We start from the raw sequence: 72,089 nt of genomic DNA, 5'->3' as shown, positions 1-72,089 counted from the left end.
ATATATACCCCTGCTGTCCCGCCCGCTCCTCAGTTCCTTCTTGCCGGCTACTCCGACAGTGGGGAAGGAGGGCGGGTGTGGAATGGATATGAGCAACACATCTCGAAGAACAACAGTTACAAAGGTGAGTAACCGTCTTTTCTTCTTCGAGTGCTTGCTCATATCCATTCCAATTAGGTGATTACCAAGCCTTACCTAGGCGGTGGGGTCGGAGTAAGATGTTGCGGACTGTAAAACCGCTGCGCCAAAAGCGGCATCGTCTCTAGCTTGCTGTACCAGCGCATAGTGTGATGCGAAGGTGTGCACAGAAGACCATGTGGCCACACGGCAGATTTCCTGTATGGGGACATGAGCCAAAAACGCGGCCGAGGAAGCCTGAGCCCTGGTAGAATGGGCGGTAAGGGGTCCTGTTGGCACACTGGCCAAGTCGTAACATGTCCTGATGCAGGACGTGACCCAGGGTGCGATACGCTGGGAGGAGATTGCCATGCCTCTCATGCGTTCTGCTACTGCCACAAACAATTGTGGTGATCGCCGGAAGGGTTTAGTTCTCTCAATGTAGAACGCAAGAGCTCTTCGGACATCCAAGGAGTGGAGCTGTTGCTCTCTTTGGGATGAATGCGGCTTTGGGTAAAAGACTGGCAGGAAGACGTCTTGGTTAATATGGAAGGCGGAGACGACCTTAGGGAGGAACGCCGGGTGCGGTCGCAGCTGTACCTTGTCCTTATGGAACACCGTATATGGAGGGTCCACAGTCAGAGCCCGAAGCTCCGAGACTCGCCGGGCCGACGTAATAGCGACTAGGAAGGCCACCTTCCAGGATAGGTACAGCAGCGAGCATGTGGCTAAGGGCTCGAAGGGGGGCGCCATGAGCCTGGTTAGAACCAGGTTCAGGTCCCAAGTAGGGGTAGGCCGTTTGACCTGAGGGTAGAGTCGCTCCAGGCCCTTGATAAATCTTGACACCATTGGGTGAGAAAATACGGACTTGCCAGCCTCGCCTGGGTGGAAGGTGGATATAGCCGCGAGGTGGACACGTAGAGAGGAGATCGCCAAGCCCTGCTGCTTGAGAGACCACACGTAGTCCAAGATGGTGGGGACTAGCACGGCGAGTGGGTCGTGGCCGTGCTGACTGCACCAGCAGCAGAAGCGTTTCCATTTCGCTAGGTAGGTTGAACGCGTGGAAGGCTTCCTGCTGCCCAACAACACTTGTTGTACTGCATCGGAACAGCGCAACTCGGACTGGCTTAACCAGCCAGGAGCCATGCAGACAGATAGAGGGACTGTAGATCCGGATGGCGCATCCTGCCGAAGTCCTGCGTGATCAGGTCCGGCCAAAGAGGTAGGGCAATCGGATTCGCCAGGGACAGATCGAGCAGCATGGTGTACCAAGGCTGCCGCGGCCATGCCGGAGCAATCAGGATGAGGCGGGCCTTGTCTCTCCGGACCTTGATCAGGACTCGATGGACGAGAGGGAAGGGTGGAAAGGCGTAGCAAAGATGACCCATCCACGGTATGAGGAATGCGTCCGACAGGGAGCCCGGGGAGCGACCCTGTAGAGAGCAGAACACCTGGCATTTCCTGTTCGATCTGGAGGCGAACAGGTCTATCTGGGGAAACCCCCACCTCTGGAAAATGACATAGAGGACGTCCGGACGGATGGACCATTCGTGCGACAGAAAGGATCTGCTCAGGTGATCCGCCAGGGTGTTCCGCACTCCCGGGAGAAAGGAGGCCACTAGATGAATAGAGTGGGCTATGCAAAAGTCCCACAGACGTATTGCTTCCTGACACAGCAGGGAGGACCGGGTCCCGCCCTGCTTGTTGATGTAATACATGGCCGTTGTGCATGAATACCGCAACACAACGAAAGTGCAAATGGCGTTGGAATGTCTGGCATGCTAGGCGAACGGCCCGTAGCTCCCGCACATTGATGTGAAGAGTCAACTCTCTCTGTGACCACAGACCCTGTGTACGCAGGGTCCCCAGGTGCGCACCCCAGCCCAGCGATGATGCGTCCGTTGTCAGGGACACTGAGGGCTGTGGGGCGTGAAACGGTAGGCCCGCACACACTTGGGAGGGCGTTGTCCACCAGCCTAGGGAGCCTAGAACATTCGATGGAATCCTTACGATTGTGTCTATGGCATCCTTGCCTGGTCGATAGACTGATGCGAGCCAGGTCTGCAACGGGCACATGCGGAGTCTTGCATGTCTGGTGACGAAGATGCATGCGGCCATGTGCCCCAGGAGAGCGAGGCACGTTCGAGCAGATGTGGTCGGGAAGGCCTGCAGGCTTGTGACCATGGACACTATGGCTTGGAATCGGTGCCGGGGGAGGCTGGCCGTCGCGAGGTTGGAGTCCAGCACTGCCCCTATGAATTCTATGCTCCGCGTAGGCACCAGAGTGGACTTGTCCGGATTGATGGTCAGGCCTAGGCTCGCAAACAGCTCCATGATGATGGTGATGTGCCCGGTCACCTGCGCTTCCGACGTGCCTCGAATGAGCCAGTCGTCGAGGTAAGGGAAGACATGGATACGACGACGTCGCAGGGCAGCAGCGATGACCGCCATACACTTGGTAAATACCCGGGGGGCCGAGGAGAGCCCAAAGGGGAAGACCGTGAACTGGTAGTGGTCCTGATTCATCACAAAGCGGAGATACCGTCTGTGCGGGGGGAAGATCGCAATGTGGAAGTACGCCTCCTTCATGTCGAGAGCGGCGTACCAATCTCCGGGATCCAGGGAAGGGATGATGGTTCCTAAGGTTACCATGCGGAACTTGAACTTTTTGATGAATTTGTTCAGGCCTCGCAGGTCCAGGATGGGTCGTAGGCCCCCTTTTGACTTGGGGATTAAGAAGTACTGGGAATAAAACCCCTTGCCCCTTAGCTCCCTTGGCACCTCCTCTATAGCCCCAATGGACAGGAGCTTGCAAACCTCCTGGACGATAAGTTGCTCGTGAGAGGGGTCCCTGAAGAGGGACGAGGAGGGAGGATGGGAGGGGGGTGGAGAAACAAACTGAAGATGGTAACCAAACTGCACCGTGCTCAGGACCCAACGATCCGAAGTCAGCTGGGACCATGACGGTAGGAAGTGGCGGAGGTGGTTGAGGAAATGAAGTGGATCCAGAGAGGGGATTGGTAAGCTGCTCTCGGGCACACCTTCAAAAGTTCGCCTTGGGTCCCTGCGGTGGCTTTTCGGACCCGGAAGTGTTACCCCTTTGAGGACCTGATTGCCTTCTACGATTTGGCTGGCCTCGTCTCCGGTTGAAATCTTGTCTGGGGCGAGGCGGGGGGTAAGTGCGCTGATGGTAGGGGCGGAATGGCCTTCTCTGAGTCTGGGGCGTGTGCATTCCCAGTGAACGCATGATGACCTGGTTATCCTTCAGGCTCTGTAGCCTAAGATCCGTCTTTTCAGAGAAGAGGCCCTGCCCGTCGAATGGCAGGTCCTGGATCGTGTATTGTAGCTCCGGCGGTAGTCCGGAAGACTGCAGCCACGATATACGGCGCATGGCTACGCCCGACGCCAGAGTCCTCGCTGCTGAATCTGCGGCATCTAAGGACGCCTGTAGCGAGGTTCTGCCAACCCTCCTGCCCTCTTCCAGGAGAGATGAAAATTCCTGGCGTGAGTCCTGGGGGAGCAGCTCTGTAAATTTGCCGACAGCTTCCCAGGTGTTGTGGCTGTAACGGCTCAGGAGGGCCTGCTGGTTCGCCACACGGAGCTGAAGGCCTCCAGCAGAATAAATTTTACGGCCCAGCAAGTCCATGCACTTGGCTTCCCTGGATTTTGGTGCAGGAGCCTGTTGGCCGTGGCGTTCCCGCTCGTTGACTGACTGTACCACCAAGGAGCAGGGAGCGGGGTGTACGTAGAGGTACTCATACCCCTTGGATGGTACCATATACTTCCTTTCCACGCCGCGGGCAGTGGGTGGAATGGAGGTCGGAGACTGCCAGATGGTGTCCGCCTTCACCTGGATCGACTTAATGAAGGGGAGGGCTACCCTGGTCGGTGCCTCCGCCGAGAGGATGCTTACTACCGGGTCCTCTACTTCCGGGACTTCCTCTACAGGAAGGTTTATGTTCTGGGCCACTCGCCTCAGCAGGTCCTGATGTGCCCGGAGATCGATTGGCGGGGGCCCTGATGAAGATGTGCCAGCTACCGCCTCATCCGGGGACGAGGATGAAGACACCCCAGGGAGGAGTGGTTCTTGCACGGAAGCCTCGTCCAGAGGGGCCTCCGTTTCCCGGGCATCCTGCTGCCCCAGGGTATCCGTGGGGTCTTCCTCCATACCTGAGGGGGGGGCCCGACTGATTGTGGCCTCTGGTGCACAACGCTCCGATGGGTTGGAGCGAGCTTGTCCCGAAGGTTCGCCCTGGGCTTGGTGGTATGCCCAGGGCGTCCAAAAGGACCATTGAGGTGGACCCTGGTCCGTGCGGGCGTGCACATCCGAACCCCGTAAGAGGCGCTGTCCATATGGGAAGAAGTGGACGAGTGCCTCGAAGGCCATGGAGGAGCTGCCGATGACTGTGGCAGGCCTCTGCGCATCCCGACGTTGCGGCGCGGTGCCGGTGAACGGTACCGGGAGTCATGGCGGTACCGTGATCTAGACCGGGACCTGCTACCGGCTCGGTGCCGGGAGGTCGACCGGTGCCGTCCACTGCCGTGCCGGGATCGGCTGCAGTATGAACGTCGGTGCTGCGATCTAGACCGGTGCCGAGAGTAGTACGACGGCAACCGGGATCTTGAACGGTGCTGCGAGTACGACCGGTGCCGCAGGTAGCGGTCCCGGGACTGCGAGCGGCGTCTAGATCTCGAGCGGCGACACTGGGAGTGGTCCCTCGATTTGGAACGGGACCGATGCCCAGTAGTACCCGGCGAATGCGGCCGTACCATGGCGGGCTTGCCCAGCGATTGGATAACCCACACCAGCAGTGCCGGGGGTTGGGGCAGCTTGGGCTCTGTCAATGCGATGATGTCGCGTGCTGCTGAGAAGGTCTCCGGCGTGGAGGGCGCAACAAGCTCGACCCCTGTCCTCACTGGGGAGCTGAAGGGCACCGGACTCAACGGTCTCTGAGGGGCCGGAGTCGACGGTGCGATGACGCTCGGTGCTGCGGCGGATGACGGTGCCAGGCAGTCAGGTTTTGAGGCACGCTCTGACTGTGGTGCAGTTGCAGGCACCACAGGAGCCCTGTGCTTTTTGCTCCTCGGGGAGAGGGAGCGGTGCCGGCTAGGGTGCCGGGCCGGTGCCGAGCGGGAAGTTGGAGCCTTCGCTGGCGCCGGGCGGTCCGGAGCGGAGGCGACACTTGGTCCCGGTGCCGGAGTCGGTGCCGACGGTGGGGGAATCAGCGCTGCCTCCATCAGAATCTGCTTCAGGCGACTGTCCCGCTCCTTCGTTCGGGGCTTGAACGCCTTGCAGATCCGACACTTGTCCACGAGGTGGGACTCGCCTAGGCACCTCAGGCAGGAGTCGTGCGGATCTCCTGTTGGCATCGGCCGATAACAGGCCGCACAAGGCTTAAAGCCGGGTGAACCGGGCATGGGCCCCAGCACCGCGGGGAGGAAAAAGGGGCGAACCCCCGATCCTCAGTATAACTATTTACAACTATACTTACTTAACTTTATAACTACAACTATCACTATAATAACTGAACTATATACACTAGACTGCAGAAGAGTGAAATGCTAGGGAGGTGGAGAACGGCTAGCCGTGCTCCACAGTTCCAACGACCGACACGGGCGGTAAGAAGGAACTGAGGAGCGGGCGGGCCAGCAGGGGTATATATCAGGTGCCATACTGGCGCCACTCCAGGGGGCGACCTGCTGGCCCACCGAGTGTTGCTAGGGTAAAAAGTCTCTGACGAACATGCACGCAGCGCGCGCACACCTAATTGGAATGGATATGAGCAAGCACTCGAAGAAGAAACTGCCATTAGCACTTTTACATTACAATGAAAATGAAGGAGTATCCAAATTTTTTTAAAAAATCTCTGCAAACCAGCTATGCCAGATTTAAGTTTTCCCAGACTCAATTATCATTGCACCTGAAGAAGCATCAGGAAGGCAAATGCTGCATTTGGAAGACTCAGAAACATGTGGCAACTCAAAAACATCTCCCTCAAAACAAAACTGAACATGTGCAAAGCAATTGTTATTGCCATCACAACATATAGAAGTGAGACATGGCAACTTAACAAGAAAGATATGCAAAAACTGGATGCATTTCATCACAAATGTCTGAGAAGAATATTGGGAATAACATATAGAGATAGGAAGATGAATGAAGACGTCAGAAAAATGACTAGACAAGGCACTCTCTCACAAATAGTCAACAATAGAAGACATCAGTGGCTGGGACATGGGCTGAGAATGGAAAAAGAACACTTACCAAATACCGCCCTTGAATGGAAGCCAGAAAATGCAAGAAGAAAAAGAGGAAGACCGCAAATAACATGGAAACAAACAGTTCTGAATGACATTAAGCAGCTTAATATGAAATGGGAAGATTTGGAGAGAATGGCAGTTGACAGGCAAGTATGCCAAATGTGGGTTGCCCAATGTGCAGCAAAGCACAGGATGGACTAAGGTTTGTAGCTATTCTGAAGATTAGCCATAGACCAAACACTGTGCTACATCAGAAAGTTCAGCTTTTGTTCTTTGAATAAACATTAACACATTGTTTTACACATTTCAGGTATGGGAAGTCATTGCTATTAATGATGTGTTAAATGCCATAATGTAGACAGTGTTTTACAAACAGAGCTTCCCCTTCAGAGAGCTTACTGCTTGAGGGTTAATGAGGACAGTCATCCTTTGGTGGTATTTCCCTTGAGGATGAGACCTTGCTCAAAGCAGTTTATTTATCTTCTTGAAACACTGTATGCTTAGTATAACCTCTCTTTAAACATGCTTCCAGTGTTTTCTCTAGGTCACCATGACAAATCTATAGGATCATATGAATACCGTATATACATCACAAAGAAATGATAACGTTAAATACATGCCCTGCTTTTACATGAAGACCATTAATATTATTGACTGGGGTATTTTCCAAATGTTTATCATGATTGGTCTTCTAGCCAGGGCACCAGGTACCAGAGAAGGAAGCAGGTGCTTGGGGTGGCCAATGGAAAGAGGTGGCACGTCCGGGTCTTCGGCCAAAGAGGAAGAGAGGGAGCGAAGGATCCACCACTGAATTGCCACAGAAGAATGAAGTGGCTCGATTAAGCTGCTGCCGAAGCGCCGCCGATCGGCTTTATCTTTTGTTTTTCCCTGCTTTGCTGCTCCGGGCAAAAAAGATGGAGCCAGCTCTGCTTCTAGCATTTCTCTCTTACATGCACTCAGCTGTATACCTAAACTAAAGGAGAATAAAATTTTGACACTAGTGTCCTAACAGAGACATTGTGCTACTTATACATTTAAACATTTATTCATTTAAAACAAAAAGTGTAACCGATTTGTTGAATAAGATCTGGCGAATAAAAAACTTTACAGGACTAGTTCTATAACAAGGCAAATTATTGTATTGCATTAGTGTAACAGAATGTAGCATTTCTCAGTTTATTCCTTTAAGGGTTATTTGCCTTGACATACTTTATTCCATTTTGGCATAGTTTCATCATACTGAAACATAGTGTTCTGGTTTCTTGCAGAGGTAATTTAATCTTTCAACAGATTTAGTTCTTTATCAAGTATCAAAGAATATTCTGTTTTTACTTAACACTAATCATATTCTTTCCTCCAGATGAAAAGAGGTATGACTATTTTATCTGATCCTCAGTTCAAAGCTACCCTATAATTACTCAGATTTAAGACCAAGATCCGCTATGATATACTTATCACAGAGCACAACAATTTCTTCACATAATTCCCATGAAAATATGCCTGTTCAGCACAAATCAATTCCATTTCTTTATGACAGGAACTTTTCACCTCTTTTAATACCCCAGACATTCTTGCTGTCATAACTGGGCTCAACAAATAATTACCAAGCACAGAGCTTTATCTCTGGTGTAGTTAATATTCCTTACCCAACCATGACCCTGACTAATAAAATACTATTTCCTACAGAATCATTCCTTGGAGAAAGATCATGGAATTGAACAGAAAAACAAGATACTAATTAGTCTTGTTTTGTTTACAAAGGCTCTGGAGTACTTGTTGAAATGGCAGAAGCAATTAGCCAAGTATGACTTAAATGGACAGTTTAACAAAAGCTGTTTTAGGAGATAAAACAAGTAGATGTAAAATTAGATGTGAATGATTGTTAAACTTAGCTGTAAAATGCCCTTCAAGAATCCCAGCTGATTGGTTAGAGTCTTCATTTTGCAGCCCGCACAGAAATAATCCCCTTGGGAGTCAATGGGACACCTCATGCGAGTAAGAGAGCTGCAGGCCTGGGCCTAGCATTTCACCTTTCAGTCCCTGATGAAATCCTGGCATAATCTTATACTGTAGTTGCCACAGCAGTGAGCAAATGCCCAGTAGTTCATCAAGTTACTGCCCTGGGCCCAGTCTCATTTATTTCACATGCTAAATTTCCTCATTTTTTTACTCATGCTGAGGCTCAAAAGCCACAAGTCGCTCTTTTATGTGTCTTCTGTGGCTCTTTGCAGCACATGATATTAAAACTAGGACTGTTGATTAATCACAGTTAACTCACGTGATTAACTCAAAAAAATTAATCGTGATTAATTGCACTGTTAAACAATAGAATACCAATTGAAATTTATTAAATAATTTTGGATGTTTTTCTACATTTTCAAATATATCAATTTCAATATAACACAGAATAGACTCTAGGACTGGACTGGAAGGGACCTCGAGAGGTCATCGAGTCCAGTCCCCTGCCCTCATGGCAGGACCAAATACCGTCTAGACCATCCCTGATAGACATTTATCTAACCTACTCTTAAATATCTCTAGAGATGGAGATTCCACAACTTCCCTAGGCAATCTATTCCAGTGTTTAACTACCCTGACAGTTAGGAACTTTTTCCTAATGTCCAACCTAAATCTCCCTTGCTGCAGTTTAAGCCCATTGCTTCTTGTTCTATCATTGGAGGCTAAGGTGAACAAGTTCTCTCCCTCCTCCTGATGACACCCTTTTAGATACCTGAAAACTGCTATCATGTCCCCTCTGTCTTCTCTTTTCCAAACTAAACAAACCCAATTCCTTCAGCCTTCCTTCATAGGTCATGTTCTCAAGACCTTTAATCATTCTTGTTGCTCTTCTCTGGACCCTCTCCAATTTCTCCACATCTTTCTTGAAATGCGGTGCCCAGAACTGGACACAATACTCCAGTTGAGGCCTAACCAGCGCAGAGTAAAGCGGAAGAATGACTTCTCGTGTCTTGTTTACAACACACCTGTTAATGCATCCCAGAATCACGTTTGCTTTTTTTGCAACAGTATCACACTGTTGACTCATATTAAGCTTGTGGTCCACTATGACCCCTAGATCTCTTTCTGCCATACTCCTTCCTAGACAGTCTCTTCCCATTCTGTATGTGTGAAACTGATTGTTCCTTCCTAAGTGGAGCACTTTGCATTTATCTTTATTGAACTTAATCCTGTTTACCTCAGACCATTTCTCCAACTTGTCCAGATCATTTTGAATTTTGACCCTGTCCTCCAAAGCAGTTGCAATCCCTCCCAGTTTGGTATCGTCCGCAAACTTAATAAGCGTACTTTCTATGCCAACATCTAAATCGTTGATGAAGATATGGAACAGAACCGGTCCCAAAACAGAACCTTGCGGAACCCCACTTGTTATACCTTTCCAGCAGGATTGGGAGCCATTAACAACTACTCTCTGAGTACGGTTATCCAGCCAGTTATGCACCCACCTTATAGTAGCCCCATCTAAATTGTACTTTCCTAGCTTATCTATAAGAATATCATGCGAGACTGTATCAAATGCCTTACTGAAGTCTAGATATATCACATCCACCGCTTCTCCCTTATCCACAAGGCTCGTTATCCTATCAAAGAATGTTATCAGATTAGTTTGACACGATTTGTTCTTTACAAATCCATGCTGGCTATTCCCTATCACCTTACCACCTTCCAAGTGTTTGCAGATGATTTCTTTGATTACCTGCTCCATTATCTTCCCTGGCACAGAAGTTAAACTAACTGGTCTGTAGTTTCCTGGGTTGTTTTTATTTCCCTTTTTATAGATGGGCACTATATTTGCCCCCTTCCAGTCTTCTGGAATCTCCCCCGTCTCCCATGATTTCCCAAAGATAATAGCTAGAGGCTCAGATACCTCTTCTATTAACTCCTTGAGTATTCTAGGATGCATTTCATCAGGCCCTGGTGACTTGCAGGCATCTAACTTTTCTAAGTGATTTTTTACTTGCTCTTTCCTTATTTTCTCTTCTAAATCTACCCTCTTCCCGTAAGCATTCACTATACTAGACATTCCTTCAGACTTCTCAGTGAAGACCGAAACAAAGAAGTCATTAAGCATCTCTGCCATTTCCAAGTCTCCCGTTACTGTTACCCCCTCCTCATTGAGCAGTGGGCCTACCCTGTCCTTAGTCTTCCTCTTGCTTCTAATGTATTGATAAAAAGTCTTCTTGTTTCCCTTTATTCCCATAGCTAGTTTGAGTTCATTTTGTGCCTTTGCTTTTCTAATCTTGCCTCTGCATTCCTGTGTTATTTGCCTATATTCATCCTTCGTGATCTGACCTAGTTTCCATTTTTTATATGACGCCTTTTTATTTTGTAGGTCACGCAAGATCTCAAGGGTAAGCCAAGGTGGTCTTTTGCCACATTTTCTATCTTTCCTAACCATCGGAATAACTTGCTTTTGGGCCCTTAATAGCGTCCCTTTGAAAAACTGCCAACTTTCCTCAGTTGTTTTTCCCCTCAGTCTTAATTCCCATGGGACCTTGCCTATCAGCTCTCTGAGCTTACCAAAATCCGCCTTCCTGAAATCCATTGTCTCTATTCTGCTGTACTCCCTTCTACCCTTCCTTAGAATTGCAAATTCTATGATTTCATGATCACTTTCACCCAAGCTTCCTTCTACTTTCAAATTCTCAACAAGTTCCTCCCTATTTGTTAAAATCAAGTCTAGAACAGCTTCCCCCCTAGTAGCTTTTTCAACTTTCTGAAATAAAAAGTTGTCTGCAATGCAGTCCAGGAACTTATTGGATAGTCTGTGCCCCGCGGTGTTATTGTCCCAACATATATCTGGATAGTTGAAGTCCCCCAGCACCACCAAATCTTGGGCTTTGGATGATTTTGTTAGTTGTTTGAAAAAAGCCTCATCCACCTCTTCTGCCTGATTAGGTGGCCTGTAGTAGACTCCCAGCACGACATCACCTGTGTTTTTTACCCCTTTTAGCCTAACCCAGAGACTCTCCACCCTTCCGTCTCCTATGTCCATCTCCACCTCAGTCCAAGTGTGTACATTTTTAATATATAAGGCAACAACTCCTCCCTTTTTCCCCTGTCTATCCTTCCTGAGCAAACTATACCCATCCACACCAACATTCCAGTCGTGTGTATTATCCCACCAAGTTTCAGTAATGCCAATAATGTCATAGTTGTATTTATTTATTAGCACTTCCAGTTCTTCCTGCTTATTACCCATACTTCTCGCATTTGTATAAAGGCATCTAAGATACTGGTTTGATTTTGCTTCCCAGCTTTGCCCTGACCCTCCTTCCTCTCTGCCATTATAGCCCGTGCTCCCTCCTGTTTCCAACCCATCTCCCAGGTCTTGTTCCCCACTCACCTGTGGGCTTTGCTCACCTGTCCCCGTCTAACCTAGTTTAAAGTCCTCCTTACCAGGTTAGCCAGTTTGTGCGCAAATAAGGCCTTTCCCCTCTTCGAAAGGTGAACGCCATCTGTTCCTAGCAGTCCTTCCTCAAGTAGCATCCCGTGGTCGAGGAAGCCAAAGCCCTCCTGGCGACACCATCTTCGCAGCCAGGCATTCACTTCCACGATGCATCTGTCTCTGCCCGGACCCCTACCTTCAACAGGAAGAATCGAAGAGAATACCACCTGTGCTCCAAACTCCTTAACCCGTACTCCCAGAGCCCTGTAGTCACTCTTGATCTGCTCAGCGTCACACCTCGCAGTATCATTTGTGCCCACATGGATGAGTAGCATGGGATAGTAGTCAGAAGGCCGGATAATCCTCGACAAAGCCTCTGTAACATCTCGGATACGGGCCCCTGGCAGGCAGCATACCTCCCGGGATGAACGGTCAGGGCGACAGATGGGTGTCTCCGTCCCCCTCAGCAGAGAGTCTCCAACCACCACTACCCTACGTTTCTTATCAGTGGTGGCAGCAGACCTCCCAGCCTTAGAAGTACGAGGCTTCACCCCCTTAACTGTTGGGGGTGATTTCTTCTCTCCTGTATCTTTTACCACAACAGGAGGGTTCGCAGCAGCGGTGGAGCACTGCCCGCTGCTAGAAGTAACCAGCTGGCTGTGTCCACCCTGAGCCTCCTCCTCCACTGGTGTGTCAGGTACACCCTGAGGCATCTCCTCTTCCACTGGAGTGTCAGTAGTCCTGTTAACTGGGACAGCACCATCAGCTGTCTCCACATGGATACTGTCCAAAATGTACAGTAATCACTTTATATTTTTATTACAAATAAACAAAAGATATTTGCACAAATTAACAAAAGAAATAGTATTTTTCAATTCACCTCATACAAGTACCATAGTGCAATCTCTTGGAAGTGCAACTTACAAATGTAGTTTTTTTGTTACATAACTGCACTCCAAAAAACAATGTAAAATGTTAAGAGCCTACAAGTCCACTCAGTCCTACTTCTTCTTCAGCCAATCACTAAGAAAAACATGTTTGTTTACATTTGCAGAAAATAATGCTGCCCACTTCTTAATTACAATGTCACTTGAAAGTAAGTGTGTTCGCATGGCACTGTTATAGCTGGCATCACAAGATAGTTACATGCCAGATGTGCTAAAGATTCATATGACTCTTCATGATTCGTCCATTGTTACAGAGGACATGCTTCCATGCTGATGACGCTTGTTACAAAAATTATGCATTAACTAAATTTGTGACTGAACTCCTTGGGGGAAAATTGTATGTCTCCTGTTCTGTTTTACCCGCATTCTGCCATATATTTCATGTTATAACAGTCTCGGATGATGACCCAGCACATGTTCATTTTAAGAACACTTTCACAGCAGATGGGGTGACCAGAACTACATACAGTATTCAAGGTGTGGGTGTACCATGGATTTATATAGTGGAATTATATTTTCTGTCTTATTATCTATCCCTTTCCTAATGGTTCCTGACATTGTTAGCTTTGACGACTGTCACTGCACATTGAGCAGATATTTTCAGAGAACTATCCACAATGAGTGGTAACAGCTAATTCAGACCCCCTCATTTTGTATATATAGCTGGGATTATGTCTTCCACTATGCATTTCTTTGCATATACCAATACTGAATTTTATCTGCCAGTCTGGTGCTCAGTCACCCAATTTTGTGAGATCCCTTTGTTATTCTTCAAGGTCAGCTTTGGACTTCACTATCTTGAGTAATTTTGTATTGTCTGCAAACTTTGCCCCTCATTGTTCACCCCTTTTTCCAGATCATTTGTGAATATATTGAAGGATTCTACTATTTCCATTATGAAAACTGACCATTTATTCCTACCTTTTATTTCCTATCTTTTAACCAGTTACAAGAGTACCTTCCCTCTTCTCCCATAACTGCTTAGTTTGCTTAAAAGCCTTTGGTGAGGGAGCTTGTCTAAGGCTTTCTGAAAGTCCAAGTATAGTATATCAACTGTATCCCCCTTGTCCACGGGCTTGTTAACCCCTTCAAAACATTCTAATAGACTAGTGAGGCATGATTTCCCTTTACAAAAGCTGTGCTGACTTTTCCCCAACAAATAATATTCATCTAGGTATCTGATAATTTTGGTCTTTATTGTAATTTCAATCTATTTGCCTGGTACTGAAGTTAGACTTATGAGCCTGTAATTGCTAGGATTGTCTCTGGAACTTTTTTTTTTTTAAATCAGTGTTACAATAGGTATCCTCCAGTCAGCTGGTACAGAGGCTGATTTAAGCAATAGGTAACATACCACAGTTAGTAGTTCTGCAATTTCATATCTGAGTTCCTTCAGAATTCTTGGGAGAACACTATCTGGTCCTAATGGCTTATTACTGTTTAATTTATCCCCACACCTCCTCCATCGACACCTCAGTCTATGACAGTTCCAGTCTATGACAGTTCTTTTTTTTGTCACCTAAGAAGAATGGCTTGGGTGTTGAGGCCTGAACTAAAGTAGTGGCCAAAACTTTGCAGATATGAAGCAAATTCAGGTTGTGAGCAAGAGGCGGGCCCTGCTCACAGAATTTGGCAAGCAGAGGGTTGATATTGCAAAAAACACATATTCTTAAGGGGTGCTGGGCACAGAGCACAGGGGGTGTTGCGGTATGGCTACCCTCACTTCTGTGCTGCTGCTGGCAGCGGTGCTGTCTTCAGAGCTGGGCAGCTAAAGAGTGGCAGCTGATGGCCGGGAGCCCAGCTGTGAAGGCATAGTCACTGCCAGCAGCAGCGCAAAAGTAAGGATGGCGTGGTATGGTATTACCACCCTTACTTTTGTGCTGCTGCCTGCATAGTTCGGCCTTCAGTCAGCAGCCACCACTCTCTGGCCACCCAACTCTGAAGGCAGAAGCAAGGGTGGCAATATCACAACCCCCTAAAATAACCTTGTGATCCCCTCTGCAACTCCCTTTTGGGCAGAACCTCCAATTTGAGAAATGCTGGTGCTCCCCCTGAAATCTGTATAGCATAAGGTAAAAAGCATACAAAAGACCAGATTTCACAGGGGGAGACCAGCTTTCACAGTCTGTGACGTGTTTTTCATGGCCGTGAATTTCATAGGGCCTTATCTATTGCCCTGCATCCCCATAGCATGAAAAATGGTCAACATTTAGAAGCAGTTAGCTAAAGGGTTTCTTGAATTAATTTCCCTAAAGGCTAACACACTCATATCAGCACACCAAACCAGCCATCTTCACGACTCATAACAAAAGTTTAATTACCCTTTGAATATAACAGTGTGGTGCTATGCAATCTAACCAAACAGCAATATTTTTGAAACAGTGATTGAAAAGTGGCAAAGGTGTTGATGGCACAGCAGGTGTTAATTCCAGTCTCTTACCCCAGCTATTCTATTATGTTTAACAATATCTAGTACTAATATTCAAAAATTTAATTAGAAATCAGTCCATTCATTATGTAAAATTGGAGGGGAAGAAATTTCTTCCCATGTACAGGTAAAGCCACCAAAACCATTAGCTTTTTTAACATCTATAACCCTCCCTGGATTAATCACTTCCTCTCCCACCACGTCATTATTTAAATATAATATTGTGCCTTTTACACAGATATATGTATTACAGTATGATTGATAATGAAGCTATAGTTAAAGTTGAGATCCTAAATTTTTTTCTCTAGCTGCTTCTCAGTGTCCCACATATTTATTTTGGGCTACATATCTATTTGCAGGTCACTACAGAGGCTTATGTTATCTTGCCCAAGCTTTCTAGCAAAAGGAAATGGAGTTATTCTGTTTTTATTTTACCATAGGACACAAAATGATGAAATTTCAAGCTTCCTACTACTCTACAAATCAGGAAAACTCTGATGACAAAACCCTGTGCAGAGGGTATAGGACATACAGAAACATAAAACTCTTTTCCCTCTTTTTATGAAGTATTGAAATATCCAATATTTAGCAGCATACAGTATGTAACAGAACATTCACTATAACATTAATGTAGTCTAACGTGACTTTATTAGCATTTAAAACAAAAGAAAACAGCTCCACACTGGCAGGGATCTAAACAGAAAGCTAAGGTTTCTATGTAAATATTAGTATGTGACTGGATTAAAATGCCTACTTAAGAAATGGAAACAAGAGGAATAAATGGACTTTTTAAAAAGTATTGTTTGGGTATTTAAGGTGTTTCATCATTTTAGTGAAGTCATTCAGTGCTTAAAAGGCACCAATTGGAACTCATTCTTTGTTAATTGCCCTGGGTCAAGCGGAGAAGCAGGAAGGAGACTCTGGAGAGCTTAGGGCACAGTGCATAGGATGTCTATTTAAAAAGACTTTGGGTAATGATTGTCACAGACCTTCTAAACCTGGACTGGTTGAGGTCTGCCACTGAGATTACTTCCACATCATCTAAGCAATTGTGACAGCAGGCAGATGCCATGGCAATGGGCACTGCGTAAAAATAAACATTGGGTAACTCAACATTTCAATTACAGGCTTCCAAGTGTTTCTATCCATTATGTACACATCAGGTGCAGTAAGTTGTTGATAAATGCTGTGCTGCAGGCATTCTCATCCACCTTGTACCTTTTAGGAAACATGTACTGCACTGAAGTAGTTGGGTTTCATTGTTTCCGTGGAAGTAGGAAAGCAAATACAATTATTTTTTTCCCTATTTGGAAAATTTCTATAAAGAAATGGTGTTTTTCTAGCCTCCTGCCTTCCCTTTAATTTGGCCCCACTTGTCTACCCAGGCCACAGCGTGAAACTGATGAATTATTGGAACATCACATCTCCCATAACAACAGGCAACACCTGTAAGCACGGCCTGCTCTCCGATTTTTGAATTCCCCTTTTCCACTCTTGCAACTAGCTGAATCCACCTCTTTTGGCCTATGCAATCTCATCTTGTGACAAAGCAAGGAGAGGACAGCTAAGTGACCAGGAAGCAACTCCACTTGAAAGCAGTAACCACCACTAAAACATGCAATTCATCTCCTAAATTGATATCAACTTTGATCTGCATAAAGTGGGAGTTTTAACATGTAGCCCAAGTAGACCCTGTATAAACTTACACAATTTTATGCTTATGACTGCATGTGGAAAATTACTTTGATAAAAGTGCTTTTTAAAAGTAGCTTATTTCCCTTTGATGTTACATGTAACTTTAGCAGGTTCCAATTTAAAAGATATATTCAGTGGATATATATCTTTTTTATATATATTCAGCCTCATTCCAGAAGAAATCATAAAAGCTGACTTTGGTTAACTGGGCAAACACACAATATGGGTTTTAATATGGGTAAATGTAAATGTATGTATCTAGGAACAAAAGAATATAGGCAATACTCACAGGTGGAGGACTCTATCCTGGGAAGCAGTGACACTGAAAAGGATTTCAGGGTTATGGATAGTCATCTGAACGTAAGCTCCCAGTGTGATGCTGTGGCCAAAAGAACTAATGTGACCCTGAGATGCATAAATAGGGGAATCTTGAGTAGCAGCAGAGTGGTTATTTTACATCTCTCTCTATATATGGCACTAGCGTGACCACTGCTGGAATACTGTGTCTAGTTCTAGTGTACGCAGTGCAAGAAGCACGTTGGTACCTTGGAGAGGGTGCAGAGAAGAGCCATGAGAAGGCTTAAAAGATTAGAAAACCTGCCCTTAAAGTGAAAAAACTGAAAGACCTTAATTGATGTAGCATAACAAAGGATAAGGGGTGACTTGATTACAGTCTGTAAGTGCCTACATAGGGAACAGATATTTAATAATGGGTTTTTAATCTTACAGAGAAAGGCATAACACAATTCAAAGGCTAGAAGCTGAACCAAGACAAATTCAGACTGGAAATAAGGTAAATTTTTAACAGAGTAATTAACCATTGGAACAATTTACCAAGGGTTGTGGTGGATTCTCCATCACTGACCATTTTTAAATCAAAATTTGATGGTTTTCTACAAGAGCTGCTGTAGGAATTATTTTGGGGAAATTCCAGGACCTGTGTTATACAGGAGATCAGACGGGATGATGACAATGGTCCCTTCTGGCCTTGGAATCTATGACAATGGCACCTTGCGTATACAATAATTCTCAAAGGCTCCTATGGGGTGTGGGTGTATATAATCCCTACTCCCTCCCCCAGCCTTCAGCATTGTAGAGTCCCATGACTCAGTAACAGTCACCTTTAATCATCTAGGTATCCTTACTGTGGCTGTTCTCCCATGCTGAATAATTTTGTTTGCTCTTATTTTTGTAGCAAATAAAACAAGAGCCCTGCTCTGTGGTGTTTAGTCTGAATAAAATCAAGCTGAAACCAAAGTGATAACTTTGGGGAGGGGAAGAGAAGAGGAAGATGAGGCAGAGAGAAAAGAATAAAAAATATGAACAATGGGTAGGGAAATACAATTCTTGGGTAGTTTTTCCTACACCGTGTATATTACAAGTTCACATTTCTGGTTAGTTTATTACTGTTAACTATAGAATATTGATTATAAATTGTAATTTTGATCTTCAATACACCCTTCCTAATTTGTTTGATTTTATATGAGATGGTAATTTGCACTGTTCCTAGACTTGTCTCAAGTTGTTGGAATTGAGAGGTGTTTAAACACCCTGTATACTTTCAAAAGGATACAAGTCATCATAATTTACTATTACCCATGTTCCCATGTAACATTCTATCGCAGTTCTCTATTTTATAGTTGTATGAACACTTTCAGAAAAAGTCGCATAGCATAGACGCCTCAGCGCAGTTTCTTTAAATCTGAACTGCAGATTGAACAAAAAATTTTGTTGGAAGCCAAGGACAAGCCAAGAGGGGAAAATATGTTTAACTTCTATTTTAAAAAATGTAGAAAGGTGCATCTGTGGGGGCAAATGCTGGATACCAGCCACCCGAATAGGCGTTTTAACTCTCCCTATTAGACTACAGGATAAAACGCAACTGAAATCATCGGGGAGAGAAGAATGAAAGAGAGCAATAGGGTTTGCAGCCCTCTTTTCCTTCATGCCAATAACCAACAACCTCCCTCCAGCTGCATGTGCCACAGAAATGTTATATCAGCTCTGAGAAGTGGGTGGTATACAACTTCCTTCAAGAGCCTACTGCCACTCTAAAATCAGCCATCTAGGGCTAGACCCTGAAGTCCTTACAAGTAAGAACTTTTACTGGCTTCACTATAGTTTCTGTCTGACTAATGCAGGAGTTCCCAAACTGTGGTACTCGTGGGGGTATGCGAGACATTTGGGGGGGAGGGGTGGTATGTGGGAGAAGTTGTGTATCGGTGACTTTTATTTATTACTTACTTTCTGTATTGCATTTTCATAATAGTCTACTCAGATGAGCTTTATAGCTGTGTGGGAACTTGTTCTCCAAAATACGGTAGTTAATTTTACTTCAAGACATAGCAATGAGAACACTGATATACAGAGCACTGACTATACAGAGCCCTCACCTCCAATCATTGTACAGTGCAGGTTCAGTTGCCCAGCAACTGTCAAGCCTAATTGAACTCAGAACTCTGTCAGGGATCCCCCCCAACCCAGTTGTATAGGTCACACTATAACTATATCTGTACATAACAGTGAAATATGGACAGATGGCTAAAGATAGGTAGTGTTAAGCAGAACACACAATATCAGTGATGAAAAGGGTAGGGATATGCGGGCAGCTCATAGATCTGGAGGAGGTATGCAATAAGAAACGTTTGGGAACCTCTGCCCTAAACGATGCTGAAGGCAGACATAAAAAAAGAGAATCAAGTCCAGAATCTTATCCACTAAGCCACTGGACCACACTGGATAGTTATCCATTACATACAAATCAATATAGTTGGGAAATGAACACATTCAGCTCAGTTTCACAAATATTCAGTTACAATAAGTCATTTAATATAACTTCACTTGGACAATAAATACCATAATTTCCAGGAGATCAAAATTCAGTTGTTTAATTTAACTATTTAGAAAGTTAAACAATGGAAGATTTCACAACACAATTTTTATTTACATGATTTACTGTGAATATTTTAAATACCAGCTTGTGAAGCTACACAAGGATGTACCTCTAAACTGACATACCAGAATACTGTCAAAACGTTTTTGTCCTGGAAGTAGTGCATTTTTAACAATTCCAACCATTTCAAGTTAAGGTTGGATGGTACAACTGTAATTAATGAAGCTACTCACAAAGACTCCAGATTTTACTAACTAGACACTACTGAGTAAAACGTTTTGAAGTACAGCTCACCTGGTACAAAGAGAGCCTTTTAAATTAATGCCTCTGCTGAAAGCATTAGGAAGCCACTCAATACCAACAGATCCATTTGTAGTAGTAAGTCATTTATAGATCTGAGAGTCCAGGCTACTGCATACTGTTCTACCCTCTGAATATAAATGGCAAAAAAATAAGTTTCTATCAGATACGATCATTTTCAAATGCTGTAAATCCTGATAACAAAAAGTACAGACATTGCACCTCAAACCATCATTAATGAAGAAAGTGGCACTCCTCTTTTTTGGGCAAGTGAACATGTTTTCTTCATCTTCATTCTCAAGATATTCCATATAATACTACTTCTTAAAAACATTTAAGATTCATGAAATTAACTTCAAGAGAAAGAATGTTTATGTTAAACAGAGCACCAACTTATTCCATATATTTATTCATTAGTGAAAGTTTATGAAAAACTAAATGTTTAAACATTAGTTCTGCTGATAGCTGTCATAACTGTAATTCAAAAATAAAAGTTTAATTCGTAAAGTTTGATCAAAGCTATGGTTCAAAGAGCAAAATTTTATACATTCTGTGCAACATCCCATTTTCATCTAGTGCATAAGTCCATGTCTGCAGTTATGCAGCTGCAATAGAAGTATCATCAGCTTGTCGACCTTGTGGCTTTAAAGAAAAAGAAGAGTCAGTATAAAGATTATATATAGTTATGAAATTCATCTAACAACATCATCATAAATCAACAGGATGTTACAATGTCTAATCAGGGCTGTATCTTTCCTAGCTTCAAGGTATTTCTAATGGCAGCACAAAATATTGTGATGTTATCTACATTCAAGTCTTCTAACTCTCCCAACCGCCTCCATAAGCTCTTCAGGGCAGGAGCCATCTCTTTATAGATGTTTGTATAGCACCTAGCATAGGGCCTGACCCTGATTAGACTCTCTGGGTACTACTGCAATACAAACGTTCCATTGATAATGATGCTGATGATAAATACATGCATGAAGCAGGAACAGCCCCAGAAGGTTCTAGGATAAGTTTGAAGTGGGGTCCCTTGGGAAAAGGAATATTTTAAGAGGAAAAGCATGGATGTGCAAAGGAGCATACAAGAAAGAATACTGGGATTCTGATGACCCCAAAGAAGAGAAGAAAGGAATTAAAAACCTAGAGAGGTTCTCTTGTAAATGCTCAGATCTCCTTTCCCTGGGGGGGAGCAGAACTGTGTGTTGATCTAACAGCAAGTTTTGATGACTGATCTAGGAGAGACATTGATTGACAGTGTGTATAAATAATAAGTTCCACTCAGCCCTCTTAGCTGCAGTAAAAGTGGAGGAATGCAAAGACTGTTTGCAGGGAACAGAGAGAGGATTATAGATGTTGGAACAAGCCTCTCTCAAAAAGACACAAAAGAACACTTCAGGCCTCTCACTCACTGCTTATGCTCCAATAGGAAAGGATTCTGTAAAGGACAGACAGACACAAGGCTAGCTAGCTAGCACTGTTTTGGGTAAAAGGCTTTAAAATAAGTGGGAAAGGACCAGAAAGATTGCATGACACCTGTTTGGTATGATGGGATGAAATGCAATTTTCAATCATAAGGTTTTCATAACATCTGAGTAGCTGCAACATTGTTGAAAAAGTCTAGTATAATAAATTTCATGTGCGCTTAGAACTTCTCTCTCTAATAGTAACAGATTCAGAAATATTCTGGAACCCCACAAAACCCATCACATGATGAACACCAGCACTTCACTTTCTGCAATCAATTCTCACCTGAGTAATATAAATATAAGATGGGGTGGCAGATAATAAATGAAAACTTGGAAATATTGTAACCAAATGCAGATCCACCAATACTCAAATGCAGACAGAATTTTAACTGACGCTTTAAATTGAATGACTATTATCCTTCTAGTCACAAGATATTATCCAAATGGTCAGAAAAATGGATAATATCCTGTGACCAGGAGGATAACAGTAAAGTAATTCTGGATGGTTTTAAGAGCAAAGTGACTATTGCTCATATAGAGCCCAGTCCAGCATTGTGTAGTGCCTGAGCAGACTGCTGCACCCACACAGAGCCCCAGTGAAGTCCATGGTCTCCATGTACACACAGCATGGTGCCTGTGCGTCTTAAAGCAGACAAGCCTGCTCTCTAGTTAACGGTCCATTCAGTTAATCTGCTAAGAGTAAAGATGCGGTTGCAGTTCTCAAAAGAAAAATAAATCCCAAGTAAATTCTCAAAGAATTCATTCGTTATAAAGAGGCCAAAAGCCTCCATTGGAACCTTACCTTTACAAAAATGTGCGTTGGTATGAATCGTCTGAGCAACTGATTAGTGAAGTTTGGAATCCGCAGCAAGATGATATTAAGAGATGGTAACTGCTGATATCCAGCCATGAGAGGGTAGAAGTTATATAACATGTCCTGCTGTGTGCCAGGAAGGATTCGCAATCGCATCTAAAATCATAAATAATTCCAGGAAAGAAAGCTGTTTACATATATTAAACATTTGCACACTCCAAAGTTAAAAATAATTCTCTTAAATATTCTCTTTAATCAGTTTGACTAAAAAACGTTATTCAAAATATTACAACTCTCTTTTCTACCCAACTGCACACACTGTATCATATGATCAACATGAATTTCCTTAGCCTATCCAGAAAGACATAACTAGACACTCCTAGAACTGAAAATAAGTCATCTTAATATTAAAAAAAAAAAAGAGCAGCTTTGGACGTACATTTTCCTCCAGATATATTGCTCATTCTTCAGTTCACCATGTCTTAAGGATGAGTATTTACTAAATAACTCTAGGGTAATTTGATCGGACTATAGCAGAGTTGATGCCTATGAGCTTACTATCACAAGGTAACATTTGAGAGTCTACCATTCACTTAGGGTAGCCCATATTTGTTACAGTGTACTGTGTTTCTCTCTACATCACTTGATTCAAAGTGAGAAAAAAAGATGTAAATTTCCCAAGCCTTGTTTTGGTAGACAGAAATTTAACTGAGCTGGGAGACAGATTTGTTCTGAATATAGTTACAAATTTATTTGTTTTTAATATTTCTTTTCCTGTTTTACATAAAGTTACATTAAAAACATTTAGTTTTTAAATACAATTTATATAATCTAAAGCAGTGGTTTTCAACCTGTGGTCCATGGACTGTGGGGGATCTGCAGACTATATCTAAGGGGTCTGCAAAAGATTGTTGTTACCACAGAAAAGTGGTTTCCAAAACTTGGATCCGAAGACTATGTCTAAGATTTCCAAAGGGATCCACATCTCCATTAGAAATTTTTTTTTTTTTTAGGGGTCCACAAACGAAAAAAAGGTTGAAAACCACTAATCTAGAGAGTATGTTGAAGTCTATTAGAATAGTTTAACAGTGGTGTGAAACGTATCATTACGCAGTAGTGACAAAGAGGACAATCTGTACCTGTTTAAGACCAGAAAACATGAAGGCATCGCTTGGTTCCACAGATATTTCCACATCCTGGACTAAATTGGTCTTGTTTTGCAGGTGATATCTGACAGGTAAGGATTCTCTTACTCGACCAAATGATGGCAGATCTTTGGCGACAAAGGGAATGAATATAAAGGTTACATAACCTGATATGTAAATAAATGTCTTGGTTTCACATACAAAAACAAAATCTGACTCAATAAAAGTAGAAAGGTTTGCAAAAGCTGGCACAAAACTCAATATCTATAGTACAGCTGTTCAGATGTTTCAGGAACAAAAATTATGAAAATATGTTATAAGTTTTCAAATATAATTATCAGCTCTAATTAGAAAGCATTGAAAGATATCAGAAATTACTGTTACAAGACTAGTTCTATGTATCACAATATCACTAATCTGCACTAATTGCGGGGGCAAAGAAGCAGTACAAGCATGGGTTAGAATGACTAGAGAACACGCAGATACTGCATGGGCGGGGCTTTTCCTTCCAGCCCTGTTCTTACAGGAGAAATATGGTAATCTCAAGTCTGTGGCTGTAAGGATAAATGTGTGCCTATGGACCAAATTCTGCTCTAAGATGTACTTCTGGGGTTTCACAGCCTTGAGTGAACATTCCATGCATGCAGCCCAGGGCTAAAAATATTACATGCATGTTAATATTACCTGCATTAACATGGAGTGGGATGCTTTCTACAATCACATGTGGTAGAGTGATCACAGTACAAACAACGGGTACACTTTCAACAGCTGAACTCCTATCAAAGAGAACAACACAACACATGTAGACTGCCATTATATTCCTGACTAAGCCAAAAGAATATTGGGATCAAGCAGCAAACTAACAAGCAATATTTACAGCAATCCCAACAGTTAAAAAAGGAGAAAAAAGTCTTATCTTAATGTTTTTATTACAATAATATTGTAAAAACATCTAAAATCTTAAAATCTAGAGAAGACAGATGTATCTTATTATGACGAATCTAAAAACAAACCCACATACAGAAACCTGTGATTGAGGTGGAAAAAATATTAGGTTCATTGATTTTTTTTAAAACAGTACTTTTTATACAGCTGAAGTGTTCTTTAACTTGTCTTTCTTCCTCCCCTCTCCACATGTGAAGTACTCCTTGGCTTTAGAAAAATTAAGAATTAGTGTAGGAAATCACACAGTTGAAAACTTAATAATAAATATCACCATTTAGATGCAATTTCAGCAGTACGCACATTTTAAAAAAAATGATTCCTACTGCTTTCACCCAAGATGATTCCACTGTGAGGATTAGTAAGGGAAGAAGAAAAAGCAAAATATATCCTCCCGACCACCCGCACCCTAAAAAAAAAAAAAAAAAAAAAAGTCATGAACTGCTTTAAAAAACCAGACAAGGAATCCCTACCTCTTCCAGGAGATTACATAACGTCCGGTAGCCACTCCGCCTTGAACATTTGTAACTGATGGACACTGTAGGCAAAAGCATTCACTGGCACTCTCGCCTGTCTGCAAAACAACTATCAGCAATGTTCTGTTTAATTTTAAAGTAAAAGACACACTGAATATTAGCACAGAAATGATCCAGAGCTGAAAAACTAAAGTTAGTAATACATACAGATTATATATAAATTTTAGGAATAAAGGTGTTGTATATATGCAATATATACACAGTCTGAGGGATCCCCAATTAATTCACAAACTGTACACGAAAACATTACAGATAATGAGGTGCTCAGTCAGCTCAGTAATGGGGCCTGTCATGTGGTTCTTGGTCCCTGTGAGTAGAGCTGGGCCCAGTTCCCCTGCACAGAGCAAGTAAGCCCAATCCACCAATTAAAAGGGACTGGGCTACACCTGGACCTATAAAGGGCAGGAAATGAGAGGGGTAGGAAAGAATGACGGAGACCGGCTGTGCCTGGACAAGGGAAGACACAGTGGAGTGGAGGTAACTCTGGTGGTGGGTCCCTGGTGCAAGAGGCCAGGTGCTCCGGTAAGCTCCAGGAAGGGAGCAGAGCTAACTAAAGCCTAGTCTATTCTACAAAGTTAGGGTGAGGTAAGCTGCCTTGCATCAACCTAGTTGTGAACGTGTCTACACTTAAATTTGTCTCCCACCGAGGTAAGTGGCCTCTTATGCCGACACAGTAACACAACCTCCCAGAGCAGCACTGCACCAAGGTTAATGTACGGAAGTCAACACAGCACACTGCATTACCTATGTCAACCCTAACAGTCCTCCAGCAGCTTTCCCACCATGCCCCACGCTGACTGTATTGTCACCATTGTGAACTCTACTGCCCAAGAATCACATAGACTTCCAACTCGTTGAAAGGTTTCCCCCTTGGCCTCACAAATATTATGCAGGACACAGCAGGCAGCTATTACCATTGGGATATTTTTCTCACTGAGGTCCAATCTTGTGCATAAACGATGCCAGCGTCCCATCAGTCGTCCAAAAAAACATTCAACTGTCATTCTTCATCTGCTGAGCTGGTAGTTGAATTGTTCCTTGGTGCTGTCAAGGTGGCTGGTGGCGAGCAACAGGTAGGCTTCAGATTACTGCTGGGAATGTTGAAATGCCAATAGTGATCCTGGCATTTCAACATTCTCAACAGCCATCTGTCAGTTGAGAAAATGTTCCTCCTTGCAGCTTTCTGAACAGTCCTGTGTTCTTAAAGATGTGAGCCTCATGTACCTTCCCAGCCCAGCCCACACAGACGTTGGTGAAGTGTCTCTGGAGATCCACCAATGCTTGCATTACCATAGAAAAGTAGACCTTTATATTGATATATTCTGTGGCAAGTTAATTGTGTGTCAAAACAGGGATATGCATGCCATCTATTGCTCCACTGCAGCTCGTGAACCCAACTGCTGCAAATCTATCCACTATGTCCTTTCCATTGCTGAGGATCACAGTCCCATGTAGGAAGCGATTACTGGCCCTGCACACTTGCATGACAGTGGCACCCACAGTGGATTTCCCAACTCCAAATTGCTACTGGTCAGTCTAGAATCAGTCTGGTGTTTCAAGTTTCCACAGTGCAAAATCACCACTTGCTTCTCCACTGTCAACACAGCTCTTGTTTTCGGTCCCTGCACTGGAGGACTAGGACAAGCTCAGCCCATAGACCCAGGAATGTTGCCATAAGCATCTGAAAGTTCTGCAGCCATTGCTTGTCATCCCAAACCTGCATAACGATGCAATCTCACTAGTCAGTGCTTGTTTCTGAGGCTCAGAAGTGGTGTTTCATCATCTACAGCTACTCTGTGAATGCCACCAACAACCTTGAGTTGGTTCTTGCTAAATTCTACAGCAATCTGTTCTACAAGAAATCATTATGTTCCCCAATGATTTGGTTCTTCTTGCAGCTCTGCAAATACTACAGGATCATGTGCCCTGTGTTTCAATGCTCATGACAACAGTGCTGAGCTGTGCAAGCTCCATGCTTCTGTTGGCGACAGCAAAGAGTGAGGAGGGCCCCACAAGTTTGTCTGATTTTGAAAAAAAAAGCATGAAAATTATGGGATACAGATGACAATAGGGATATGGAGACAGTTGCAAACTGGGAATTTGACCCCATGCTCCCAGTCACCCCAGCGCAACTCCTTTCAGCCCCACCATGCATTGAGAAGACTTCCCAAAAGACTGCGTGCTAGATGGTTGCAGGTTGCATACTGGGATACCTATCCATGATGCACCACACTGTGCATTGATACAAGAACACCTGGTGAGTACGCACACCACTGACACAACACGCCAAGCATACATACACACAAGCAACACACTAATTGCAGCAGCTTTATACCAACGTAACTTGTGTCAACATAAGTTTGTAGTACAGACATGGCCTAAGACTGGAAAGCTGCCAGGAGTACCAGAAGTCCCTGGGATGAGTGACCCTGAAGTTTGAAGCAAAGGAGTAAAAAGACTGTTTGTTTTAAGAAAATAAACCATCTTAAAGGAGACTGGGCATGGCAATATGTGCTTGTAAGCTAGGGAGAAGCCCTGCCCTGTGACAGGACCATAGAAATATGATGATTTGACAGATGATAGAGAACCTTCTGAACAGAACCATGGAATATCTAATATCCACACAGAGCAGACAGAATCTCCAAGGTCACATTCAAAAGAGTAAACTGCACAGTACAGCTGATTCAGACTCAGGAGTTCTCTTCTGTTGTAAATTCCCAAAATTTAAAATGTTTTTGTTCGGTTTTAGAACCTAAAGTAAAAATTTTGACATTTGCTGCAGAAAGTAAATTGTTTTGGGAAAAAAAATAATCAAATCTGTTTGTTTTGGAAGTTTCTAACCAAAATTAAAAAAGAATTGGCTATTTTATTTTTAAACCGTTTTAAAAAATTTAGTTCAGTTTTATTTTTTAAATTATTAACAGCTACTGCTATTTAGAGCGCATATTGTATCTTCTTGTTCAAAGACCGACATCATTCAGGGTACTAAAAACTGCAGCTACTTAGAGTATATAATTTTAAAATAAAATAAAAAGCCACAGGAGCCAGGGCTGCCAAGCTTCCAGGGAAGCTGGCTCCCTGAACTACCTTGGGAGCCAGAGAGCCCAGGAAAGGGAGCCAGACAGGGAGTCCTGGCTGAGCTGTGAATATGGAAGCCACTGCTCTCCAGCAGCTAGCCAAGTGGGCTGCGCAGGGAACCTGGGAAACTAGTTGGCAGGTGGGCTGGCATGCCAGCCTGGTTTCTGGTGAAAGTTTCAGCAGAACTGGCATGTTCTTGTGGAACACAATCGATTCCACGAAATCAATGTTTTCCCAACAAAAACTGCAGTCAAAGATTTTGACTACTGTACAATCCTCAGTTTATCTATCTGTCTCAGAAGGATGGAGAACATTATTGTTTAACTACAAGATATTCTAACTAATAAGGCAGTATTCAGTACAGGATGGAGAAACTTCTTGCATGTTCTTCCGAGGCTAGTCAGAATAGATTCACACACTATTTCATGCCTGTGTGTGTAATCCTATGTATGGACTTGTTTAAATTTCATTCTATAGAGGCACGGTATGCACATTTCAAAAGCCGTATGTAGTACATGAAAGCCAAAAATTGTCAAATGCTTTTTCTCATGAATGGCTGATTAAGAGGCTGTGCTCTCTGGTGCTTCACTTGAGATCTGATTTTTAAGATTTTGGCTACTGACCTTTTATTTCCATTTTACTAACATTTAGAGAGGAGAAAGAAGTTTATATGGATTTTTTTGGTAGATATTTTTAGCTCATTTTAAAAACAAGTCTATTTAGTTCATGCCCTATTTGGTGCTGAGATATTCAGCAGAACCAGAGACAGTTTTCTCTCTCTTTGTAAATAGCTCCTGAACACAAAAAGAGCGTTGGTCACAGTCAATTCATTTGGCTCATGTAACAAGAATGACAGCTGTACAAAACTTGAGGGTGGTTCCATATAGCAATACTCATCCTTGAAGAAACTGCTTTATATTTCCCATATTAATGTTACCTTTCAACAAATAAGATTTTTAGAAGATTAAGAAATTTCCAGCAATTTTAGAAACTCATAAAATTTTAGAATTTATATAGTAGTGAGAACTCAGTCACCACAACCACTTTCAGAAAGCTGTGCTAAGCAAAATGCTACCTAACTCACACTCTGTATTGGTCTTTATTCCAGTTCAGATCTGCCACTGTCTAAATTAGACCTTTCCATGCTTCTCCATGTCAAATAACTAGGAACAGCTGAACAGGGTACAAACTAAGTTTCACCTTTAATTTTTTTCCCCCTTTGTGAGTTCAGCTCAAAGTGCTAACATTACTTCAAATAATTTAGAGAAACTCCAAATGAATTTGTCAATAAGGTATTAAAATGTATTTCTTCCCAATTCCCACTCCATTCTCCTCAAAATATCTTATTTAAGAAGCAATAATAATCTAAATTCTCACCATTCTCCACATAAGATTCCAGTTGGTCTACTGGTATCATGGAAGCTGAAAGTTGTAGCTGGCTATTTATAATAGTCAGAGCCCAAGGTGAAGCACTCAGAATGTCTGTCATCAGTAAAAAGGGTATGTCTGCAAAGACTCTGTCTAAGTGTTCGAACTACCAAGAGAAGAGAAAGAATGCATCAATATTTTACTGGTCACATTTGTTTACTCAGATTTTCATGATTCTAAGATATGTCAATCAATTTTCAAAACACATACCTTTGAAGAAACAAATTTAACAGCAACATCAAAGGGAAATACAGTTTCTATAGTTACAGTTTCATCCTGCACGGAGGGGGAAAAGATTGTATTAAATTTCAAATCTAGATATTGACATCAGATTACAGGCAACTGAATTCATCATCACCGGCCCCAGCCCTCTCCAGAGCATCATCTGCTTTGGCCCTCGCCTGCAGGATGGGCAGACTGTGGGCACCATTGAAATTAGGCTCGTTCTTAAAATCACACACGAGTAATCCAAATCCCTTAATCATTCCATATATGAACTAACATGAAATGAAGAGTCATTCCAAACTGCTGAACTCAACAGATCATACCCTGTGACACTTGCAGATTATCTCTTTGTCCTCAACAGTAGTACTGATTAAATAGGAAACATAAACCAGAAACATCCTGGTACCAACTGTTCCACAACGAATGTATACTGCTTTTTCCAGCTGTAAAATATAAAGATAAAATTAGTTAAATAGTACTCAAAATGCAACCAGCAAGTCCAGAGCTGCCCTTTCACTCATTTAGTGTACCTCAGTTAACACAGACTAGGGGAACCATAATGGACAACAATTGCTTGTCTTCAGCACTGGCTACTGGCAGCATAAAGTGTGACACCAATACAAGAATAGCACAACTCCAGCCATTCCACTAGATATTCTCCTGCTATTTACACTAGTAGGCTGGAGCCATTACTAGGTGTCATTTGCCATAACAATGTTTAGCACATCTGGCATATAAATATCTTGCAGCGCTGGCTACAAAAGTGCCATGCAAATACCTGTTCTCACTTTCTAGAGACATTGTAAACAATAAGCAGGCAGCATTATCTCCTGCAAATGTCAACAAACTTGTTTGTCTGTGTGATTGGCTGAACAAGAAGTAGGACGTAGTGAACTTGTAGGCTCTGAAGTTTTACATTGTTTTGTTTTTGAGTAGAGTTATGTAACAAAAAAAATTCTACATTTGTAAGTTGCACTTTCACAACAAAGAGATTGCACTACAGTATTGTATGAGGTGAACTGGCTGAACAAAAAGTAGGACTGAGTGGACTTGCAGGCTCTTAAAATTTTCATTGTTTTATTTTTTTAATGCTGTTTTTTGGTACATAATTCTATATTTGTAAGTTCAACTTTCATGATAAAGAGACTGCACTACAGTACTTGTATTAGGTGAATTGAAAAATACTATTTCTTTTTTTTTTTAACAGTGCAAATACTTCTAATCAAAAATAAATAAAAAGTGGGCACTGTACACTTTGTATTCTGTGTTGTAATTGAAATCAATATATTTGAAAATGTCAAAAACATCCAAAAATATTTAAATAAATGACATGCTATTATTTGTTTAATCGCTCAATTAAATGCAATTAATTTTTTTTAACTGCTTGACAGTCCTAGTTTGAACCACATGAGTTTTACAGTATTGCTCTGTAGAGAAATGTAGGAAGACAATTACTCTTTGTAGCAGACATTAACTGCTGTCCATTTCATGAACCCAATCCTTCTCCCTTCCTACCATCACTTCCATAAAAAAAAATTAAAAGCCAGTATGTGTTACTCAACTCTGCATCCTTATAAGATTTAGCACTCAGGCTGTTAAATTATTAGTACAGCCTACAAAACTTCCAGTGTGCACTTACAGAAGATAGTGTGATTCTTTAATATTTGCCATCTCCTAAATGATATGTAGCACATCAAAGTCAACCCACAACCAGAAGAACTAGTGCATCCTGAATTCATTCTCTTCTTTCAAAGCAGTGAATGAAAATTGAGCATTTCTTTTATCCCTTTCCTTCTCTTTAGCTTTATATCACAATATGAAATCCCTCTAATGTCCACTCTGTGCCAACCACCTTGACAATTCTGAGAGACTCTTCAGCACGCTCAGGTACTTAAACTTAACACTAAGGCAGTAATAAAAAAATCTTCTGTCTGTCAAATACACAGTTGAGATAACTTTGTGTTAAAGGATTCACAGTCCAGATCAGCCTCCTTGAACTATATTTATGAGATCTCTTCACTCTTAGTATCACACATAGCCCTCAACCCCATTCCATCGAACTAGCCCATAGAACTAAAATGTAAGGAAGTCAAAGACTCATCCCTTGAATAAAACAACTACTACATTAGATAGAAGCCCAGATACTAGGCATCATCACATCTGAAACTAAATTCTGGTCCTTCTGATATCTGTATGAAAGTATTTTTACTAGCCAATGTTCATTTTCAGTTTAGCTATTAAACATTTTCCTAATTGGAGTGGGGGCAGTAATTAAAATTCACCTTTTCTCCTGGTTGTAAATCTCCTACAGGGATATCAGGAAGTAATGCAGGATAAGAATCATCACAGATTTCTGTTCCATTAAGGGTCACATGAGTTTTCTGAGTCAGATTGGCATCTTGCCCTAGAATACAAATATACTGTTTTTATACCCACATAATTATCCTGTTAATTTATCACCGTGGCAAGCGGGCACTATTTATGCATATTAAAGTACGCATCACAAAAAAACAATCAATCACCACTGCTACCAGACATATGCCTCAACCAAATGAGCAATAGCAAGACACAAAACTACAACATGAATGCATCACAGAATAATTTTTTTTTTGTGTGTACACAGATTGATGGCCTTTCAGCAACCTATGCCAATTGGTGAAGGGGCTTGGTGGGAAATGTACAATTCATAGTCATACGGGTCAAATTGTGAACAAGATATCCTTTATTTTGCAATACCATATTTTAAATGAACAAGGTCTTCCATACTTTAACACACTGAACATATGTAAGACCCAATTAGTAAAAATTCATGGGAATCTTGCTCAGTTATGGGTTGACTGGGTTTACAAAGACCATGACTTGTTATGAAAACATCTCAGAGGTCACAGCCTATCACATGTCATGGATGCCTTGTCACATGGAAAACAGTCTTTCCTATAACAGAAGTGTTAAATTTTGATAGTTCTTCTTAAATAATCAGCAAGCCCATAATGACCTTGTGTATAAAATGTTCGGACTCTGAGTAAGGGGGAACACATAGATATGGTGTCAGACACTCAATTATGAATCTGATCGAAAAACGTCAATGAAGTTGATCAGTGGGAAGGCTCTCATTTCTATGGCCTTTGGATTAGACTCTGCATGATCTTGTATTATAATATACAGACAAATGCATTTTAGCAGTTATCCATACAAAGCAAAGTGTATTTCTCAACGACTACTGTCATCAATAGGTATAACATCAAGAATTCAAAATCCAAACTAACAGCACGTAACTATGTGAAGCTACCTAGAATGTAACTTTTACCCTGTCCCATAATTTCAGATGGGACAAGATTGGTCCCATGTTGTCCAACAGAAAAATACAAGTGTATTTGAAACATTACTTTTAAATCTAATTCTGTAACTGAAACTTGCTAGCAGCTCAGCTAAAAAAAAAAACAAACCTACCATCTGTTTGTTGTCAAAAGTAACTTTACAGTATTGTTAGATCACGAGAAAATTCTCTTTTAAATCCCTCCTTAAAACCTGACTTTTTTGTTGATTCCCACAAAACACTACTGTCTAGTATTGGTTAAGCTGGCAATACCTGCGAATGAGACCTTTGTTACCACTCATTTGTTCATACACCTCTGTCTCCACTATTCTCCTATCCACCTCTTAACTCCCATCCTGTTTAGCTGTTGTTAATTGACCTATCATGATTTGTGTAAATCCTAGATTTAGACTGTGTGCTCTCTGTGTTAACTCTTTGTACCATCACTAGGACAAAAGGACCCCTTAAGATGCTACCATGACAGAAATAAATACCTGGTTTTAAACCTGCCGTGAGCTTCACATCTTTGGCAACTGTCTTCTCATGTGACTGGACTGTCACAATCAAACAATACATTTCATTAGTCAGGGCAGGAGGTTCATGCTGGAGTTGAACAGAAATATTTGGTACTCTAGAAATGATCCTTTAATGAAAAAAGGAAAAAACTGGTTAGTTACTCCACATTTCTTGGATGGCTCAATTTTTAGTCCATTTTAGTTAGGCTTAAAGTTGCCTATTGCTCAAATGAGAACGCCAGGGGAGATATATCCTGTTTCACTAGTCTCTGAAATGCCTGAAAATCAGTGGCACAGAACACTGGCACAGAGCCTATTAAAGAGTTGGGAGCTCACATTTCTGAAACCAGAGATACAGAATCCCACATTAAACAGCAAATGTTGTGAAAGTGAGGATTTAATTCTTCTGAAAATGTCCAGTTAGTAAATAGATTAAAAATTATTTCCTTGTATAGCATTTTCAGGCCTCCGCGTATTTATATACTGCTGTAAATAACTCTTCCTTGTTTGTTTTACCTGGAAAAAACAATTGGACAGGATGAATAAAAGGGGGCTAAAGCCTGTTTGGTCTATCTTTGGGCCATGACAAATGAGATACTGAGATCAACCTCTTCCGTAAGCTCTAGCTCTGTTCTTAAAAAAAGACGATTACTCACTAGGGGGTGGGCAGTAGGTAGTCGGAAAATAAATCCTTAAGAGCTACTTATTTTTGTTCAAAAATGTACGTTTTAGTTTTTATTTATTTTACAAAGCTCCAATACATATGGGAGATATTTTTGATATTCACCATTATGCATTTTAAACTTTTACTTACATAGTGTTTGCCTGAATAGTCAGGCTGTCCCAATGAACCTCATTATCTGGAAGTTTAGGTTGCCGTTTGAAGGAGCGAGCTGCCTGCAACGCTTCTTGAGATGAAGCAGCATCTCCTCCTCCTCCACGCCAATTCAGAATCACGCATCTGCCAGTTTCGGTGCCCAGGATTAAATCCACAGAGGTGATCTGAAACATGTTTATTCAAATACAACTTTTTTCCCCCCTCCTCCAGTCATTTTGCAGTACACACACACACACACACACACTTTACATACAACATACATACATACCCCTAAAACTGCTTGCAGCACAGGAGATTAAAATCTCAACACACTGGCTCTACAGTCCAGGCAGTTTCACTTAAGCAACTGTGGCAGTATGGGAATGCATGTGTGCAGACATATTTCTGTGTACACACACACACACACACACACACACACACACACACACACACACACACACACACACACACACACACACACTCCTTTAATATGAAGCTCTTGGTATTTTTCATTCCCTCCTGTCCTTTTTTCTACTCAGTTTTTTGAGGTGGGTGCCAATCTTGTAATGCTATTTACAAAACAAATTATATTTAAATACACACAATATGGTGACATTACTAACTAGTAAAGAACTGCAGTCAACCTTGCAATTTTGAGCTTGATGAGCCAAACCTGTGAATCTAGATAACTAACCTCAATCTTCTTTCCCACATCTTCACTTTTTGCAACAAATTTGAAAGTGAACTTTCTTGTTTTACCCGGGACTAGGCACACTGGTCCCTGGGATGAATATTCCAGAACGTCACTTTTCTGATATGCTTCTTCTACTACACAGTACTGATTATATTCCTATAGCAAGTAAGAAAAAGTAAGTTATCCTATTGCTGAGAATATATTATCTATATAATGAATGTTGACAATCTGTGTTACTGGACTAAAGTTGAAATCCTGTTAGAGCTCTCTGCTTGTCATACCAGTGAACAATTAATGTATTTAGGCAACTGATAGATACAAGTTTATATAGGATAAAAAGTTTCCTCTAACAAGTAGTCTCAATAGTACTGACTAATTGCACTTTGCAGTAATTAAAGTGCAATTATCCTAGTTAATGTAACATATAGAAAGTCTTATTTGTAATTCTAGATGATTTTAAATAGGTTTAATTTCAAAAGTGTTGTTTTATTAGTACCACAAGGAGACAAAAAGCTGTATTGTTGTCTCTACTAAATCAGTGATGTTTTTATTAAATCAGTATAGTCCTCAGTAGAAGACTGACAGAGAAGAAAACACTAACAGAAAAATAAAGGAAAAGTGTCCCTTTTTCAATAAACTGGAAAAGTATAATGAAGCTGCAAGGTTATAATAAGACCCATTATGAGAAATTAACCTTCCCCAACAGATGATCACACATATATAACATAGTTACCTGGTTATTGAAGCCGACACATAGTTTAGAAAACCTGATTGGATGAGGACAATCAGCTTTCAAGTAAATATCGAACTCAACAGGAACATCAACGTGAAAACTTGGAGCAAGAAACTTTGCTTTGCATTGCACTAAAATTTAAAACAAAAAAGGTCTTCGTTAAGTTGATAAGACTGTGAAGCTGGAAAACTGAACTCCACCATGAACTCCCACTTCCTGGGTATACCTTGTACATGACACATCTACAGAGATATCAGAGGGGTAGCCATGTTAGTCTGGATCTGTAAAAGCAGCAAAGAATCCTGTGGCACCTTATAGACTAACAGACGTTTTGGAGCATGAGCTTTCATGGGTGAATACCCACTTCGTCAGATGCATCTACACAGAACAATCTTTTAGTTCCATCTATTCATAAATATACCAAGGTTAAAATACTGCCTTCCTACATGAAGCTAGGTAATACTGGGGACCTACACAGGGCTTTGGGAGACACAAGGGGACAGAAGTTCAGCAGAACACTTTCACTGCAATTATGCAGCTGCTAATGCCTTCCCCATATTCCCTTGTATTTGTGGGGTTTAAGCTAGTACATATCCTTGTTTCCGTCCCTGGGGAGTTCTGTTTCAGAGGTACAGCATCCTCTCTCAGCAGAACTTTCTCTTTCTTCCATTGTATGTTAGGCCTTCACTGGGCCAGTTGCAGCTCAGAGGATTCTTCCTAAGACAGGGCTCTCAAACTGTTTTTGTACCAACTACATCCACATCGCATTTGGGAGAAGGAGAAAGGGAAAAAATGTAATTTCGATTTTCTCACCATCCTCCCACCCCAGTGATGTAGATAAAGAAGAAATGGATTTGTTGCCACAAGCTCTAAACGCTGGCAGTTAGAACATGTTTTGCATATTTATTCCTCCTCAGTGGCATTTACAGCAAATGAGTGCAATTTACAAACACCAAAGTATAATTTATCGGGACATAACTATGTTTTAAAATCTTTGCGACTTACCAAATGGTACAAAATCTTGAACTTCTATTGTAAAAATATTGCTGCCTGCTAGGGAAATGCGGTCAGTCCACAGCTTCTGTGAAGCTTTCACAGCAGAAGCATCACAATCAGGTTCTGGATCTGGGCTCTCATTCTATACCCAGATAGAAGGTTATAAAATAAAGATTTAATCTGATATTGAAAAATCTTTTGAACACATTTCAAGCAAGCTAAATTCTACTTACTTACCATAAGAACTTTAATCAGGTTCTTTTCTATCCGAGACTTCTGGTCCTCTTTTAAAGTGGATGCTAATGAACAGAATTAAGGAAAGCAAACTACAAAACCAGGAGAATCCCAATCTTTCATCATTAAGAGAAAGTTAGTCCCTGAACTAAGACACCGAAAGCATTCATCTTCAAAAATCTACCACTTCCATGCAACACTTTCCTGAGAACTTTGGTATTTCCAAATACAAATTCCATTACTTAATATTTTCTATCCATTTTGTCTTTCCTCTTATTCTCACCTCAGCCAATAGGAAGACACTGAATTGTGGCAAAATAAACTTCTGTTTCCAAACTCTGGTACATGAAGTATTTTATAGCTTACAAGGAGGAAAAACTCCAAAGAGAATAACGTAATAATCTATGAAGGGAGCAATTTCCTCTCCAAGTATTGCCAATGGTCTCATGTAGTTTCTGCTTATAAGTACAAGCAGAATGCTTTGTAGTAGTGGAAGCAACAGGCTCTGATAAGACTGAAAATGGCAGCTGAGAAGAGATATAAAACAAGTGTATTGACAGCAGAAGGACATTGTCCCTTGAAGCACAGGAAAAGATAGGGTAACAGTTAATGAGATCAAGTTAATATGAATCCAAGAGACTAAAACTACACATCAAGTTTGGATTATTCCAGTGTAGCTACCATGCACTAGTTGGCTAGGAGTTAAAAAGTAACATTTATATATTTGGTCATCGATACCTTTTATTTAAATATTAAAGCTCTCACTTACCCCTCCTGGAGGAGGTTGTGCTGGCTTGCTTTTGTGTGGTCGGAGTGAGCCAAGTAAGTAGTCTTAGCTAGGCTATCACAAAGGGAGTAAGCCTCTGTCTATGGTTATGTTTTACTAAGTTTATTTTCAACTGGTTAACATCTTTGTAATATTGCATTCGATGCACTATTCTAGTTATGCAGTTTTTGGCCTCATTTTAAGAATATCATATGCATTTCATCTTCTCTAACCCCAATTCACTCTTAAACTTTACAGTGTGCTCCAGTTCACTCCTAAACTTGACAGTGCCTTAAACTGAAGAGCAAGATGTTCAAGTTCTATGTTAGAAATATGGGACCAAAATCAGCTGTGGCATAAGATGGTTCAACTCCAAAGTCAATGGAATTGCACCCCTTACACTGGCATGCATTTGATCTAATGTAAGGTATGTGATTGGCACAATGATTTGTGCCAAGGTTGAAGACTCAAAATTACCATAACAACTAGTAGGCATGAGATACGCTTCTTTAAAGGATACCTCTACCCAACAGCTCTAGAGAGTAAGTAATGTAATCTTTTAAGTGTGCCATGAGGTAAGAACATTTGAGAGCTGTGGTCAATATGGAAGTAAGGAGAGTCCACCATCCTTCACTACGGTATTCACACATGACATAATCCAACAGCCTGGAAGAGGAAAAAAAGTGGAACAAGTGTATAATTAAGTAAAGTTATGGGTTATGTACTTGATATCCTTATATTGTGAACAATACTGAAGCCAACTCAAACCCACCTTCGTCTCCAAAACTCCACCCCCCTGAAAAAGCTTAATCAATTACAGATTTACCAATAGAGACTCAGACAAAGCTTTCCCCCCACCTCCTTTTTTTTATTATTATTATTTATAGCTGATCAAGAACCTTCTGTAAAATAGATGCATCATCTCCATTGGACAGTGAGCACTATTTTAAAAAAAAGGATGTTCATTTCACTGTATTTAACTTTGTATAGACACAAAATGGTAAATATTCTGTTAAATGTAATACCTGCAGTTAGTATTGTTTTGGTTTTTTAAATGGCACTTCCTGCACAAACTTAAACCAACAGAGAAATATGTATGTGTCTTGCTAGAATGAAGCACACACTTCAAACAAGAGATTCTCCAATCTCAGTTATCAGGAAGGAAACCAACCAACAGTAAAAGTTCTCAGATTGCCTTCCTTAACATTCAGTACAGAATTAAAAACAGCAGCTGGAAAGAAATTAATTGTACCAATATAACTTGTAAAAACTTTCTTGTGTAGACAAGGCCTTCCAGAAAATTGTTTCCAGCCAAGCAGCAGCAGCAGCAGCAAAGATAGGACAAACTCACTCCCACCCAACCCACTCTCTCTTGGAAGATCACATTCTGTTGTATTGACAACTTTAACTGGGAGTATTAAAATGTTTAACATTAAGTAGCACAGGCATTAATCCCTTGCACTTAGAAACAAAATTAAGAAGCTGAATGCACAACACTGATTTCATACAAGATTAAAAGTTAAATTTATAACTTTAGTACACCCAGAACTTCTAAACTTCCAACAGCTTTTGTGTTTCCTGGATTTTAAATTGTTACCTGTGTAACCTTAAACATTGCACTAACAGGTTTTATTTTTAATGAATAAAAAACTGCGTATTTTACTTTAATATTAAATAGTAGGGCTGTCGATTAATTGCAGTTAACTCACATGATTAACCTCAAAAAAATTAATCACGAATTAATCGCACTGTTAAACATTATACTAATTGAAATTAAATATTTTAGATGTTTTTCTACATTTTCAAATATATTGATTTCTATTACAACACAGAATACAAAGTGTACAGTACTCACTTTATTTTTATTACAAATATTTGCACTGTAAAAAACAAAAGAAACAGTATTTTTCAATTCACCTCATACAAGTACTGTTGTGCACTTACAAATGTAGATTTTTTGTTACATAACTGCACTCAAAAACAAAACAACGTAAAACTTCAGAGCCTACTTCTTGTTCAGCCAATAACTAAGAAAAACAAGTTTGTTTACATTTACATGAGACCATGCTGCTCGCTTATTATTTACAATGTCACTAGAAAGTGAGAACAGGCATTTGTATGGCACTTTTGTAGCCGGCACTGCAAGGTATTTACATGCCGGATATGCTAAACATTTGTATGCTCCTTCATGCTTCCACTACCATTCCAGAGTACGTGCTTCCATGCTGATGACACTCATCTTAAAAGAGCAACACTCAGATGCTAAAACTACAGAATCGGAACCGCCAAAAAAGAAAAATCAACTTTCTGCTGGTGGGATTTGACTCAGATGATGGAAATGAACATGCATTAGTCTGCTCTGCTTTGGATCATTATCAAGCAGAACCCACGATCAGGATGGATGCATGTCCTCTGGAATGGTGTTGAAGCATGAGGGTATATACGAATCTTCAGCGCATACGGCCCTGAAATATCAGTGCCATGCAAACACTTGTTTTCACATTCAGTTGACACTGTAAAGAAAAAAGCAGGCAGCATTATCTTCTGCAAATTGTAACCAAACTTGTTTGAGTAATTGGCTGAAGTAGGAGTGACTGGACTTCTAGGCTCTAAAGTTTTAAATTTTATTTTTGAACGCAGGTTTTTTTGTACATAACTCTACATTTATAAGTTGATAAAGAGGAGATTGCACATTAATACTTGTATTAGGTGAACTGAAGGATACTATTTATTTTGTTTTTTACAGTGCAAATATTTGTAATCAAAAATAATAAAGTGAGCACTGTATACTTTGTATTCTGTGTTGTAACAGAAATCAATATATTTGAAAATGTAGAAAACATCCAAAAATATTTAAATAAATGGTCTATTATTGTTTAAATAGCGTGATTAATTGCGATTAATGTTTTTAATCGCTTGACAGCCCTATTAAATAGCTATAACTACCTTCCCTAATTATTTAATTAAGTATAGACAAAACATTTTGAAAATTTTCTTTTAAGCTTTAGATTTAACTTTTTTTTTTTCTTATGTCTTGAATGCTAAAGAATCTGAAAGGAGTATGAGTAATTAAATTCGCTTTGCAACTATCACACAGTATATTCCAAGTTTTAGGCTGCTCTATTTGTCCCACTGGGTAATCTTTTATTTGTGGACCATTGGCTGAGAATTACTCTCTCTTTCAGGGGTAACTTCTGAAGTGGACCATACAATGGGTAAGTAAGCGGGAATTAGTAATCTCAAATTCACTCCCAGAACTCCATGGGCATCACATCAAGGTAACTGAAGTCTCTTAAATGAATTTCCAACACCATCTCACAATTGATAAGGTCTATGTTCCAGATGAGAAAAATAATGCACTAAAGGAATCATTCATAAATAACACTTACTTCAGAGCTTTGGTGTAATCTTTAGCATAATAATATTCTTCGCCCATCTGAACCACTGAAAAGAACAAAAAGACATGTCTACAATGCAATACTTAAAATATTGTTGCAAAGATTTTCAAAGATTTGTTTGGTAATTGATACTTACTTAAGTGACTCTTCATCCTTGGACATTTGTATTTCTTGAACTGTGCTACAGCATTACTCAGCAATGTGATTATTAGCTCCTAACAGACAAATTAGCAGTAGTGATATAGCAATATTTATACTTCAAAAAAGTGTTAGAAAGATACAGATATTACTTCTGAGATAAACTTACAGAGTGAGGAACATTTTTCTCTTTTAGTTGCAGGGCTAGAATTCCCACCTTCTCTTTTTCTGGATCAGAAAGATCAAAGCCTGCAAATGATAATGAAAAGTCCATTGAATTGTCCAGTCCCAAAAGGAATTACCGTTTTTTCACAACAACAAGATAAGTGTACATAAAGCGAGTTCTAACTCAGGCATATTTAGATTCTTCACATTGCCATCTCTTAGGAGAAAGAATGTTTAAGTTTATAGAACAGAGAATGCAGCAGAGTTCTCCAAAGATAATTTTGGAACAAATGTTCTTTCAAACCAGCACTTTATTAATAATTTAAAAGTGAACTTAGATGTTTTAAAAAACAGACTTTTCAAAGATGCCTAGATCATTGGCTAGAATACTAACATTTTACAAATATATAAGACAAATTATTTGCTGGCTTCTAAGTAATGACCTCACAGTTGTGTTTCTCTACCAATAGTTGACAACATCTACACTTAAAGCAATGTAAGGAATGCTGCTCCCTGTTTATTTTATGCATTTATGAGGCTGTCAACTGTTGCGGGAAGACAGAACCCTGAATGCACATTTTAGTAAGAAACAAAGTTTTATTCACTTTAAACTCCACTGATATTTATAATTTTGATTCAAGACTCAATATTTTAAAATCACACAGTTAACCACCCAATTATATTCTCAAAATGATATCACTGTATTATTACTGATAACACCAGAAGGAGTCTGTTTTAAGGACATAAAAAGTTGCTATGCCTAAAGGTGCATCCAGGTGATCAATAACAGAAAAATGTTGAATTCGACAGTGTGAGCAGTTCAAAAGTGCATAAACTCAATGTTCCACGGATGGTGAAAATATACTATATAGGCTTCCCAACTTTACAGCTAGTGATTCAGCTTTTCCCTTTAAATCTATTTTGATACCTGAAAAGGTGTTGCTGGAAGTGGCAGTTCTTGTCTGCCACAATGAGGTGCTATTTACAATAGGATGGGTTTTTGCAGGCCTGATTTGTTTACCTTAAGGCCTCCTCATGACACTCTGGCCCCTCTGTCTTTCTTGTGCCTCTCTCTCTGCCCCCAGTTTTTGGTTCTTACTCTCTTGTCTATCTTCTTATTGATTCTTACTTTTAGTCCAAGAGCATTTCTGTGGATATTATATGGGGACTTCACTCTCTCACATCTAGCTAGGACCATTATACTTGCCACGGTTTTAGAAAAGACATTAACAACAAAACAAAAAAAACAAAACAAACAACATCAACACACATGCATAACCACAACCAGGAGAATAAAATGATCCGTAGAACTATCACTATTTTGTGTACCACTTATTTTATATTACACCAGTAACTAGTTTAAATACCTCTCTAGTTAGGTAAAAGATATATTCATCTACATAAAAGGAGAAAACTTACAGAAATAAGATTCTAGATGTACACTTTCCTGAATTACAGTTCAGATTTACACTGCCAAGTAAAAGGACAAATTAAGGACTTAGTCCTGTAATTGGTTCTGCAGGGCAGACCACTGCATCTATTCAGTCTCAGGGCTGGTCCACACTACGGGGGGGGGAAAATCGATCTTAGATACGCAACTTCAGCTACATGAATAACGTAGCTGAAGTCGAATATCTAAGATCGGATTACTCACCCGTCCACACTGCGCGGGGATCGATGTTCACGGCTCTCCCTGTCGATTCCGGAACTCCGTTGGGGTAGATGGAGTTCCGGAATCGATATAAGCGCGCTTGGGGAATCGATATATCGCATCTAGATTAGACGCGATATATCGATCCCCGAGCAATCGATTTTAACCCGCCGATACGGCGGGTAGTCTGGACGTGGCCTCACTGAAGTCAGGTGGCTGTAAAGAGGTGCAGGGAATCTGTCAATCCAGAGCTAATTACAGGATCAGGACCTCAATCCCTTTGCCTGACCTCTGTAGGAATTAAAAACAGAAAAATTATTTACTTAGTATTCCCTGACGCCATGATCTCTGTCCATAAAAGTCAAGCACTCCAGTTTGAGTTTCCAGTGGATCCGGATTGGGATAGCTGACAGAAGACTGTAAATTCAGCAAATATAGCCTTTTAAAAGGGTTCATATTTCAAAGATCAGTGTTGAAGTAAATAAGCAAAAACATACACATTTAAAGAGCAAAAAAAGAGGAATATCAAGTTCTTAATGTATTTAACTTTTTCAACCATTTGTGTAAATTACTACTTACTAGGAAACCAGATAAGCAATTGAAAAAAGTGTAATACTGGCATATACAATTGAAATGGTCATAGGAATTTTTAAAGTAAGGGTAGGGGAAAGCTGACAGGTACGGAGTAGCACATAGTTTGAACAGAGACATCCCTCTGGGAGGATTTATTAAAGGGGTTTCTCTATATCCTAGCAAACAGAAGATGATAGAAGTTGATCAAGTATAAGTAGAAACTAAAGAGAAATAGTCAAATGAAAAAAAGGTTTCAGAGGGGTAGCTGTATTAGTCTGTAGCAGCAAAAACAACAAAAGCTTATGCCCAAATAAATTTGTTGGTCTCTAAGATGCCACAAGGACTCCTTGTTGTTTTTTCAAATGAAAAAGTCCCATTCAATTACATCACATGAAGGCAGACATTTATTTAAGTGGTTGTATTCAAATGCTAGAAGGCTAAATACTATGATGTGTGAACTTGAGAGGCTGGTATTAAATGAGGATACTGATATAGTAGGCATCACAGAAACTTGGTACAACAATGATAATCAATAGACTATAGTAATACCACGGTGCAAAATACATAGAAATGACAGAGTAGATCGTGCTGGTAGGGGAGCGGCACTATATATGAAAGTAAGTATAGAGAGTCAAATATAGCAAAAATCTTAAATGACAAGCTATCATAGAATCTCTCTGGATAGAAATTCCATGCTTGAATAATGAGTGTAGCAGTAGGAATATATTACTGACCGCAGTAAAGTGGCTCAGAGACAGGCTACAAAAACAGAGAAAACCCAATAATAATGGAGGATTTCAACTACCCCCGTAATAACTGGCTACATGTCACCTCAGGATGGGATGCAGAGATAAAATTTCTAGACATGATTAATGACTGCTTCTTGGAGCAGCTAGTTCTGGAGCCCACAAGGAGAGAGGCAATTCTTGATTTAGTCCTAAATCGCGCACAGGATCTGGACGAAGAGGTGAATATAGCTGAAGCATTAAGTAATAGGAACCATAATGTAATTAAATTTAATATCCTTGTAGAGAGAAAAATACTAGAGAAAGTCCTTTTTCAATGCTACTGTGGAGGGAATGACACAAAAACGAGAAAGCTAGTTAAACAGAAATTAAAAGGAACAGTCACAAGAGTGAAATGAAATGCCTGCAGCATGTAAACTATTTAAAACATCATAATAGAGGCTCAAACTAAATGTATATTCCAAATTAAAAAAAAGCAGTAATGATCAAAACCAAGAAAATGCCATTTTGGCTAATCAGAGTGAAAGATGGTTAGAGGCAAAAAGGCATCTTTATAAATAGGAAGTCAAATCCCACTGAGGAAAACAGAAGCATAAACTCTCGCAAGTCAACCATAAAAGTATAATTAGGCGGGCCACAACAAGAATTTGAAGAGCAACACGTAAAAGACAAAAACTAACAGCAATTTTTTTTCAGTACATCAAAAGCAGGAAAGCTGCCAAACAAGCAGTGGACAAATCAAATGCTAAAAGGAGCACTCAAGGAAGACAAGGCAGTTGCAGAAAAGCTAAATTAATTATTTGCATTGATCTTCACTGCAAAGAATGTGAAGGAAATTCCTGCAGCAGTGCCATTCTTTTTAGGTGATAAATCTAAGGAACTGCCTCAGATTGAGGTATAAATAGAGAAGGTTTTGGAACAAATTCATAATTTAAACAGTAATAAGTCACCCGAAGCAGATGGTAGTCACCCAGGAGTTCTGAAGGAACTCAGATATGAACTTGCAGAACTATTAACTGTGGTATGAAACCTATTGCTTAAATCAGCTTCTGAGCCAGATGATAGGAGAATAGCTAATGTCATGCCAATTTTTTAAAAAGGCTCCAGAGGCAATCTTGACAATTACAGGCCAGTAAGCCTAACTTCAGTAACGCGCAAACTGGTTGAAACCATAGTGAAGGGCAGAATTACCAAACACACAGGTGGACACAATACACTGGAGAAGAGTCAACACTGCTTTTGTAAAGGGAAACTATGCCTCACCAATCTATTAGAATTCTCTGAGGGTGTCATCAAGCATGTGGCCAAAGGTGATCTAGCTGATATAGCGTACTGGACTTTCAGAAAGTCTTTGACAAGGTTCCTCATGAAAGGATCTTAAGCAAACTAAGCAGTCATGGGATAAAAGGGAACGTCCTCTTATGGATCAGTAACGGTTAAAAAGGTAGGAAACAAGGGGTAGGAATAAATGGTCAGTTTTCGCAATGAAGAGAGGTAAATAACAGGGTGTTGCAAGGATCTGTACTGGAATCAGTCCTGTTCAATATATTCGTAAATGATCTGGAAAAAGGGGTGAGCAATGAGGGGCAAAGATGGCAGATAAACAAAATTACTCAAGACAGTTAAGTCCAAAGCTGACTGTGAAGAGTTACAAAAGGATCTCACAAAACTGGGCGGCTGGGCAACAAAATGGTAGATACAATTCAATGTTGGTATATGCAAAGAAATGCATATTGAAAAACATTGTCCCAGCTATACATATAAATGAATGGGGTCTAAATTAGCTATTACCACTCAAGAGAGATCTTGGAGTCATTGTGGATAGTACTCCGAAAACATCTGCTCAATGTGCAGTGGCCGTCAAAATAGCTAACAGATTGGTAGTAACCACTAGAAAAGGGATAGATAATAAGACAGAAAATATAATAATGCCACTATATAAATCCATGGTACACCCACACTTTGAATGCTGCATGCAGTTCTCGTCACTCCATCTCAAAAAAGATATATTAGAATTGGAAAAAGGTACAGAGAATGGCAACCAAAAATGATAACTGGTATGGAACACCTTTTAGATGAGGAGAGATTAAGATGTCTGGAACAGTTTAATTTAGAAAAGAGATGATTAAGGGAGAGATATGACAGCATAAAACCATGAATGGTGTGGAGAAAGTGAATAAGGAAGTGTAATTTACCCCTTCTCATAATACAAGAACAAGGGGTCACTCAATGACATTAATAGGCAGCAGGTTTAAAACAAACAAAGAAGTACTTCTTCACACAATACACTGTCAACCTGTGGGGGATGTTGCTGGGGATGTTGTGAAGGTGAAAAGTATAAATGGGTTCAAAAAAGAATTAGATAAATTCATGGAGAATAGGTCTATCAATGGCTATTAGCCAATATGGTCAGGGATGCAATCACATGCTCTGGGAGTACCTAAGCCTCTGACTGCCAGAAGCTGGGATTAGAGAAGATAGGCTAGAATTGTCCTGTTGTGTTCATTCCCTCTGAAGCATTTGCCACTAGCCACTGTCAGAAGACAGGATACTGGGCTAGATGCACCATTGGCTGTACTAGGTCAGACCATTCTTACATTCTCAATTCAGTCTAACACCACAGCCTATTTACTTTCATTTGTTTTTAGCATAACTTGTAATTGGTGTAAACTAATTACTTTTCCTTTTAAAGTCTGCACAATTATAGGCAGCTTTGTTTATTTTTTTTTTTAAACGGTTCCTAACAGGGTTATGCAGCAGTAACAGGTTAAGTAGCATCAGTAGGAATTCAGCATATTTTAAATGATTGACACGTCAGTGTGAAAGTATAGTTTGCTATAATTATACATAAATGTTCATAGCGGAATACAAATTGGCTCCTTTTTCAGACTTTTTCTGCCAGATAAGTGCTGAATAATTTAGAAACATTTAGAAAAATATTTTACATAAAATCTGCTGCATAACTAAAAATTGGTTGGTTGGTTGTTTTTTTGTTTTGTTTTGTTTTGTTTTTTTTTTTTTTACAGTTGAGGTCGTTTGGGATAAAGTGATGATTAATTTATTCACTAATAGTCAATCCTTCCAAATACTGTACTAGGTATTGCTGCTCCTAGGTTGCTAATAAAGGCATATTACTGGATTTAGCTTCATCTATACTAGACTGAAGCTTTAATAAATATTTAGAACAAAAAGTTAGCTGATTGGCAAAACAGTTTGCAACTTACGTCATGGTTACAGAGTACGATGGCTAGTTGCTTCCGTTCCTGCGCATAGTATGCTGCCTGCTGGTAATAAAAACCTGGATTCTGAGTCTGAATTGCTGTCAAGCCTAGTTTAATAGCCTCATCAAACAAGTCTCCAAAGGCCTGAAATCTTTAAAAACAACAACAACAACTTTTTTTTACCTGAATATTTACTATAAAATGAAAGATTAAGCTTTAACTGTATGATATATGTGGCTATGGTTAAGTACAATACACAGTGGATTTGAACTAAAGTGTCATTGTAAATTAAATTAAAGTTCATCCAAGACTTTCATAGGTTTTTGAACCTCAATGACCCATTCCCCACAATTGCATTCATATGGGTGCAGAAATGCCAGGGTCAGGGCCCAGCTATTTTGAAATAATTGTACTGTTTTGTAAAATCAGTAGGGTTTTAATTTCTATATGCATTCAGTGCTCATGACTGATGCTGACTGACATCCCTGGAGACTGAAGCCCTCCCTTTACATGCAGAACAATAAGACTAGGCAATGACAATGAAAGCTTCCTAACTCCTCCCCACTAACTTGAGGCAATCCCAATAAGTAGAACTCTCCTGCCCGCTCCCTCAGAGGACAGCAATCTTTACAGCTATGGCCTGCTGTCTTCTGTATGTTTAAAACACAGTATAATGTTATGATAATGTCTTTGTGAGGTTGGCATACATTATGAAGTTTTAAATTCCTACTGAAGCCAGTTAGACAAAGCTTCTAAAAACCGTAAAATCAGATTCTATATCTCACAGTACGTAATACATGCTGAGTCCCACCACTTATGAATTACTGTCAATTATTAATGCAAAGCACACTGACACAGGACAATTAAACTAATAAATGCCTAAGTATATTATATCTTTTAATATCTATTGCAACTCTTTCACGAAGAAAAACTCAGAATTTCACTGCTTCTCTAGACATAAAACAATTAACTTTGTGAAATGCTTATACATGAGCTACAATGGAAGTATTACTTAGCAAAAACATACTGTTTAGACATCCAGGCAGCATGCTCAAAAGCCAGCTCTGCACTGCCTATTTTTTTCTTGCACAAGTCAATATGCTTCCTGAACTGAGCAATTGCATCCAATGGGGTGTTATGCTGAAAACAGAGGCGACAAATCTATAGAAATCAAAATAAAAGACTTTAAAATCTTTATCAACAGTCTAATCAAAGTTCAAATTTCTAAAAGTAAATCTAACATTAGAAATGTAGTAGGTAAATAAGATCCCAAACAATTTAAAAAATGAAGGTCGGATACAACACCTGATAGCATTTTATCTGAAGCAAGCACGGTTCCGTGCCACACATCCACATGGCCCTCCATATAAATTATGGCAAGAACCGAATGATTAGTCCTCCCCAGAAAATAAACAAACAAGCACAGATCAAACTCACCTCAGAAGAGAGTGACCACCACACACTCCCAGATCCAGCATGGAATTGCTGAGCTACTTGGGAGAGGAGGGATGGACAGCGCCAGATATCCTTTGGAGGCAGTGATCTTCCCCACAAAGACTATGAAGTCTGCAGTAATCCAAACCTTGTGGATATTTCTTTTCAAGGGCCTGGTTGAGGACCAGCTCCAGTAATGTTTTTTTTAAATTGGTAGGCAGGAAGACACTTTGCTGACCCAAGGTCCCCTAAAACTGGTTCTTCCAAAGGAAGAGCCATCCTTTCTTCAGGATTACTATTCCTTCTCCACCTTTTAAAATGGGGGATCATTAATCCAAAGGCTACATGAACTTGTTTCTGTAAAGTGCTGTTTATTCCCACTGACTTCAATGGGAATTGAGGAGGTGCTAAGCTGTTCATGGGATTGAGCCCCATGTAAGCTCTAACTCTTCAAAGAGGAAACACAATTCTAAACACCTGAGCCCAACTTCTACTGAGGAGGTATTTTCTCCTTGGAATTTGAAGTAACCTCCACAAGCTGGAATTTAGGGGGACTGCAGCCAGGTAGTACTTTAGAGCTAGATAATGCTCTAAAAGCAATAATATTAGGAGAGGCATTTTTAAAATTAAATCTTTACAGATTTTGAGTCCTTCAGATACCATCATATTTTAAAATTTACAGGTTTGCTAAAGATTACAACAAATTTGTTACCTTGTAGTTTATAAATCCTGCCATGGTCTTGATTTCCAACATGTTCGTTTCATGCGCCCTCAATTCATGTACAAGATTATATGCAGTTCTGTAATTTCTAAACATGAATGTTTAGAAGTTAGGTGGGTTGGCATATGAAACAAAACAAACTATTCAAAAAGAAAGAATCCGCATTCAATGAAAATATTTTTTTCTGGTGAAAAGCTCTTTGATAACAGTAACACATACAACTGACTCTGCATTCACAACATCTTCAAGCAAACTTTCTATTTCTATTAATTGGTCAAGGCAAAACTTTTCCTGCCTTTTTCCAATCAGCAGTTTAGGAGCTATTTAAAAAGAAAAGAAACAAAAACAAACCCAAACCTTGTGCTTTTTTGCTTCATTAATCTCTACCAACAGGCAGACTGAACACAAACTGCAATAGTCAAAAGAACACTACGATTACACGTTCCCAAAAGAACATTAAAAACATTTCTGAAATACTAGTAAATCTTCAGATATGATAAATAGTAGCACATATTCAGGGATGTAGCACAGGAGTCGGAAATTGACTTTTTTTTTTGTTAAGCAACAAAATAGTAAGTTAGAATATTCTGAAGTTTGGATTTAGTTACAGCTTTTGGTTTCAGAGATACATCTAAAAATATCCAAAAGTGAAATTCAGAAATTTTCGCAGAAAGTAGCCATGGAATGCTTTTCTTTAGCAAGATATGCGAAGTGATACCACCTGAGGGTCAGCTCTAAGCATGCAACTGACTATGACGTCTATCCAACAAAAGCAATTAAGCACACACTCAACTTTAAACATGAATAGTTCACCAGTTGACTGGTTTGTTATCTTTTTTTATTAGAAAGATTTTGACAAATAATGATAGTAAAGGTTGGGAGCTTACCTTTCCTATATTCCATTCACCTTAATAGAAATGTGACCTTTAAAGCCCAATTGAGACCATTTAAATGACATTAAAGAATAGGCAAATACATGCCTCTCCAAATTTTCATTAAATAAAGTAACAAATAAACAAAGAATTAGATGCAGAAATAATTTCAAGGCCACATTAAGGTTGCACAGCTGCACATCATTACGGAAATTCAACAGTTAAGGCTCCAAGAGCAATTGTGGGGGGGAAAGGAGGCAGCGTGTGCGTGGATACGCGTGTAGAGTATTTTCTATGCCCTTTGTCTTAAAGGTAGAGTTTAATTCATTTCTATTTAGGTCTTAATGTACTCCATAAGAAATACAGGATCCATAAAACATCAGTTAGTGTTGAAGTTAGAACCTTAACCTTTGTACTTCTAAAAGTTATTTTATATCAATGTAAATTTAGAGACGTATTTGAAGTATGAAGTTGAACACAAACTCAAGAAAATTCTTTGTGCCAACATTTACTCTGAACAAAACAGACGAACAAAACACATAATTCATTCCAGTGTAAAATGAGCTCAAAATATTGATTGCTTGATTTGTTACAACTGCCCAAATATAAAATTTAAGTTTTACATTTCACTAACCCTGAAGTAAGAGAAGTCACTGAGAAAAAAGAAAGCTTACTTACTTTAAAGCATTCTGTGTATCTTGTTTCAGCTCACTGAAGAATGCTATTTTGAACTGATGTCTCACAAATAAAAGCTGCAAAATACAACCAATATTTTAATGGTACCAATAATCTAAATGGATTGCAAACATTTACAAAATTGGAATATATTTTAATACTCAGAGAAATCACAGATAACTTAGTTGCAAGTATGCAGAATATAAGGAAGTGTATAGATATCACAGAAAACAATGATGAGTAGTTGTTTAATAACATGACACCGAGCTCTTTTGCTGAACCCAATTTATTGCTCCCACTCCAAAAGAAAGGGAGACAGCCTTGTACTGTCCATTGGTGACCCTGAATAGACACCTTAAGGATACATCTCATGGCTCTAAAGGCAATCTTTCCATGTTTTCCAAAATAGAGGATAGTTGGTGGTTGCAACACAAATTCTTATGTCAAAACCAGTATTTGTGAATTGAAAAGAAACAAATGAGAATCAAGTTAAGCCCAGAAGTCTGTGGTAAGTGCCCTCTATAGCCTGAGCTAGAACACTGCACAGAAAAAACATAAAACTTCCATATAATTTCTCCTCTTTTGCAAAGTTTTAAAAATCTGCTTGACACTTCCTGTTTCGGAGACGATATCCCAAAATACATTGATCCATGACATCCCAAATATCAGAGATTGCAGCAAGACACCTGTATTTGGTGTGTTGTTTTCTGGAATACTTCAGGCTGACTTGAGCTACCAAAAGAATTTCAACACAGAAATTTTATTTTCAAAAAGTGAGTTGAAAACCTGTTTCTATGCTGAAATACACTACTACCACAAGTCTGACAAGTGGGAGTTTTCAGTATGTAACTCTGGATTCAATTCCACTGTCATTTTTTATTTGAAGTTCGCCTTTAAAAGGTGAATTTCACTTTAGCTGATGTAAGGTAAGAAAAAGGACCATATCTAGGATAAAAGTGAAAAAGAAAAAAAAAAAGTGTGAAAATTTTGTTTTGTTTTAACATTCTTATTTTTTAAAAATCCTATATATGATACACAGACTATATTATAAGTCATCTACATTTTTGGAATTATCTTATTTAAAAAGGAGTAGCATTACCTGATGCGTTGTTTTATTCAAGAATTCTTTATGAGATTTTACCCTTCTTATTTCGGTATAGTAGTAGGTCTGTGCATGCTCATAAAAAGCATTCTCTAATCTGTAAGAGAGAATTGCACATCACTTTTAAAGCAAATAAAGACGTTATTTCAGTATATACAGGATCTAAAGTACTAAATTAGGCTATTTTTAACACTATTCCTTCTACAATCACTGTAAGCAACCAAAAAAAAAAAAACCCCAAAACACAAAAACTTAGGTTACTGGTATCCATACAGGTACCAATTTAGGAAAGCACTAAATTAAAAATTCTTGGGATATTTATTTTAACCTACATTATCTGCCTAGAGTATTTTTGAGATGAGGTGGGTGAGGTAATATCTTTTATTGGACCAACTTCTGTTGGTGAGAGAGACTTGCTTTTGAGCTACACAGAGCTCTTCAGGTTGGGAAAGGTACTCAGGCTTGGTTTACATGAAAGAGTTAGGTCGACATAAGGCAGTTTGTATCAACCTAATTATGTCAGTGTCTACACTAGAATGTTGTTGCTGATGAAGTGGCCTGTTACACCGACATAACTCTACCTCCATGAAAGACTTAAGTTGGTGTAGTTAGGGAGTCACAGTGTCTGTTTAGACACTGTTACTGATATCAGCAGTTGGCTAACATTCTTGTCAGTTTCATGGCTGCTTCTGGCTCAGAGCAGCAGTTGAAACCATGAAACTGACAAGAATGTCAATTTCACTGCTGATACTCTGCCTGCCCTGAAACTGAGCCGAGGCTGGGCTCACAACTCCGGTTGTCATTCTGGGTGCGTTGGGGGCTCCTGCCACACAGCTGCCAGTGCCCCACTTCAGTCAATGCAAGTGCAAGTGCTCCTGGCCAACAACAGCCAATTGACTTACTGCAGTGGTTGTAGGTTGACCTAAATTAGTTAGCCAGCATTTTTCACTTACCAGCAGCCCCCGGTCCCTCAACATGTCAGATAAAACAGCTTATACTGTAGTTGGCATATACAGAAAAAGAATGAAAACACCTAATGAAGGCAGACAAGGAAAAAGCAAACACTTGCCTAGCAGTAGCTTCAATCTCCCATAACTAACAGGGCTAGATGTACTATACAAGTGCGTAAAAAGACCCAGAGTGAACCAAAGGCAGTCTTTGGGTTTCCTGACACTGTCTCCCAGAAATCCATTTAGTAGCAGGTTTTATGTCCTACTTAGAGGGAAGGTGCCAATCATAACATGACCTTATGGAAAAAGGACAAAGGTTAAAAGAAACTTATTGGATTCATCAGGACTCAGCATGATGTGGAGTGTTTCAAGAAAGGAATAAAATATGAGTAATGTAAGTTTACAATTGCTCTACAGCTGATGTACAGGCGAGTTGTAATCTGCATATCATATGTCCCTTAATAGACTGGAAAAAATGCATTGCAGGAAGAGACTTTTATCGATTCACTTACCTTATAATGTAACCAACCAGATGATCAGTGTGTGGCAGCACAAACAAGGATTTTCCAGAGAGGTCACAAGCATTACATAAAGCTGCTGCTCTTTCTGAAGCAATAACATCTTCCCCTAATAAAATCAGAAGAGCATGCAAACAAGCATCAATTGGCAAAGCAGTGTCAAATTGCACTCTTCTCAAAGCTTGACTATCACAAGCTATGGAATAGCTGATATACACTTCTACCCCGATATAACGCAGTCGTGGGGAGCTAAAAATCCCTACTGTGTATAGGTGAAACGCTGTTATATCGGGGTAGCAGTGGCAGGGCTGCAGCAGTGATTTAGAGAGCCCGGAACTCCGGCCGCTGCGGGGAGCCCAGGCCCTTTACATCACCGGTAAGCCCCACTGCTGCAGCCCTGGGGTAGTGGCGGCAGGGCTCCAGCAGTGATTTAAAGGGCCCTGGGCTCCCCACAGCAGCCAGAGCCCTGGACCCTTTAAAGCACCGCTGGAGCCCCGCTGCTACCGTGCTATATGCGAACCTGTGTTATATCGGGTTGCATTATAGTGGAGTATACATGTACCTAAAAAGATAAGACTCTCTCTCAGGTCATCTGAAACACCAAGGCTCTGATCAGCAGAATATCTTGTGGCTGAGTAACCCCCAGAAGACCTGAGGAACAAGCAGGGTACTCACAAAGCACTTTACAGATTAATTAATGGTACTAGTCATGTTATTTAAAAAAATCCAAAAACCACCACTGAGACAAAAAACTCACTTCTGTAGCTCAGCACCAGTGACTTTTAGAGATGTAACAAGTAAAAACAAACAAGCTCCTCCTTCCATGATTTCATGCAGTTACAGCTTGGGATAGATTGATTTAGGATGCGACCCCTTCAAATTTCTTTCCTGAATGACTGACATTCAGTCAGACTGTGACAATTTTATCCCTTGCCAAAGTTTGGCAAGAGGGGTAAAAATGTACTGTGTACACTTCATAACAAACACCTCTCACCTCCATTCAAAATGGGGCTCTCATAACAGTTTGATTGGGCAGAAATAAGTACTGAGAATGGTGACATCCTTGGGCTTAATGAAGAGCCTTAAGCATTGTGCCTGTTCCAATCTGACATTTTAATAAGGAAATATTCATAATGACAACTGAATATTCTTACATTAAAATGCTTCAGTGCAGCTTTTAAATCAGCTGCAATTAGTTTATTTTTTACTGATCTGAGGTAAGCATTAAGCGACAACCGCTTTGTAGGATAGGTTACAGCAAGGGTTCTCAGACTTTTGTACTGGTGACCCCTTTCACACAGAAAGCCTCTGAGTGTGACCCCCCCACACATTATAAACACGTTTTTATATATTTAACACCATTATAAATACTGGAGGCAAAGCAGGGTTTGGGGTGGAGGCTGACAGCTTGTGACCCCCTATGTAGTAACCTCGTGACCCCGAGGGGTCCCAACACCCAGTTTGAGAACCCCTGGGTTACAGTCATATTTGCACTAGGCTTGGTACACAGTATCAGAAGCTGGACATAAAAAAAAAAGTCATAGTACTGAGGAACTGAAATTGGTTAAAAAAGGTAATGAAAAAGCACCTGGACTTTAGGGCCAATTTTTCAGAGCAAATTTTCCATTGTGTATGTGCATGTAGTGGCAAGTGAATTTTTGTGCACACAAATCACTGTGCACGAGAACTGCATGCAAAGTGCACAAATGATGAACAGGGTAAAGTCCTTTGAAAATGTGGACCTCATATTTGCATGAACTGCAGTTTGATTAGTCTTTTAGTACCTGGAGGCAAGGGTGTTTTCTTTTGAATCAAAACCACAGCAACTTTTGTGTTTCTTCCCTGCAAACTTTGTCTGAAATAAAAGAGTTGCAATGACAAGCTCATATTTCATATTTATACAATGACTTTCAGTCTACTTTTAAAGTCATTAAAAAATTGCATATAAAAGGCACATGCACCATCCACGAGATACATATTCTCTTTTCTCAGCTAGATTGTAACGACGGCATTCTTAATCTCACTGATTTTAGAAAACAGGAAGTAAAGGTGGCTCCCAAGCAACTTTGCCAATTTACAGTCTAAAGTAAGACATTTTTAAATCCTCTTAAATATATATCAAATATTCTAAACAAAATTTCAATAATAATTAATCTATAGAGTCTCATCTGTCCAGCACAAAATTATATTATATATATTTAAAAAATAAGATGAAACTGCTTTATGGTACATGCAAATACTTTGCAACTTACACTTAATACAAATACAAGTTAATACTTATAACCCAACTCAAACAACTGTACCTGACAATTTCAACTCTAGTAGCACATTCTGATTGTTTTTCTTTCCACTGTGGCTCATCCCAGTCCAGTTCATAGAACACCACAACAAGAGCTGGCACCAGATTCAGATGTTTATTCATCCACCCAGTCTTCAATATCCCTTTTGGAATGTACCACTCATAGGACGTTCTCTGAAAATATTAATTTAACTCATTAAAATGAGTTACCAACCCAGTTTATTTTTGGTGTGGCATGTGCATGGGGAATTCCACGTGTTCATGATCAGTCCTGAGGACTTGATCTTTCCTCTATCAATCTTGCTCTCAAGTGTCCGCTTCCTAATGGAGAAGGTGTGGTAGGATTTTTTTAAAACCATCACACTCCATTGTTGGCTCAAGAGCCAGATGTAAGCCACTGAAACATTATAAAAAATAGATTTACATGGCGGGAGGGAGGGGAAGAGAAGGAGTGTTGGAAGGAGGAAAGATTCTGACACTAAAGAAACAAGTCAGCTTCAGGAAATATAAAATACTTTGAACTTACATAGTACCTGTCATGCAAAGATAACTTTATAAAGCATGTTGTGAAGTAAGTATTACCCCCATTTTACAGAGAGAGAAACTGACAAAGATGTAAGTTACTTGTCCTAAAATCACAATTGAAAGCAAAATTAGGGAATAGAATCCAGGTTTCTTTATTTCCAGCTCTCCTCTGTAATAAGTAACCACTGGTCTATGCTGCTTACCAAGTGTCACACTAGCTGATATTGTCTCAGTTTCACTGCAGAAATTCAAGTAGACCGCACATACTGTATTTTACTCTCACACAAACAGCTGCTTTAAAAATTTTCCAGAACATCTAAAAATTGAATATTTGAAATGAAAAGTATCCAAATTATTGATTTAAGAGTGATAGTGCTCCCTTAGCAAGCTATGTTTCCAGATTTCAATTAACTTTCTAATAGTTAATTCATTCTGACTGAAGATTTACACAGAATAATCACAAACAGCAAACACTTTACAGTAAGTAATTTTATAGTTTGCATAATACATTAAATGTATTTTAAGTCTTTATAAGAAAACACCATAGATGATATACCTTTGTTCTGCATTTGGGATACTCATGGTCACCAGGAAGAACTTTGAAAGAAATTGGTACTCGGTCAGCTCTCCTGTTTGCACAAAAGGCATCCCAAACTGCACGATGAACAGCATTATATACTACATCCAAGCCAGTGAGGGTTACAAAAGCCATAGGCCGACAACATAGTTCCACAGGGAAGTCCCATTGTGTTGGGCTCATCTTGAAGTTTTACAGAATGCCTGAAAAACAAAAATACCCCATATCTCAAATCCCTTTTCAAATATGCAATCTCTGAGTAGATACAAAAGATATTTCATTAAGAAAAATGCATTAAACTAGTCTTTTCACTTAAGATGCAAGTTAAATCCAGTCTGCTCACTCAACTTAAAATGAAAGGAATACAAACAATTTTAAGATGCAGGGATTTTAAAAAAAAAACACTCTGATAAGAATCAGTCAATAATGTTTTCTGGAGGGTGGGGAAGAACCACTCAGTGGATCTCAGGCAAGTTTAAACTTTTCTGTTTTTATTCATATTGCTCAGACACTGGCACTATTAGCAAAGTTGTGAGCCAAAGGGCCACTAACTATAGGCAAACAGATAAGCTCATTAAGTATCCTCCTACCCCAGAAGTGGAAGGGACTGCAACTGGAAGTTGAAGAGGCAGGTTAGGGGCTGGCTTGAGAACTCTGATGGTCCCAATCCTGCAGCTGGATCTGCATAAACAATCCTATGAACTTGCAGAGCCCAGGTTCTACTCAGGCAGAGTCAATTGCAGGCTAGAGCTTATATCTGTTACCACTATAAGAAGCAGTCTGGTTAAATAAGGTTTGCATCGGCCAGCTACTGTATACAGCAACAAGCATGTTCTTCCTCACCATGGCATTGTCATTTTTAGCACCAACCTCATGTTTGATGCAGCATACTATACAAAGATGGTCCTGCTCTGAAAAGAATGACACCTATAGACATGGTGCACAGGGAAAACAGAGGTGGAACAACAGTGCGGATTGTTGTTTAATTTATAAAATTATTATTAAGGAATCGTTTCTGTTTTCACTAAAGGAAAAGCGTATGTTTTTGTCAGTGGAGCCTGACCACAGGCATAGCCCAACCCAACAGTACCGGACATACGCGGGGAGGGGCGGGGGGGACAAAGGGTTTCTTTAACACTAGCATTATGCGCCAAAAGCGAGTGATGAGCAGGATGACCCGGAGCAGCTCCCGGCGGGGGAGTCACCCAGTGCTAACCCCGCAGGCTCAGCCCCTACAGCTAGTCCCCCGCCCCCACCCACTGCCCGCCCCAGCCACAGCCCCGCACCGCCTCTGACTCACCGCCAGCGCCTGACCCACGGCCACCCGCTTTCCCCGCCGGCCGGGGCAGCAGCTCCGTCCTACCACCTCCAGGAAGGGAGCTCCCCGCGGGCCCCTACCCAACAGCGCCGCCCGCAAGCCGCCACCGGGCAGCAACAGAGCTGGAGACTCACCTCAGGAAGCGAGCGTAAGAGGATAAGAGTGACAGTGCATTCCACTAATCAGCGTTGCCTCCTCAACGACAAAGCCAACCATTGGGTCTCGAGAACCGCGTAGGAACCAATGAGAGAAAGAGAAAAGAGGCTAGGCCACAAGATTTAGCCAATTGTCGTGCGGGATTGGTGACACTGAGGCAGACGAGCCCAATCATAGCGCAGAGCTCGAAATAGGCGTCAACACAGCAGCCCTGGCGTGGCTAGGGGAACCAGAGAGGGTTGAGGTGACGGGCGGCTGCGCATGCGCACTGTGTTCGCGTGTGGTTTGGGTACCGATTGCTGCGCTGTGTGCGAGTCCCTGGGCTGAGGCGGGGGCTCCCGGCCGGGGCCATGGCGGCGAATGAGGACCAGGAGGTGAGACACCGACCCCGCCTCCCCGCGGCGGTAGCTGCCGCTCTGCCGCACCTCGCTCGGCGGGTTGCTGTGCTGCTGCCTGGCCCGGGGGCGGAGGCTGCCTCGCTGCGTGATCCCGGGCGCCGAGGTCTCCGGCCCGCCCTGCTCGGCCAGTCGCGGCGCCCACCGCTCCCCGGGATCACGGATTATTTTTTTAAAATCCAACTGAACGTAACTCGGAAAGGTGATGCAGAAATACACCAGTAACGTTAGCAGCAAGCCCGCCTGCCTGAGCCCAAAGTGCTAGCTAACAAGCTCCACAGAGTCACCAGCGGTGTCCTGCACTAGTAACCTGCCCTGGAGGGTCCGGGCTGCGGGCAGGCACTGTGTCCTTACCCTTATACGGAGAGACCCTCCCAGAGATGGCAATCAGCTGCAGGGGCTTTTCACTTTAAATTGAACGCTACATCAATCACATTGTTTCTTGGGGAGCATAGTCCTATACACTTATCTTTGTACTTGGTACATTCTTTAAGATATAAATATAAATAAAATACATTGATCATATACAGTGTACACCTCATATGTGATTGTATTAATTCAACCAACGGCATGTTAGATTTTATTAACTGTAAATACCATGTAGAAAGTCATTGTATGATAGGTACTTGGCGATTAATAGATTCTCTGGTCCCTACTCACTTACAAAATCCCTTTCTTGTAGTTTTGTAGAAAGTAACATGGGGAGGATGGAAATGTTCTTGAAACAGATGTTTGGTATTTTTTGAGGAAGTTAAAAATAAAGTTTTGGTTTTTTTAAAAAAGTCTTCTAGAGTTGAGTAAAATGTGCCAAGATGGGGAATGGGTTTGTAGAAAGTAAATTTGAATTCAGACTAGCATGCCAGGCTTGCTGAAGTCACTTCTCCAATCCTATTTTTGGTTACTGGAATGTATTAGACAAGATATCTAGACCAATTATTGCCTAAATTTTAATTTATTTTTTAACGAAAAACAGAATGTGGATTTCTGTATGTTATGCTGACACTCATCTGTTTATACAAAGTTCAGTATCCAATTTAAATTGCTAACCTTATTCTCCATCTGTTCTTTTCAGATGGAGCTAGAAGCTTTACGTTCTATTTATGAAGGAGATGAATGTTTCAAAGAACTTAGTCCTGTTTCCTTTCAGTATAGGGTAAGACCACATGAAGCTTTAATTAGATGTAATATATTCATTTAAAGTTATTCTGTACCTTTTCCATTACAAAGCATTTTCTTGAAACAGATGGATATTCACCTATTTAGCAATAAAGGCTCTAAGTGCCCTTTTACATAATTTCAGAAAACTTGTCATGACAAACTTAAATGTAATGAAAGTTACCCTTTTAAACAGAAGAAAACATTACAATAGCAATCATCGCAGTAGTCATAGAGGAACAAGTAAAGTATAACTTGTCATGAAAAAATGTGAGCAACTGTAATTGAATTTGTAGGGAACTAAGTAAATAAGAGGGACTAAGTAAATAACTTATGCTCCAGTCCTGCAAACACAGATTTCCTTCATTTTACTAACATGAACAGTCCTGCTGACTTTTCTCACAAGAGTAATGTTAAGTATGTCTGCAAGTTTGCAGGTTTGGGACTTCACAGACACACAAGGTACATTGAAAATAGATCATATTTTAAAAAAAAAATCTGAGTAGCATCGTGTAACTTTCAAAACGAAAGTGTCAAGTGAATGCAATAATGTTGCTGAATCTTTACTGAAAGGCAGAGAAAACCAATCCATTGTAAAAGGAAGAATAATATGACAGCATCAGATCTGGCAATGTGTACTCTTCATTAGGTAGAAAGTCAGTGGAATAGAGTTGAAAGGATTAGTCTGCCATTCTTCTGAATGTAGTTAGTGTACTGCACTGCACTGCACATTGATTAGTTAATTATAAAATAAGACCAAAAGAAGACACAACAAAGATTTCTCAAATAGTGGCAACATGCAACACACATTATTCCTGAAAAGCTTACTATGAAGAAATTGGAAACTTTGAGTCAATGTAAATATAAACTGTATTTAATATTGAGTATATTAGGTTCCTACTACTCGCAATCTGCTTTACATAATCTTTGCTCTCCCTTCTCTTGCTCATTGCACATAAATCCAACAAAGCCAGAGTTAGCCTTGTAGCATGCCCTGCAAAGAATAGGCCTTGTCTACAAGGAAAATTTTCACACTTGATGCTTTGAAAATCAATTTAGTTAGGCCAGTGAAAACTCCTGTGGGGGCATGTATAGGAATACACCACAGAAACTAAAATGGCCTTGTCTACAAGGAAAATTTTCACACTTGATGCTTTGAAAATCAATTTAGTTAGGCCAGTGAAAACTCCTGTGGGGGCATGTATAGGAATACACCACAGAAACTAAAATAAGTGGCAACAGAAGGATTTATGCAAGTTTAATTAAATCTGTTTATGACAACACCTTTAGATGCAAGCTTTTCATGTGGACAAGGCTCTCCCTGGATATGATGGGCTTAGGTGAACAATTTAAGTCTTAAAAATCGTACCCATTACTTATGACATCAAAGGTCACTAAAACATGTTTTTTTTCCAGCATTATGCTGCTTGGTTTGTATTTAGATTAGACAATGAAGAGAAAGCAAGTTTCATGTATAATGTTAGAATGTTTGGCTTGCAAACACTGTGACAGAAAATGTTTAAATTTTCACAAGACTTTTCATGGAAGTTTTAAACATATCTATGGAGTCTTGTAAAAAAGTTTGAGTATAGGTTATACTGCTGCATATCTAAATTTAAAATGACTGTATCAGTAATGACAGGTTTTAGAGTAGCAGCCATGTTAGTCTGTATCCGCAAAAAGAACAGGAGTAGTTGTGGCACCTTAGAGACTAACAAATCTATTTGAGCATAAGCTTTTGTGGGCTACAGCCCACTTCATCGGATGCATAGAATGGAACATATAGTGAGGAGACTACACACCCACCCACCCACTCACGCTGAAAAGGTGGGAGTTCCCCTACCAACTCTAAGAGGCTAATTAAGATGAGCTACTGTCATCAGAGATGCTTTTTGACCTACACAGAAGCTGAGGAAGAGCTTCTGTGTAAGTTGAAAGCTTGTCTCTCTCATCAACAGAAGTTGATGCAATAAAAGATATTACCTCACCCCCTTGTCTCTAAGATTTGATAACAGACTGAGGCTTTCCATTTTAAAGTGTTTGATCTCCTTTCAGATAGGTGAAAATGGCGATCCGAAAGCCTTCCTAATAGAAATTTCATGGCCAGAAACATACCCACAGACAGCTCCAAACATATCCATGAATGCTTTCTTCAACAACACCATGTAAGTATTTCAGTTACTTCCTCTTTTGTTTTACATGTGGTCTCTTACAATATTCTTGAATTCATTTGTGCTTGTAATTGGATTTTATGGTCTCTTCTAGATCGTTAGCTATAAAACAAAGTATATTGGATAAATTAATGGAAGAAGTTGAAGTTAATCTTGGAACTGCCATGACATACACACTTTTTGAATATGCCAAAGATAATAAAGAATTGTTCATGGAAAATCAACCTGTTCATATTGTGGTAAGTGTGTAACTTGCATTTCGATCTATTTTAGTTTTATAAATGAACTTTTTTTTAATACAACAAAAGGAATAAAATGTTTAGTTACTCTACATTTAAACATCTCACATTGCTACAGAAAACTTCTGTAGCATGTCTGTGAGGTGCAAGCCAGTATGCTATGTCACTAAGATAGTGGCTAGAAAAAAGTAGATGAAAGGAAGTGTAGCACTGCTCTGTGGTTGTAACCTGGATGTTTATTTGGTATTCACCTACCTTACCAAAAAGTTTCTGGAAGAGAAATGAGAGAGAAGCAGTGATTAGAAACACTCCCTAATCTAATATAGCCAACTAATATCCAATGGTGACTACAAAACTAGTGCAAGACAGTTAGTGAGAGCCAGTGTGGGTTTTGACTTGCAGTGTGAAGAAAGACTCTAGAATGGATGAGCTATGCCGGTGGTCTGAACAATTAAATATTTGACAGGAAGAGTGAGGGAAGGAATAGCAGAAGCAACCAATCAATTACAATCAATGTAAAAATTATTTAGCGATGGAAATAAAAATATTTTGTTAGATGACACTTCTTGATTCTACTTTAAATGGCTCAGTAGTCTAGAACGTGAAGCACATGCCAAGCACATTAACTCTGCTCCAAGTGATTCCGTCAAGCTGGCTTGAGTGGAGACCTTCACTTCTGACCCTTCTGTTAAAGCAGTATTTCACCTGGAGCGGGAAACTTGACAAAAGCCTGTTTCTTTGTGCACCAATTTTCATCTGCTTCATCTATAATTTTGTTCAGAACTAGGTTAGAACACCTGTGACAGGATAATTCTGACTCCTGAGAACTTCTGTGAGAATTCCTGAGCTTCCACTTGAGCCAGGAAAATTTGAAGCTTTGTCTTTCATATTCTCCAGCTCCTATTCAAATCTTCCATGCTCGCAATTATTCTCTTTTGTGTTAGAGAAGCCTCTAGGCTCGGGCCCCTGTTGATGTAGTTTTTCCCTCTAGAGGGCCTGGGAAAGCAAGCAGCCAAATGTAGATAGGAAAGAGACTGGGACGAGTTGCTAATGGTATTGGTTATAAGATATTGAGTCTTAGCTGCTAGATGAATAGATTTAACTCCGCATACTTTAGTAGTGGCCAGAAGATAGCGAATTGGTGGTCTCGTGCTGGTTCCTATAGGACAAGTGTCAGTATTGGAAATACATCTACCACCTTCTGGAAGTAATTCAGATCTTTTATCCACCTTACTAAAGAGGCCAAGGATCAAATGGGTATGAGAACTAAATGGTGCTTTTGACCTTAGAGGTGTACTGTACCTGAGGGGTTTCTTTGTGTGTTAATAAGAGTTCACACTCCATGACTGTCAGTCTGTTTCCTTCTTAATGAGCAATAAATGTATTCTTTAGAAAACGAATAAAGGGCCTTTGTTTTCAGGCCTCTCAAGAGCCTTGAATTTAACAGTTCACACTCTATAAAGTCTATACTACAGACTAAGGGCAGGTCTACACTATGGGGGTGGGGACTGAGCTAAGTTAAGCAACTTCAGCTACGTGAATAACGTTGAAGTTGACATATTTAGATGTACTTACCGCGGTGTCTTCGCGTCAATTCCCCTTCTCCTGAAGGTGGAGTACCGGAGTCGATGCTAGAGCGATCAGTGGTTGATTTATCACATCTATACTAGACATGATAAATCGACCCCTGCTGGATTGATCACTTCCCATTGATCCAACCGATAGCCTAAGGGCTCGTCTACACTATGTCTACACTGCCCACCTTACAAAGGTGTGGCTGTGCAGCTGCAGCCACAGCATTGTAAGGTGCGTTATATAGTCACCAACAAAATTAAAACCACCCCCACAAGGGGTGGTAGCTTCATTGCCGGGAGTGCAGCTCCCACCAATGAAGTGCTGTCCACACTGGTGCTTTTTGTTGTTACAACTTTTGTCATTCAGTGGGGTGCCAGTGTAGACAAAGTCTTATGTTGGTATTACTAAAAGTCACTCAAGGGCATGAAAAATCCACACTCTGAGTGACAGTTATACTGACCTAATCTCCGAGGTATACAGTGCTGTGTCAGAGAAAGAGCTTCTCCCATCAACACAGCTGTCACCTCTAGGGAAGGTGGATTGACTATGCAGCTGGAAGAGCTCTCTCCTGTCACCATAGAGCATCTTCATTAAAGTGCTGCATCAGTGTAACTGTGCCAATGCAGTTTTTAAGTGTAGACCTGCCCTTGGTTTGAAAATAAACTGACAAAGTTAGTTGAAAAAGTTAGTTTTTGCGGAGTTGGTTCATGTTTGACTTTGAAACTGGAATTTTAACTCTGCTTAAAGTGACAGTGTTTTGCTCAAACACACATTACTGAAACCTTCCTTGGAAATGACTGAAAGACAGTATGATTGTACAATGCTAGAATCACACAGGTCCCTTCTGTGGACTATCTCAGCCTTTCCATTTTGGCTCTACTGTACAAGCAGCATTATAAATAGCCCTTGAGGCATTGTATATTTGCGCTGTGAATAAAGAATTGTATGAGCATGTAGGGAGTCCGATCCACACTTCCAGCTCATTTCACTGATATTTTAAACAGGTTAGTTATATTGGCAACACTGACAGGGAACCACTTCTATCCCCACTAAGCAATAGTCAGGACATATGCAATCGCAAGGGGTATGGAAGTAATTATTCAAGCTACTACTGTAAGGACTGGGACATTGCACTCTAGCATATTTTTATAAAATCATATAATGAGTGAATATAATATAACTGGAATATGGTTCATGCAAAAGGTCTCTTGTAAGGTATCATTACAAAGCTTATAATCTACTAAGTTTGTTCATCCTATTTCTATAAATGTATCACTTTTGTATCTAAAAGTAGAAATATGAAATATAACTCTGAGGGCCTATTGTAATTATGCAAAAGGTGGGCAATTAATGGTGGTTTGGAATCTTGATGGCTCCCATCAACCAAAACAATTGATTGTGGATGGCTCTGTTTGCAGGCAAGCCTTCCTGTGAGTCAGACTGGGAGGAATGAAGGCTTGGAGTCTTACAGTGACATGTGATCATGTCACCTGAACTGGAATCCATCTTTAACCTAGTGCTTTTCCAGTGAGGAGGGGTGGGAACCCAGAGGGACAAAGGATTCCTACCTTATGCAAAAGATATATAAGTGAGTGGAACAGAACAAAGGGGCAGCCATCATGAGGAATCCCCTAGCTACCACCTGAGCTGGAACAAGAGCTGTACCGGGGGGGAAAGATTGGGCCCAGACTAGGAACGTGTCCAGTCAGAGAAAAGAAACTTATTGAAACATCTCTAAGGGTGAGATTTTTTACCTGTATTCAGTTGTATTACTGTATTAGGTTTAGATTTGTGTATTTTATTTTATTATACTTGGTAATTCACTTTGTCCTGTCCATTTCTACTTGGAACCACTTAAATCCTACTTTCTGTATTTAATAAAATCACTTTTTACTTATTAATTAACCCAGCATATGTATTAATACCTGGGGGGGCAAACAGCTGTGCATTTCTCTATCAGTGTTATAGAGGGCAAACAATTTATGAGTTTGCCTTGTATAAGCTTTATACAGGGTAAAATGAATTTATTTGGGGTTTAGATCCCACTGGGAGTTTGGGCATCTGAGTGTTAAAGACAAGAACACTTCTCTCAGCTGCTTTCAGTTAAGCCTGCAGCTGTTTGGGGCAAGTAATTCAGACCCTGGGTCTGTGTTGGAGCAGACGGGCGTGTCTGGCTCAGCAAGACAGGGTGCTGGGGTCCCAAGCTGGCAGGGAAAGCAGGGGCAGAGGTAGTCTTGGCACATCAGGTGGCAGCTTCCAAGGGGAGTTCTGTGATCTAACCTGTCACAAGCACATTAGAAATATTATTACTACTTTTAAACTAACTGCTGTCGTCATGGTGGTTGTGTGATAAAACACAGGCATCTTTCAGTACTAATGTAATTAAAATATTTGGGATGTCTCAGTAAGAAATCAGACATAATCAAATATTTGTAGTTTACCTATCAGGGTGATACCTAGATATCAATTGCCAGTTCAGTCATTGTTGGAGAGAGATTTAAATTATACTTTTTTTTCCTCAGACATCTGTAGGCAATAACATCTCAGTTGGAACTCATGAAATAGTCCCATCAAGTAAGAAAAGAGACAAAAAGGAGCAGTTGTCCAAAACCCAGAAACGAAAGCTAGCAGACAAAACAGGTTTGTGCAATATAGTCTACTCCTCCTTTTCCACACTTGAGGAAAATGGTGCAGTGTGTTCAGGATAGTTTCGTACCTTCAAAGACAGATTCAGATACACCTTGGGTCACGAGTGAGAATGAATTGGGTCTCATCCCAGTCTTCACTTGCTTTGCTTATAAAGCTGAACAATTTTTCACCAGTGACAACAGCCTGAAGCAGAAACTGACTGACATAGCAGTGATATGGCAGCTAGGTCTGCTTATTCACCTCAATTCCTGAACGGGGAAGTTTGCACAGCATTGCATGCTACACCTGCCTCAAGTTAGTACTGTGAGTTCCTTGCTTTCCATGCATTTGCTTGTTGGATACTGTGTTGGCCAGATCAGTAATATGAGAGTTCAGCTTTTAAAGATATGACATCTTGCTGGAGTCTAGCTGTTGTTGTCTGAGAGCTGAAAATAAACCCTGCTTCTTCTATAGATCACAAAGGGGAGCTTCCTCGAGGATGGAACTGGGTGGATGTAATTAAGGTAACATGACTATTACAACTGTGAAACTATTGCATAAGAACATTGTTTTTCTGCAGATATAATGATAAATGATATTTAATCTGTCTTTTTGCTTTTCTTCCTAACAACATTTGGATTTGACTGTGGTCTGATTAATGTCTGTATACATCCAGCATGTAAGTATTTTCAAGTTTTAGAAATCGTTTTGAAAAAAAATCTGACTGTAACTGTGGTTACCCATTTCTCTATAGAGCCTAAGGATAATCCCTTACAAGGCTTTAAAAATACACATTTCTTCTGAAACTTAAGATATATCCAATGTGAAAGCATTAACTGTCTTACATTCCTCCTTTAAACTCAGGTTTTATCTTTTGAGCATTTCAAATGAAGTTTTGAGGTGAGAACTTTCAGTATGTAATTTAGCTGTGAATTCCAGAATATGCTGTCTTCACATGGGCAACTAATAGGGATGCAGCCAGGATTTACAGGGCCCTGGATAAGTAGAAGCAAGGAGCCATTTAGTTGTGTTTCTCCTAAGCAGCAGCCCCACATTGTCTCCTGCATGCCTGCACCCTCTGCCTTAGTCTCCCCACAAAGTACTCTTCCCCGTCCCACTATTAATTATTGATCAGGATCCCACTGTGCTAGGGGATGTACCAACAAAACAAAAAAAGATAGTCCCTACTCCACAGAGCTTACAATCTTACTATAAGACAAGAGACAGATGGATACAGACAGAATGGGGAGTACAAGGAAACACAATATTGGTCTGTTAGTTCCTCCATTTGCCATTTCCACCCCATTACTTCTGCTGCTGGAATATAAATTAACATTGCTATTTTTAACAAGTTCTACTTTATAACAAAACATATTTGATTGAACATTGGTATAACCTGTTGTCAGCATACCTCTGAGCATAGTGTTGAAACTGCAGCAAATGGGCACTGTCAAAGTTTTTAAACTCTACATAATCCACTCATGACAATTGTTGCAGAAATGTGTGCGACACTTTTAAGAACTGCATCTGTTTGACTTTCCAAAATGTTTGTGGACTGGTATCAGCCTTTTCTTATTAAATGGAAACAATAACTTCAGCTAATGTTTTTAACAAAGTTTAAACTGGTTCTGAGATTTACTGTAGAATATGTTTTGGATGTAAAATAGTTCATTAAAATATGGGAAAGCAGAGTCTTAAGTTCAGAGGACAAGCTATAAGATTAGTTTTGAGAGTCATTTGAATTTGATGCGTTCAGTTGTTAGTACAAACTCAGCCTAATATGCCTGTATGTAGTGTAAAATAGAAATATAGTTCCTAATACATGCAATGTGTCTGAACATTTTTTCTTTGTCTTTTATAGTTAAGCAAAACGGGTTCTAAAGATGATGAATAATGGACTTTCATACAAGGAAACTTCACCTTTTAATACAGTGCAATTTGGGTCAACATCTTTCTCTTAATGGCTTTTTCCTCTTGTCAGAGTGGAACGTTTTGTAAAAGGACAATTTCCTAACTATTAAACCTGAGCACAGACATTTATCCAGAGATTATTCTGGTATTACATTTTTCTTCACAAACAAAAATTTGCCTTAAAGGGAAGATAAGTGTGACATTTTTATATTGAACTTTTAGAAAGCCTATTTGGTTTCTAACTGTCAAATGCTGAAAAGAATAGTGAAATATGCAGTGTTAATTTATATTGTTTTACTCTAGTAAGAATATAGTAAAATTCTGTTAGTGAATCCTCTGATATTGTGACCATTTCCTGAAGTTCTCATTCCAGTGGAATAAAAATATTAAGTGATTAATCACTTGACAGCATAGTTCATTTAAAATAAACTCCCTTTAAACAAAACCACCTTGATTTGTTCCTCTACAAATGCAGAAAGGGAACACAACACAATTATAATCAAATGATTTGTCTAGGTCTAGGCTATGTCTACATTGCACACCTTACAACAGTGCGGCTGCAGTGCTACAGCTGCTCTGTTGTAAGGTGTGCAGTGTAGCCGCTCTTTGTCACCAGGGGAGAGCTCTGTCTACACTACCGACCTTACAGCAGGATACCTGTACCACTGCTGCTACGCTGCTGTCAGGTCTCCAATGTAGCTGCTCTATGACGATGGGAGAGAGCTCTCCTGCTGGCATAATTAAACTACCCCCAATGAGCAGTGGTAGCAATGTTGGCGGGAAAGTCTCCCACAGACAGCGCTGTCCGCACTGGCGCTTTTTTTGGTGAAACTTATGCCAGTCTGGTTTCGTTTTTTTCCACACCTCTGACCAACAAAAGTTTTACCAGCAGAAGTGCTAGTGTAGACAAAGTCTGAAGCTTTTGGTCCCGTTTTAACTCGTGTTAAACAGCCTGCATATGGTGGTGATGCAGCTGAGTTTCTATAGGCTTGCAAGTAACACTATTGCCTGAAATCAGAGTAAGTTTCTTGCTCTGTGATTTTGACTCACTAGCTCAAAGTTTCAGCTAGATAAGGGTAGAGAAAATAGCAACATGTGACACTTGTAAATGCTAGTGCAAAAAGGACCACACACCCTAGTCTAGACAAATTCAGAGTGAAAGAACAAGTGGTTACAATACCAGTACGTGTTGTCAGTTCAACCCAGTGTGCGTCTGTTGTAGTCCTCCTCACGTATATTTTTAGAGGAGGTCAGGGCGTTTGTGTGGAGCTGTCCTACTGATAGTGAACTTCTGAATGTTATGATTTGGTGGCTTTTTCCATTGGATAATCAGTGGTTTACCATGAGGATTTTATTGTATGAATTACAGGACACTGGGGAAAAACACACCACTCTCCCCTGCTGGAAAACATTTTTTGTACAGGTTTGTTGTCTTGTATCAAAGAAAAAAATCCTCTTTGCTGTATAAACGGTAACTGAATACTAAATACCTTAATGTCATTTAAGGAGATTTTGAGCTTAATAAATGCTTATTTATCTGCCATGGTGTGAGGCTTCTTGCATAATGCCTATTGTGCATATATTTGTATATTTAGGTTTGCATCCAATACCTCCCATTATGAAGAAAGATTCTTAAAGTTGTCAAGAGAATCCTTTTTTCTTCAGTATGTGCATTCTATACTTTTCAGGATAATTGTTGCAGTTCCCTTATTTTGGCCTCAGTCTGTCACACTTTTGGGAGTGCAGCAATCAGATACACATTTGCTGAGCTGCATGTCATGCTCTAAGTGTGCATCCAGCAACCACGGTTCATTTAAAAAGTGCACTCTGTTGCATCTAATAATCACAACATTTAGTGTTAAGGATGCAGACTGAGTGCCTCTAGAAGACTTGGGCTGAGTCATGCCCCTGAGCAGCCAAGTACTAGAGAGGTCCCCCCGTAAAGACAGTAGCGTAAATTAACTTTACATTTTCAGCCAATGGGCTTTTTTGACTATTGGACAGTATAGGTTATTGATATATCACTAGAGGGCTTATAAACTGCAAACATGAATGCAGATGCAAATTCCAACAAACGAGAGAGAGGGGTCCAGGAGACCTATAAAAGCAGTGGGATCTGACAAGTCCCTGTTCAAATAATGATTTAAGGTGTTCCACTTTGTATTGGAACGATGTATAGGTCAATGCAAACCAAAAGTGAACAGAATTTGAATGTGCACATTCTTTTAATAAACCACCCACTCATTAGTTCTGATGGAATTTTAATCATCAGCAAATGTGGTTTTTCAGCTTGAACCACAATTATCAAAAATTAAAATAGACTAGATAAGATTACATCATCTGGAGAAAGCAAATGTTTGACAAACTGAATACTTATTGCTGCAAATATATTGGGTGGCTTCTTAAACTAAAAGTACTTTTGTATAAGAAATCAAGATAAGAACACCAGGAAGGCAATAACACCTTAGGAGAACGTCCCTTCAGTGGGCTGGTCTATTTCTGAGGAGGAAAAAAAAACACTTTAATCCCTCCCAGGTTCGGAAGGGATTTAGTATTTTTATTCAAAAGCTCCTGAGCACTCCATTCATTTCCTTGGTGTATGAATTTAGTAACCATGACAATGTATCTGAATAGATCAGTTGTTAGAGTGGTGGGAGGTGTGTGTAACAAACAGGAACCACCTCCTGCCTCTTCCTTTCCTATTGCTGTACTACATTTACTTGCCTTTCTGTGCAGCATGTGGCTCCTGAACTGCTTGATCATCAGCTGCCTGGGCTGGCTTCTAGGGTATGGGCTGTTCTGAAGTTATCCTGGCACTTCATACCCCAAGGAGATCAGTGACTGCAAAACAACCTATCTTCCAGCTCTGTTCTCTTTCTGCTAATTTAGTAGATGTAACAAGCTTGTCTCTAAGACAGTAGTCTGGATAAGGAACAATTCAGCCCTGTACACTTGCTGGTTTCTTGGGGAGCTGGAAAGGTAATGTTATTTGTTCTAATAGAAAATGGTTTATCATGGGGCTTGGAGGGAGGGGGAAGGAAAATGCATTTGGAATTAAGCATTTGATATTATACAAGAGCTAAACTCTTATAACTGAAAAAGAAGCTCCAGTACCTCATGCTGGACAGACATTCATTGAACGTAAGGGATCTCAGCTACTGGCAGCTGAACTAAAACCGTGTTGAAAGAAAAGTACCTTTAAGACACTAGGTAAACTAGT

General features: G+C 40.3%; 2 protein-coding genes across 4 annotated transcripts; one reads left to right on the top strand and one right to left on the bottom strand.

Annotated features, from left to right (window-relative positions):
- Positions 1–19,727: 19,727 nt before the first annotated feature.
- TRAPPC11 (trafficking protein particle complex subunit 11) lies at positions 19,728–58,767 on the bottom strand. Of its 3 annotated transcripts, XM_050945315.1 has the most exons (30): positions 58,622–58,767; positions 57,301–57,524; positions 56,224–56,393; positions 55,705–55,775; positions 53,915–54,029; positions 52,450–52,549; positions 51,354–51,427; positions 49,795–49,891; positions 48,676–48,809; positions 47,652–47,799; positions 43,432–43,525; positions 41,462–41,541; positions 41,291–41,369; positions 41,146–41,200; positions 38,277–38,422; positions 36,994–37,055; positions 36,766–36,898; positions 35,761–35,891; positions 35,028–35,183; positions 34,331–34,518; positions 33,496–33,644; positions 31,968–32,089; positions 30,009–30,128; positions 29,671–29,736; positions 29,410–29,566; positions 24,892–25,003; positions 24,161–24,252; positions 23,471–23,604; positions 22,320–22,487; positions 19,728–20,690 (listed from the first exon to the last, which is right to left on the bottom strand). In XM_050945315.1, exons 2-30 carry the CDS (start codon positions 57,502–57,504, stop codon positions 20,646–20,648), a joined length of 3,402 nt encoding a protein of 1,133 aa, XP_050801272.1. In that variant the 5' UTR covers positions 57,505–57,524; positions 58,622–58,767; the 3' UTR covers positions 19,728–20,645. The 3 variants fall into 3 exon arrangements, 2 of the variants coding, with proteins under 2 accessions (XP_050801272.1, XP_050801273.1); XR_007773353.1 differs by lacking the exons at positions 19,728–20,690; positions 22,320–22,487; positions 23,471–23,604 and having other exon boundaries at positions 24,892–24,992; XM_050945316.1 differs by lacking the exons at positions 19,728–20,690; positions 22,320–22,487; positions 23,471–23,604; positions 24,161–24,252 and having other exon boundaries at positions 24,921–25,017.
- A 255-nt stretch (positions 58,768–59,022) lies between these two features.
- On the top strand, positions 59,023–70,410 carry RWDD4 (RWD domain containing 4). Its single transcript, XM_050945420.1, has 8 exons — positions 59,023–59,169; positions 60,263–60,343; positions 62,401–62,510; positions 62,611–62,755; positions 66,853–66,970; positions 67,433–67,482; positions 67,635–67,637; positions 68,820–70,410. The coding sequence occupies exons 1-8, from the start codon at positions 59,146–59,148 to the stop codon at positions 68,850–68,852; spliced, it is 564 nt and encodes a 187-aa protein (XP_050801377.1). The 5' UTR covers positions 59,023–59,145; the 3' UTR covers positions 68,853–70,410.
- Positions 70,411–72,089: the final 1,679 nt, after the last annotated feature.

Source organism: Gopherus flavomarginatus, chromosome 3 (genome assembly GCF_025201925.1).
Source record: "Gopherus flavomarginatus isolate rGopFla2 chromosome 3, rGopFla2.mat.asm, whole genome shotgun sequence".
NCBI lineage: Eukaryota > Metazoa > Chordata > Testudines > Testudinidae > Gopherus > Gopherus flavomarginatus.
Note: the sequence above shows the minus strand (reverse complement) of the source record. Positions and strands in the feature narration are given on the sequence as shown.

What these genes read in the sequence shown, in the direction of transcription:
- RWDD4 (XM_050945420.1), top strand. Translation starts at nt 59,146, where the DNA reads ATGGCGGCGAATGAGGACCAGGAG. An exon ending in CTGTTTCCTTTCAGTATAGG is followed by an intron (nt 60,344 to 62,400) that starts GTAAGACCACAT and finishes ATCTCCTTTCAG; the next exon opens with ATAGGTGAAAATGGCGATCC. An exon ending in GCTTTCTTCAACAACACCAT is followed by an intron (nt 62,511 to 62,610) that starts GTAAGTATTTCA and finishes GGTCTCTTCTAG; the next exon opens with ATCGTTAGCTATAAAACAAA.
- TRAPPC11 (XM_050945315.1), bottom strand. Translation starts at nt 57,504, where the DNA reads ATGAGCCCAACACAATGGGACTTCCCTGTGGAACTATGTTGTCGGCCT. An exon ending in GCTGCCTGGATGTCTAAACA is followed by an intron (nt 47,800 to 48,675) that starts GTATGTTTTTGC and finishes TTGTTTTTAAAG; the next exon opens with ATTTCAGGCCTTTGGAGACT. An exon ending in CACGGCAGGTTTAAAACCAG is followed by an intron (nt 32,090 to 33,495) that starts GTATTTATTTCT and finishes TTTGTATTCTAG; the next exon opens with GGCAAGATGCCAATCTGACT.